The following is a 55,617-nucleotide window of genomic DNA, read 5'->3' as shown; positions in this document are numbered from 1 at the left end:
GGGGGAAAAAAATCCAGGACAGATGTCCCCCCGTCCCTCCCCCCCAATGGCTTGATTTGTAACCGCTTCATGCGCTCTTCCCAAGAATGAGTCCCCTTTGCGGGAAACCAACCCACCCTTTGCAGGAGATTACGCAAACGAGTGATGCGTTACCGTTTAAGCCAGGAATCACGAATAAAAATAAAAATCGATTCCCTTTTGCTGGAATTCTAACTGGTTGCAGGAACCTTCCGGATCTTTTCGAAATCCCAGACATTCCCTGGGGAAGTGGGGAAGGTCAGATAATTGCTTGATTGCAATGTGCAACAACAGTCGTGTTGTTCACAGCTCTGTGTGTGTGTGTGTGTGTGTGTGTGTGTGTGTATGTATGGGTGTGTGTATATATATACAGTGTATGTATGTATATATGTATGTATGTATGTATGTATGGTATTCAGCTTAAGAAAACAAATTAACAAATTTTCAACTTAAGAAAACAAATATATATATGTATATGTATATATGTGTGCGTGTGTATGTATGCGTATATATATATATATGTGTGTGTGTGTATGTGTGTGTATCTATTTATATCTCTCTGTCTATCTATCTATCTATCAATCCTATCTATCTATCTATCTATCTATCTATCTATCTATCTATCTATCTACCCGTAGCGACTCGAGGCGGCTTACAGGAGGTAAAACTATATTTAAAATTTAAGAACAAAACAATAAAAACTAACGAAAAGAATCAAATAAATTTATTAAAGTACAATAGAACAAAATCCGGGGGAAAAATAAATGAAAAAAATCATCCCCAACTCTCTCCACACACCCCGACAACAGTAGATATTACACACACACACACACACACACACACACACACACACACACCCCTGAGCTGCCCAACTGGCAAGGAATGGCCTGTTTCCATGGAAACCGAGGCTGGCAGGGGGTTGGCAAAGCTTCTGCCTTGTTTGCAAACAAGGGGAAGATTCGGGTGGGCTTAATAAGCCGCCCCGTGGGAGAATCCAAGCCAGTGCATTTTATTTTTGGGGTACATCAGGAAGGATGTTTGCATCTCCCTTCCTCCGATCAACCCAGCCCGCCTCTCCTTCCTTCTCTCTTTCCTCCTGCCTCAGTTTCTCTTTCGATGGCCGGTTAGAGAAGGGCCACCCGGCTGCCAAACCCACCACACACACACACACACACACACACACACACACACACACACACCGTAATAATTTCCTCATTAAATCTGCCAGGCCTTCGATTATTATCCTTTTCGATCCCTAAGAAATCCGGCTAGATTCCTTGCTCTGGATGGAGGTTCAGGGTGAGATGGGGATTTGATTGGCAAGGTCAAGTGGATTCGGCGATTGGGCAGAACCCCACCCCCCGCCCAAATTTTTCTTGCAATTAATACTGGAATGGGGTAGAGGGGGAGATGTCCTTTGCACAACCGGGACAAGAATTTCCGTCGCCAGGCGAGGCAGTAAATAGATGAGAGGCACTCTTGTGGTTGTTTTTATGCTTTTTTTTTAAAAAAAATTTTTTACGGTGCCCGTGAGGCAGGTGAACAGTTGTTAAATATGATAAGGAAGGAAGGAGGGAGGGAGGGAGGAGAAGAGGTGGTGGTGGAGGAGGAGGAGAAGGAGGAGAAGGAGGGAAAGGAGGAAAGGAAGAAAGGAGGAGAAGGAGGAGGAGAGGAGGAGAAGAGAGAAAGGAGGAAAGGAAGAAAGGAGGAGTAGGAGGACGAAAGGTGGAGGAGGAGGGAGGAGAGGAGGAGGAGAGGGAAAGGAGGAAAGGAATAAAGGAGGAGGAGGAGGACGAAAGGTGGAGGAGGAGAGGAGGAGGAGGAAGGAGAAGGAGGAGAGGAGGAGGAAAGGAATAAAGGAGGAGGAGGCGAGGTGGAGAAGAGGAGGAAGAGGAAGGAGAAGGAGGAGAGGAGGAGGAAGAATAAGAATCAGGAGGAAAAACTGCATTTCTGGAAAACAAAATTGGCTTCTGACTTTTTGGGCTTTGAAAAACAATTCTGGGTATCCGTCACAACCACATTTTATCTCTAGAAAATATGATCTGGTTCCCTATTAATGAAAGTCAATATTTGCATCCCAGAGGATCAATTCCTCTTTTTGACAGAGGGAGAGAGAGTTGCGTTACTAAGATAGGGAGTCTGGCTGAAAACACGAAACAATAAAGCTTTAGACACAGTTTACAACCAGACACAATTTACAACCAGTCCGAAGTATCAGGCACACCTTTAAATGGGTGTGTACCAGGTCAAAAATTAATCTCTCGCAATCTCAACTTTCTCTCTCTCTCCTGGCTAGATAGATTACCAAGATCTGAAAGTTTCAAATTGTTTGTTGTTTATTGTTCCCCTGGTTAAAAAATCTTGTTCTTGCAGATACTAAAATGATTGTCCTTTTGGGGAAGCATCATAGCATTCAAACCTGGGCTTGAAAGCTTGTTATGGATTTTATTGTGTAGCCCAGATTACGCAGTCGAAAGATGAGCTTTGGAGGTTCAAATAAGTATGAATGTATAACTGCTGTGTAAGATGTCAGAAGCCAATTCTTCGCATCTATTTTCTTTCTTTCCTTTTTTTTTTTCCTTTTGCAAATAATTTTATTGGTAAATAGAAAATAATAGAAAATGGGAAGTGTAAAAAAAAAAAGGAGGGATTCGTAAAAGGTGGTAAAAAGAAAAATCCTGAAATAAACATATAGAAAAAAAGAATTCACACTTTCCAGTACAGATACAAAATATAGCACTCTTCTATTCTAAATTAAGTAAATATATTAAAAAACCATGCAAAGAGAGAGAGAGACCAAGAGAGAGAGAGAGAAAGAGTTAAAGAGAGAGAAAGAGAGAGAGAGAGAGAGAGAAGAGAGAAAGTTAGCTAGAGAGAGAGAGAGAGATAAAAAGAGAGAGATATGGAGAGAAAGAAAGAGAGATAAAGAGACAAAAATAGAGAACGAGAAAAGGCAATAGAGATAAAGATAAAGCGAGTGAGAGATAGAGAGAGATAAAGATAAAAAGAGAGATAAAGAGAGATACAGAGAGATAAAGATAAGTAAAGAGAGAGATAAAGACAGAGAGAGAAAGAAACGGAAATAATTTCTTGACCTTTGTGTAAAGTAATGCAACACTTTTCTCATATTCACACCATCTGTTATTCCAATATTCCCTTCTTGTAAAATTGTTATCGTTTTTTCTTCTTCTTCTTTCTGCAGCTCAGATGTCAACCCTCTCCCCAGTTTATTTGCAGATTCAACATTTCTTTGTTTGACATAATTCATCTTCATTTTCCAGGAATTATGACCTAAGCCACTATATAGCTGGCGTGTCTGGCCCTCAGTTTAATCCGCTTTTTAATCGGTTTATGTTTATAAGCATTTATAAGAGTGAATTGCTTGATGTTTCCAAAATGAAAAAAAACCGAGTTGTGTTGGATAATCAGTGCGATGACACACACATACACATCACAATTCAGGAACTGCTTTTAAGAGCGAAATAAAATGGTGATGACATTCTTTGGATCAGATATTGAATTTTAACCGTTGACAAGGAAGGTTCCGCCTGAATGTAAAGTAAGTCTTTTCTCCACAGCTTCACATTTTGCAAGTCCAGGAGGAGGAGGAGGAAGGAAAGAGGAAGGGAGGAGAAAGGAAAGGAGAAGGAAAGAAGGGAGAAAGAGAAGGAGAAGGAGGAAAGAGAGAGGAAGAAGGAGAAGGAAAGACAAAATGGAGAAGGAGAGGGAGAAGGGTGAAGGAAAGAAGAGAGAAGGAGGGGAAGGAAGAGGAGAAAGAAAAGGAAGGAAAGAAGAGGAGAGGAGAAGGAGAAGGAAAGAAGGAGGAGAAGGACTGTGAGGTCCTTGGGACTCTCCGAGTTTGGGGGTTTTCTTGCAGACATTTCCTAACCCAACTAGGGAACATCATCAGTGCTAGAAGGGAGTAGGGTTTGCTCTTTGCAAGCAAAGCTACTTGTATATAAACAGAGCACACACACACACACTCTTTCGGCACTGATGATGTTGCCTAGTTGAGTCATGAAACGTCTGCATGAAAACCCCCAAGCTCAGACAGCAGCAAGGACCCCACATTCCTCCTCCTCCTCCTCCTCCCACTGATGATGTTACCTAGTTGGGCCATGAAACGTCTGCAAGAAAACAACCAAGCTCGGAGACCACCCCCCCAAACCCCATTCTCAAGACCAGTTTTGGGACCCCTTTTTGCTCCTTCACACCTGGAGGTGGCGGGAGGTTCACCTAGCAAGCCAACCTCAAGCAACGGAGGCATTCTTTCCATTTCTCATTTTTAATTGAAGATTCATGTCCCCCCCCACCCCGTTGCCATCAATTCAACAGGTGTGGCTCCCAGCCAGCAAGGTGTGTCCTTGACTGATGTCCTTTCCCTGGAATTGGGGGGAGGGGGGGGCAGCTTTGTACCATCTGCCACGGCCTCCTTCCCAGCCGTTGCCCCACACCTCAACTCTTCTGAAGGCCGGCCATAAAATGATGTCAACATTTCACAATGCCGCGCCTCAATCCTTGGGTTGTTTGTGGTGCGGCTTCTTGCTGTTTTACAGCCACCGTCCTAACCGGTGCCATGAGATCCTGGGTTATTCAGTAACCAAGGTTTCCCTTTAAAAAAAAGGCCGATTTTTCTGACCGTCAAGTCAAACGTCTCCCTGTCTAAGCAAGAGCCAGGACTGCGGATCAGCCATGAAGTCCTCTCTGATGCTGATGCTTGGTTTGTGTCTCCTGACGGCTCTCACCGAAGGCATCACCGTCCGGGTAATATTTACGCTCTTTGGTTGAAAGATGGGTGTCTGGTTTAGGATGCTGGGATCTGTTAATGGCTAAGTTAGATGGCCAAGCGATGGACCTCAGTTCTCCAGTCTCTCTCTCTCTCTCTCTCTCTCTCTTTCTCATCTATCTATCTATCTATCTATCTATCTATCTATCTATCTATCTATCTATCTATCTATCTATCATCTACCATCTACCATCTATCTATCTATCTATCTATCTATCTATCTATCTATCTATCTATCTACCTATCTACCTATCTACCTATCTATCTATCATCTACCATCTATCTAACTATCACCTATCTATCTATCTATCTATCTATCTATCTATCTATCTATCTATCTATCATCTACCATCTCTCTATCATCTATCTTTATCATCTATCTATCTATCTATCTATCTATCTATCTATCTATCTATCTATCTATCATCTACCATCTATCTATCTATCTATCTATCTATCTATCTATCTATCTATCTATCTATCTATCTATCTACCTATCTACCTATCTACCTATCTATCTATCATCTACCATCTATCTAACTATCACCTATCTATCTATCTATCTATCTATCTATCTATCTATCTATCTATCTATCTATCTATCATCTACCATCTCTCTATCATCTATCTTTATCATCTATCTATCTATCTATCTATCTATCTATCTATCTATCTATCTATCTATCTATCTATCTATCTATGATCTCTATCATCTCTCTCTATCACCTATCTATCATCTATCTACCATATCTCTATCTATCATCTCTATCATCTCTCTCTATCATCTGTCTGTCTGTCTGTCTGTCTGTCATCTCTATCATCTCTCTCTCTCTTTCTCTCTCTGGAGAACTTCAACTTTCATGAAGGTTGCAGGAATTGGGTAGATCTAGTTTAATGAAAGGAAGGACTACGGGTGACATGGTAGTAGCCTTCCAGTATTTGAGGGGCTGCCCCCCCAAAAAGAGGTGGGGGTCAGTTTATTCTGCAAAGCACCTGAAAGCAGGAGAAGAAGAAGCAACGGTTGGAAACTAACCAAGGAGAGAAGCAACCTGGAATTAAAGAGGAATTTCCTGATAATAAGAATAATTAATCAGTGGAAATGACTTTCCCCTAGAAGTTGTGGGGGCTCCATCACTGGAGGTTTTTAAGAAGACATTGGACAACCATTTGACCAAAATGGTACAGGGGGTCTCTTGCTTAAGCAGGGGGTTGGACTAGAAGACCTCCGAGGTCCCATCCAATTCTGCCATTCTGTCATTCTCTAACCCCAAATCAATTCAATTGCCTCCAGAAGTTGTGGGCGGGCATGCACCATCTCTGGAGTTTTCTGAGAAGCCCGAAATACATTGTTTTTCCTCTTCTTATCCCACACAGGTCCAAAACTTGTCCTTCTCCTGGGATTCGGTCAAGGCCCTGAAGAAAGTCCTGGATGTGGCACCCCAAAACCCACGTCCCCGTAACCGGGGACCGGCACCCGTGTGCTTGCACCCCGAACTCCCCCGTGAATTCGTGCCTCTCTGCTCCTCGCCGAAGGGCGCCGAAGTATTCCGGACTCTCGGTAGGTAAAACGGCCCTGACTGAGTTTAACCTCAACGGAGCTCCGTTGGAATGCGGGCAGTCCTCAAGTCACGACATTTGGGGACCCCCCCAAAAAAATTTATGTCACTAAGTGAAATGTCCATTAAGTGAGTTTTGCCTCATTTTATGACCCTGCTCGCTCCCATTGTGATGTGAATCACTGGCGTTGTTAAATTAGTACCGGACAGGCTAAATCGTTTGGAGTTACAACGGCACTGAAAAATGTGATTTTTTTCCCACACTTTTGACAGTTGTAGCCTCCCCAGGGTTGGGTGGTTAAAATCCAGGTGTGACTGGCCAGTGTCTCGCATTGATGATGGTCGCTGTGAGCTAAGCCAACAGGGAAGCCCAATTCACTTAACCACAGGGTGACCAATTCGAGAACAGCAGGGATTCACTCAGCAGTGTAAAACAGAGAGCAAAACCTGCTTAGCAAACAGAAATTTGGCGCTCACTTGTAGGTCGTAAGTCGGCAACCACCTGTATTTTATGCACCAAAAAGGGAAGGACCTTTTGATTCCCACAAACGAGGACCGATCTTACTTAGAATACAGAATATGGAATGCAGAATATAGAATAGAATATAGAATAGAATATACAATATACAATAGAATACAGAATATAGAATAGAATATAGAATATAGAATGTAAATGTAGAATATAGAATAGAATATAGAATATCTAGAATATAGAATAGAATATAGAATATATAGAATATAGAATAGCATAGTAGAATAGATTAGAATATAGAATATATAGAATATATAGAATATAGAATTTGGCTGTTAAGTGAATCTGGCTTCCTCGTTGCCTTCGCTTGCTAAAAGGTCATAAGTCGAGGACTCTTTGTCCCCCTGAGGTGTGAGCCTAGCGATGGTCATTTGGCCATCCTGATTCATGGCTCCCAAAGTTATGTGATTTTGGCTGTTTGCACGTCACTGAGCGGAGAGATTCCGCAGCAATCTGGAAGACAAATTCTTAAATACTTAGGACCTCAGGTTTGGAGGGGCGGGGGTTGCACGTCCTTCCCCCCCCCAAAGAATCCTCCCCATCATCATTGAAAAGACAGGTTGCACGGGAGCCTGGAGGTCATCTAGTCCACCCTTGACCCCGCCCCAGCCCCCCGGGGCAGAAGTTTGCAACTGTTTTATCGCCAAGAGACGCTCATTCAACTTCTGTCGAAATTTTGCCACCATTCCTTCAGGCATTGCTGAACATCCTTCCTTTTTGGGGAAGATATTTTTTGCCTTTGATGACCAACTGACACTAACTTCCTGGTCATTTTAACCCTGCCATTCCCCTAGTCCTCTTGAGGTCTCTGAGGAACATCAGGGAAGGACTTCAAGGCTTCTCTGCGGATTTCTCTGGAGATTCAGAGTCTGGAAATGGCTCAAGAGAAAATCATTAACGCGTGTCTACCCTCCCTGGCTGTGGTTTAGAACATTTTTTAAAAAATGGGGGGAAATCCCTTGGGATTGAAAGAAAAATAGCCAGGTTCTCCTTTTAAACTACTTTCGTTAGACTAAAAACAATTTACTTTCTGTGGGGGTCCTTGGTGCTCTCGGAGTTTTCTTGCAGACGTTTCATGACCCAACTAGGTAACATCATCAGTGGGAGGAGGAGGAGGAGGAGGACTGTGGGGTCCTTGGTGCTCTCTGATCTTGGTTGTTTACTTGCAGACGTTTTATGACCCAACTAGGTAACATCAACAGTGCGAGGAGGGAATGAGGTTTGATTTCCATTTATATACAAGTGGCTTGGCTGTTAGTGTTGGGGAGAGTCCACTTGGCAGATCCTTAATGAGGCTGTTGTTTACTCACACAAACATTGTCAGGACATGTCACTTATATAGGAAAGCCCCTTCTCTTCTAGCACTGATGATGTTACCTAGTTGGGTCAAGAAACGTCTGCAAGTACAGAACCAAGTTCAGAGAGCACTAAGGACCCCACAGTCTTTTTCCTCCTCCTCCTCCTCCTCCTCCTCCTCCTCCTCCTCCTCCTCCTCCTCCTCCTCCTCCTCCTCCTCCCTTCCACCAACCCCTCTCCCTTCTAGCACTGATAACATTGCCTAGTTGGGTCATGAGATGTCTCAGAGAGCACCGAGGGGTCCCACAGTCCAACCCTGAGTTACCCGGAGTCCCTTTCTACGGATTTCCTCTCTAATGATTTATAACTGCTCGGTGCTACTCATAGATGGTCGATAGGTTGGGTGGCGTAAAGCGTTCGGGCAACCTCTAGTAACTTCTTCAGGTTGAAGTAGCCCAGGTGAACATTGTTGAGTTTGAGGAAGCCTTCTTGAACCCATCTCGTCTTCCTTGTCTTCAGACCGCATTGCCAGCGACCCCGAGACCTGCGAGATCTGTTTTAACGTCGCCTGCTCTGGTTGCTAAGTGAGAACCGGCCGTTCTCTTCACCGTTGGTCACCTGGTGGTGACCCATCCTGGTCTTCCTGTTGTGGCCTCCTACAACCTCTTGTTCGTAGTCACTTCCGGGTCATCTCCATACAATTCAGGACTGGCAGAATGAGAGAAAGAGAGAGAGAGAGAGAAATGAGCTAGCCACGATCCTGGAAACAAAGTCTCCTTCTCAGTCACTGCATTCACACCTTTACCCTAAGCCATTGTTTCCTTCATCATAGTTTGTTGGTATCATGGAATAAAACCGCACTCGGATGGGTTCTATCGCACGCTCGGCTTACTTTTTGGACCGTAAAAGTTAGTTTGATAAGAACTAAGCCCAACAAAAGGTGGAAGCTGTACTTTTTGGCTCAAGGGCAGGAAGAAATGTTTGGTTTTTGCCACACAAAGTTAGCCTTCTTCTTGCCACGTTTGTTTCGCACATTCCCTCCACTCCCTGCCTGCCCATGGAGCCATTTTCTCTTCTCCCCGGGGCTGTTTCGGACTTCCTCCTCTCCTCCATCCCTTCCCTTAAAAATAAAGTTATTTTTGTACTTCTGCAACTCTTACATGTCTTGTTCTGCTCTCTCTCCGCCTTTGGTGGGCGGGAGCCGCTGAGCGCCATAAAAAACACCTACCCCCACCTCTCCCCCCCAAAAAAAACGAAACCGTCCTGATGGGAAAGAGATTATTCGGTCAATAAAATGGGTTTTATGGGGCAATTCTTCTCCAAGATGGTTTACTTGGGCTGGATTAAGCGTGACGGGATGGGGTGAAGGTTAAGGCAGCATCCTGGAAAGATTTACAGCTAGTTTATGGTTGCGGACCGTCACGGAGCCAGCCCATCAGGGTTATGAGTCAATAACGGTCGTAAAATGAATCCATCAGGTGACTGGCCTGAAGTCCTGAATGTTCCATCCCTGGAAGTTTTGAAGAAGAGATTAGACGACAAGCCTTGGTTTGAAATGAGATAGGGAGGGTTGGACTCTCCTTAAACCACAGAAAGTTGGAGCCGGTGAGCGTGTGATCAGGAAAATATTAGAACCGTTAGATTAACGCTGGCAATTAAAAGAGAAAGAACAAACTGAATATTGTAATGGTGTGGGGATCATTTTATCGATGGTTGGAGACGAAAGATGAGAGTTAGCAATAAAAGAAGACCTGTGAAATATGGACAATATGTTCATCGGAGTTTATTAACTGAGATGAGGATGGTTATAACAATTTAGATATATTAGGTACGTTAGTAATAAGCTAAGAGTATTGAATTAATATTAAGGTAAATGATTATGCTTGGAAACTTTAATCATTATTGCACAAGATATTTGTACCCAGATGACACACCATTAAATGGAAGATGGACTGTTTGTATTAAACATAAAAAAATAGATAGATGATAAATTAGATGAAAGATAGAGAGAGATGATAGATAGAGAGAAAGAGAGAGAGAAAGATCGATAGATAGATAGATAGATAGATAGATAGATAGATAGATAGATAGAGATAGATAGATAGATAGATAGATGATAGATAGGATAGAAAGATAGAAAGAGATAGAAAGATCAAAAGATAGATAGATCGATAGATCGATAGATGAAAGAGAGATAGATATAGATGACAGAAAGATAGAAAGATAGATAGAAAGATAAATAGAAAGAGATAAATAGATAGATAGAAAGACAGATAGATAAATAGACAGACAGACAGAGATAGATATAGATATATGGATATATGGATTTAGATATAAAAAGAAAGTTTGAGCTCCGTTGTGGTTGTTAGGGAAGGATTCCCTGTGTTGAAATAAAGAAGGGTTGGAGGTAGAAAGGAGAAGTTCTTGAGATGTTTCTCCTACATTCAGACAACTGACGTTTCAGAGAGGTCTATTTCCATGGAGCACGAAGTCGGCCAGAGTTGACCGAAACCATCTCCATGGCCGATAGCGAGAGGAAAACAGAAGGGGGGGCGGTTGAGATGGCCTGGGGTGGCAGGACGATCCCACCAAACCCGTCCGACAAGCAAAGCTAGGCCATCCATTTCTCTTTGACCCATATATTTTGGAGACCTTCTTGTAGGTGACCATCGGTAGATCAAACCTCAGGAGATGCTTCCAAAAATATATCCTCTTTTTTAAGTTTTTTGTGCCCTTACAGATAGACTCCTCGACTGTTAGCAACCATTCCAAGTTATGACGGCCCCGAAAGCGACCGAGGGACTGTTTCCCCACACTTACGACCTCCCCCACCCAAATTGGCGACAGGGGGGGATTTTCCTCTTTGCAACCATCCAGCCAGCGAGGGGTTCAGCTTTAACCCCCGGGTTGCTGACCTAACGCGTGCAATGGGTTCCCCTTAACGACGGCGGCCAAAGAGCAGTCGCAAGATGGGGGCAAGAGCCAGCGTCTCGCTGAACGGCGGAAAGTTGGGGCTTGTCATAAGTCGAGGGTGGAAAGCAACACCTGAACTTTAAACGAAACGTTTGGGGCGCCCCAAAAGAGATCAAGATGGGGGTTGAACGTCGAGGACATTCCCTGGGGTGGAGCCTGCAGGGCAGAGCCCATCCTGCTTACGCATCTAAAGGTTATGTGCTCAGGTGCGGCTGCTTCCCAAACAGGTGAAGACCCTCCAGGCTTAACCCCAGGGGGAAAACCTCGGTTGAGTCATGGGGGAGAAAGAGGCCACGGTTCAAGTTTCTGGGGATGGAGAGGGAGAGGAGGAGGGAGGGGAAAGGATGGAAGGAAGGAAGGAAGGAAGGAAGGAAGGAAGGAAGGAAGGAAGGAAGGAAGGAAGGAAGGAAGGAAGGAAGGAAGGAAGGAAGGAAAGGAGGGATTGGTTGGTGGAAAGGAAGGAGGGATGGAAGGATGGAAGGAAGGAAGGAAGGGAAAAGGGATTGGTGGATGGAAAGAAAGGAAGGAAGGCAGGAGGGAGGGAGGGAGGAAAGGAAGGAAGGAAAAAATCATTTTAATGTGTGCATTTATGTATTTAATACATTGTGTATTTAATATAATGTACATTTAAAGTGACAATAAAGTTATTCTAAGAAGAAAGGAAGGAAGGAAGGAGAAACGGAAGGAAGATAGGAAGGAAGGAAAGAAAAGAAAGAAAAAAGGATGTAGATACCGTAGATGATAGAATATAGATGACAGAAAGACAGAGAGAGGGATAGATAGATAGATAGATAGATAGATAGATAGATAGATAGATAGATAGATAGATAGATAGATAGATAAGGAAGGAGGAAGGAAGGAAGGAAGGTCGGTCTTCTACTGCAACCCCCTCCTCAAGCTCTCTTCTTCAAAGTCTCCAGCGATGACACACCCACAACTTCCGGAGGCAACTGATAGGAAACCAATATTTTTCCACCTCCACCACCTCTTCCTCCTTCTCCTCACCTCGACGTCCGAGTTGAGCGATGCTGCGTGCCTGACCTCTGCCCTGCACGCACCTCTGTCCAGCTCGACCGTGACGAAACCGCCCCGCCCCCCGTGGATGACCAACCTTCCTCCTCCCCAAATGTCACGGGGGCAGAAATGCAGCCCAGCAGGAAATGTGAAAGTTCAACTGACGCATGGAGGCAGCTCTGGAGCATCCTTAAAAACCCCCTTAGGAGGACCCAGGCATGATTCCTTCCACAAAGTCCCAGAGATGAAGGGCCTCCAAGCTGCGGTAAGGTCTTCTTCTTCTTCTTCTTCTTCTTCTTCTTCTTCTTCTTCTTCTTCTTCTTCTTCTTCTTCTTCTTCTTCTTCTTCTTCTTCTTCTTCTTCTTCTTCTTCTTCTTCTTCTTCTTCTTCTTCTTCTTCTTCTCATTCTTCCTTTTCTTCTTCTTTATATAGTAATATTTGCAAGATTTAGTCTGCCTTGTGAAGCAATTCCTTCATGCCTCTCTCTTCTCTTTTCAGCTTCTGGGAATTCTCCTCATCCTCTCCTTCAGTTGTAAGTACTCACAGTCTCCTCCGATCTGCAGTTCTAACCAGTACCTCCCAGAGGGTTGCATTTCTATTTTTTTAAATTTAGATTTCTGATCAAATGCAACTATCTTGAAGCACAGGTGGCGTTACGTAGTTGGGTCATGAAATGTCTTGTGAGGAAACTACCAAGCTAAGAGAGAGCACCCAAGGGTCCCTCCTCCTCCTCGTCCTCCTCCTCCTCCTCCTCCTCCTCCTCTTGGTGTGGGCTCATCATGGTCCATCTGAGCCAGAAGGGACTCAGAGGACAGTCCTGCCCAGGGTGGCCATCAACAAAACAATTAAACGGGGTTGCAAAACTGTGGGCCACGCTTGGTTGCCGTAGCTTGTCGCGCTCCAAAATAAGAAGGAGCGCATTAATTATTTGACATTGAATTGAAGGGAAACGCATGCAAACCCGTCGGATTCACGTCTTTTTATTTCATCGACCGATCGATCAATCGATCGATTCAACTTCTATGCCTAGATTCCTCGTGCAGGTCTTCATTGGCCTTCATTGGCTCCCCTGTCTGGAATTGGTAGGGTGGGGGAACCGGGGTGAGTTCCCCCTGCTTTTGGGCCCCTGATGACACACCCACAAAGTCCCTGCCTTTTAAAAAACAACAACACCTCCTTAAGGCCTGAAGTTATGGCACGCTTGCAACACAATCTAGTCTCAACTGCCTTGTGATGTTTCCCCTCAGGTGCTGAAGACACAAAACATCCTGGAAATGGTCAGTAATTTTCCTCTTTCTCCCTCAAGGCTTTGGGTTGGCACAGAGGTATTGGGTATCCTGTTTGAGTTGGGGGTTGGTCTAGAAGACCTCCAAGGTCCCTTCCAGCTCTATTCTGAGAAGAATAGATAGATAGATAGATAGATAGATAGATAGATAGATAGATAGATAGATAGATAGATAGATAGATGATAGGCAGATACGTATCTATCTTCTATGATAGATAGAAGATAGATAGATAGATAGATAGATAGATAGATAGATAGATAGATAGATAGATAATAAGTAGATAGGTAGATAGGTAGATAAACAGATAGAGATAGGTAGGTATGTAGATAAATAGAGATAGATGATAGATAGATAAATAGATAAATAGGTAGGTAGATGGATGGATGCGTGGATGGATGATAGATGATAGGTAGATAGATAGGTAGATAGGTAGGTAGATAGTTAAGTAGGTAGATAGATAGATGATAGTTAGGTGGAGAGGGAGAGGGAGAAGGAGAGAGAGAGAGAGAGAGAGAAATAGTCTCCTTCTTGAGCAGGGGGTTGGACTAGAAGACCTCCGAGGCCCCTTCCAGCTCTATTCTGATTGATTGATAAAAATAGAATCAGATATCTTCAAACAAAGATTTTGTGGTCTTTTTAGAAGAGGATTGAATGGGTAGTAGTGGCTAGAGAAGACCTTTCCTTTGATGTGTCGGCATTGTCTAAAAAAGCAAAATATGAGGTGGACCTATGGACGTGTCCTCAGAGGTTGAGGCCAGATATCTGTGATAGGTTTCTGACTTGTGTCTTCTCTTCAGGACCTACCCACCAGGTGCCAGTAAGACCAAAGACAACTTTCCCTGCCCCAAAGACTCCACACCCTGAACCAGAAGAGACAACCGAGAGCTTCAAAGGAGGTAAAGATGGAAACGATTATATTTTGGAAGTTGACTTGATGGAAAATGTAGATACAAGCTTCCGTTGGCCATCACAACTATTCTTGGTGTCTTCTGTCCTATCTGTTGGGTCTAGCTATGGAAATAACCCAAGCTGGTTGAAGAATATCTGTGAGAGGTCAACATTTAGCCCCCAAATTCTGACTTGTCTCTTTTCTTCAGGCCCTACCCCCCAGGTGCCAGTCAGACCCAAGCCAACTTTCCCTGCACCAAAGACCCGACCACAACAACTAGAAGAAACAACTGAGAGCTTCAAAGGAGGTAAAGATGGAATCAGAAACATTCAAAGAAGTTGTGGACCTCTCAGAAGAGCACTTGATGACAACTTCTTCTAGTGGTGTTGATGTCCTAGTTGCCTTCTGTCACATTGGCATTCTCTGAAAGACTTAGACATTGGGAGGACTTATGGAGGTCATATGAAGTCTACTTAGGTCTCTTCGGTAACATTTCTTGGTCTAAATAAACAGACCAAAGCCTTCCCAAGTCTTCCCACCCTTCAACTTAAGGGTGATATCTGTGATATGTCATTGTCTGATCCCACTTTCTGACTTGTGTCTTCTCTTCAGGCCCTACCCCCCAGGTTCCAGTCAGACCCAAAACAACGTTCCCTGCACCAAAGACCCGACCACAACAACTAGAAGAAACAACAGAGAACTTCAAAGGAGGTAAAGATGGAATCAGAAACATTCAAAGAAGTTGTGGACCTCTCAGAAGACCACTTGATGTTCTTCTAGTGGTGTTGACGTCCTAGGTGTCTTCTGTCAAATTGGCGTTCCTTGAAAGACCAAATATGGGGAGGACTTATGGAGGTCATAGAAAGTCTTCTTTGGTAACATTTGTTGTCTAAATAAGCAGACCAAAGCCTTCCCAAGTCTTCCCACCCTTCAACTTAAGGGTGATATCTGAGATATGTCACTGTCTGATCCCACTTTCTGACTTGTATCCTCTCTTCAGGCCCTACCCCTCAGGTGCCCGTCAAACCCAAGACAACTTTCCCTGCACCAAAGACCCGACCACAACAACTAGAAGAAACAACAGAGAACTTCAAGGGAGGTAAAGATGGAATCAGAAACATTCAAAGACGTTGTAGAACTCATTGAAGATGAGTGATGGGAAAAATTTCCAGAGATGACACGTTCTTGTGATGGGGTTGACTTCCAGATATCTTCTTTCAGATTCCTTTGGCCCAATTGTGCTGATGGAAGTGTCTGCAGAAGGTTGAAGTGAGGTATCTATGAAAGAAGTCATCCTGAAGCTCCTACTTTCTCCCTTGTGTCCTCTCTTAGGCCCTACCCCTCAGGTGCCCGTCAGACCCAAGACCACTTTCCCTGCGCCAAAGACCCGACCACAACAACTAGAAGAAACAACCGAGAACTTCAAGGGAGGTAAAGATGGAATCAGATACGTTCAATGAAAGATTCTGGGGTCCTCGTAGATGGGAAGCACTGTCCAGAGATGACGCCCTCTTGTGATGGTGTTGACCTTCTAGAGTCTTCTTTCACATTTGTTTGGCCCAATTGTCCTGACGGAAGTGTCTGCAGAAGGTTGAAGTGAGGTATCTATGAAAGAAGTCATCCTGAAGCTCCTATTTTCTGACTTGTGTCTTCTCTTCAGGACCTACCCCCCAGGTTCCAGTTAGACCCAAAACAACGTTCCCTGTACCAAAGACCCAACAACAACAACTAGAAGAAACAACAGAGAACTTCAAAGGAGGTAAAGATGGAATCAGAAACATTCAAAGAAGTTGTGGACCTCTTAGAAGACCACTTGATGTTCTTCTAGTGGTGTTGACGTCTGTCACATTGGTGTTCCTTGAAAGACCAAATCTGGGGAGGACTTATGTCTTATTTGGTAACATTTATTGGTCTAAATAAACAGACCAAAATCTTCACAGGAACTTCAAGTGTGATATCTGTGATCTGTCATTGTCCACTCCCACTTTCTGACTTGTATCCTCTCTTCAGGACCTACCCCTCAGATTCCAGTCAGACCCAAAACAACGTTCCCTGCACCAAAGACCCAACAACAACAACTAGAAGAAACAACAGAGAACTTCAAAGGAGGTAAAGATGGAATCAGAAACATTCAAAGAAGTTGTGGACCTCTTAGAAGACCACTTGATGTTCTTCTAGTGGTGTTGACGTCTGTCACATTGGTGTTCCTTGAAAGACCAAATCTGGGGAGGACTTATGGAGGTCATAGAAAGTCTTATTTGGTAACATTTATTGGTCTAAATAAACAGACCAAAATCTTCACAGGAACTTCAAGTGTGATATCTGTGATCTGTCATTGTCCACTCCCACTTTCTGACTTGTATCCTCTCTTCAGGACCTACCCCTCAGATTCCAGTCAGACCCAAAACAACGTTCCCTGCACCAAAGACCCAACAACAACAACTAGAAGAAACAACCAAGAACTTCAAGGGAGGTAAAGATGGAATCAGATACGTTCAATGAAAGATTCTGGGGTCCTCTTAGAAGATGCTTTGATTCTTGGGCCAAACGCTGTGGAGTCCTTTTTTTTTATTGCTCTCCTTTTTAGTGTGCTGCACGCGCTGGTTTAACCAAGACAATCCTGATGGCGCGGGAGATTTTGAACTCCTGGCTGACATCCTGTACAGATATCCCAACGAGATCTGTTCGCTGCCAAAGAAAATAGAAGTCCAAACCCTGGATGGCATTCCGGCGTCGGCAACGGGGCAGAAATTTGCCTTGTGAGTTTTCCAGGTTCCCAATGTTGGAAAATATTTCAGAATGTTGGTAGCTCGGGGTTGAAATGAGGGGCCCTGTCTGAGCTCGGTGGTTTTCCTGCAGATGTTTCATGACCCAGCTAGGTAGCATCACCAGGGCTAAAAGGGAGTGAAGGAGGAGGAGGAGGAGGACTGAGGGGTCCTTGGTGCTCTCTGAGCTTGGTGGCTTTCTTGCAGACGTTTCAAGGCCCAACTAGGTAACATCATCAGTGCTAAAAGGGACTGGCCACATTTTGATTGTTTTTAATAACGTCCTTCGTTCTTCGTCCGGTGCAGGAAGCAAGCCTTAATTGGGTTCATTTGCCTCAATTTCATGCAAGGAAAAGGACGCGGGTGCCGTGATTATCGCGTGCGGTTCGTGTGCCCACAAGACTTCTGTTCCGGTACGTGGGCTTTGCTTTGGCCTCTAGATCCAACCTACCATATTTCCCCAAAGATAAGACTGGCTCTCAGATGATTTTTTTTGCTGCAAAAGGGGCATTAGGGCTTATTTTCTGGTTAGGCCTTGTTTTCAGGGAAATACAGTTCTAAATGCATCCATCCCGTTGACAATCTTAACCGGGGCTTATTTTGGGGGTAGGGCTTATATTACGAGCATCCTGGGGGGGTCATACTAGGGCTTATTTTCCAGTTAAGTCTTATTTTCAGGGAAATACGGTACTAAATGCATCCATCCGGTTGACAATCTTAACCGGGGCTTATTTTCGGGGCAGGGTTTATATTACTAGCATCCTGGGGGGGAAAATCATGCTAGGGCTTATTTGCCAGTTAAGTCTTATTTTTAGGGAAATGCGATAGTAAATGCATCCATCCGGTTGACAATCTTAACTGGGGCTTATTTTTGGGGTAGTGCTTGTATTACAAGCAACCTGGGGGAAAATCATGCTAGGGCTTATTTTCCAGTTGGGTCTTATATTTGGGGAAATAGGGTAGAACTAAGGAGAAATGTCTTGACGGTGAGAACAATCAACCATTAGAACGGCTTGCCAGCTGAAGTTGTGGGTCTGAGACTGGACAGCCACCTGTCTGAAATTGTATAGGGTCTCCTGCTTGAGCAGGGGGCTGGACTAGAAGACCTCCGAGGCCCCTTCCAACTCTCTTCTTCTGTTTAAACAAAAGCTGCATCAATCTTTGCTTGAAGAACTGTGGATCCAAAACAGAAAGTGGGTGCGGGCAGAGGAAGAAAACCCAATGTTACAGCACACATATCTATCAGCATATATGGATGGCTTATGAAATAAATATTAGAAATGAAAAAAAAAAAATAGAAATAATATTTGGGGCATTCCTCTTTCTGCAGGGGGCCAAGAGACTGTCACTTCGCCTGGCTCAGGATCCACCTTGGGACAACTTCAGAGTACCCCAGAGTTTCCGGTGAAAGGTACATAGAGATCATCCAAACTGTTTTGTGACCTTTGTAGCATCCCATCTAAGTGCCAAGATTCTTCCAGAAAAGAAGTTGGATGGTCCATTGAAGAAGATCTTGGAAGACCAAATTTTCCACCCAATTGGTAACAGGAATGATCAGTGGGGAAAAAAAAAAAACCCCAATAAATGAAGGTGGTCTCTAAGCTTCGTTATTTTTCTTGCAGACGTCTCATTACCCAACTAGGGAACATCATCAGTGCTAGAAGGGAGAGGGGTTGCTAGCACTGATGATGTTCCCTGGTTGGGTAATGAGACGTCTGCAAGAAAATAATCAAGCTCAGAGCACCAGGGACTCCACAGTCCTTCTCTCTCTCTTCTTCTTCTCTTTCTTTCTCCTTTTCTCTCCTTCTCTTTCTCCCTCCTTCTCCTTCTACATTTCTCCACCTTCTCCTTTTCTCTCCTTCTCCTTCTCTCTTTCTCCTCCCTCTCCTCATTTTTTTCTCTTTCTCTCTCCTCCTTCTACACCTCTCCTCCTTCTCTCTCCTCCTCCTCCTCCTCCTCCTTCTCCTTCTCCTTTTCTCTCCTTTTCCCTCCTTCTCCTCCTTCTCCTTTTCTTTCTTCTCTCTCCTTCACCTTCTCTCACCTTCTCTTCAATTTCTCTCCTTCTTCTTCTCCCTCCTTCTCCTTCTCTTTCTCTCTCCTCTTTCTCCTCCTTTTCTTTACTTCTCATTCTCCCCTCTGCAAACCCCTCTGCTTGCTAGTACTGGTGACGTTACCTATTAGGGCGATGAAAGGTCCTCCAGAAAAGCCACCAAGCTCAGAGAGCACCATCAAATTGGGCATTTCTTTTCCACAGGTGGTGAAACCTCCCCAGGACCACATTTCACAGAAGGACAAATTCTGAGCACTGGACAAGGTGGGGAACCCTGGCACGAAGGAAGGGATGAGATATTTCATATACAAGGAAGAATGTAACTTAAGGAATTAAAAAGGAAGAGCATTTAAAAAAGCCATTTTAGATAGTCGGAGATAGATAGAGGTGGAAGGGAGGGAGATTAACAGGTTAGCAGGGTTGGAAAGGATCTTGTGGGTCATCTAGTCCAACCCCCCATGCAAGCAGGAGACCCTATCCCATTTCTGACGGTCTCTTCTTGAAAGCTTCCAGAGGAAGGTCCTCACGTTAATAAGGAATCTTTAGTTTTGAGCGCACAGAAATATGAAATGGTCTAGGGTTTCTTACTAGAGCAAGGGGTTGGACTAGATGACCTCCAAGGCCCCTTCCAACACTTGCCATTCTTTAATTCTATCGTCCCAAATCAATTAATCCATGGAACAGCTGGCTTCCCGAAGTCATGGGTGCTCCAACTCTGGAGGCTTTTGAAGAAGAGATTGTCCGGAATGGTATAAGGTCTCCTGCTCAAGCAGGGGTTGGGCTAGATGACCTCCAAGGTCCCTTCCAGCCTGAGGAGTCCCTGGTTCCCACACCAATCCCTCCATACCAGAAAAGCGAACTTTTTTTTTTTTAAAAAAAGATAAATTTCATAGCACGGGAGAAGCAACGAATCTGGAGGCCATAAAGGAAGGGAGCTTTTGTGAATGTAGGTAACATATTAATTTCCAGCGTTTGATTCCATATCTTTTTCTTGGCAGACTCTCCTTCCGTTTGCCGGACCGTCTGGTTCAACCAAGACAACCCTTTCGGAGAAGGCGACCAAGAACTCCTTGTTGACCTCCGGAAACAAAATCCCCAAAAAATTTGCTCCGTGCCCCTTGAAATAGAGGTGCAGACCGCCGATGGGATCCCTGCTTCGGAGACGGGACAACGCTTTGCCGTGTAAGATTTTCCGCGCAATATTAAATAGATACTTTTCTTGTCACTTTTTCCCCCGATACGATCTACCTAAGAAAAAAAAAACCGAGGTTTATAATCTACCTCATTTCTCCAAAAATACAACCTACCCTGGAAATAAGTCCTAGCTTTATTTTTACCCATGTGCCCAATATAAGCCCTACCCCCCAAAATAAGCCCCAATCAAGATCCCACCCACTCCAGAGTGGATGAGTAAAAATTAAGCTAGGGTGCGGATGGAGGAGGTGGAGCTACCCTACTACTTACCTTTGGACAGGTGTAGCCAGGCCTCGTACACAGCAACACCTGCCTGGCAGGTGAAATTGACATAGGTGTAGCCATTTAACTTAGCCTTATTATATATTCCTTTTCTTTCTTTCTCTTTTGCTGGTTATGGGGTGGAAGGGTTTCGGGCTTGCCACATTCCTAGGCGGGAGGAGTGGAGAGACAGAGAGAGTTGTTTAGGCTAGGTGGTTCTCCTTCCCGTGGGAACGAAAGCTGACCCTGCTGAGACCTGGAGGCGGAGATTGAGGACCTCAGGCAAATGTTAATTTACTTCTATTGGGGAATGTGGCTTTTGGGGGCTGTTTCTAATTTCCAATATTATGTGAGGTAATTCCGGGTTGAGTCAGATCTGGAATTACAACAGACTTTGCCAATTGGTTGCTTTCCTAAATAAAAGAAATTAATTTTGGGAGACAGGACTTTGCTCTTTTCTTCTTAAATGGATTTTACCGCTTGGAAACCTGACATTATTTCGGATCCCACCTTTTTCTGTCTCTCCGAGCAGAAATAACCCCGCGGTTGGTTTCTCTTGCATCAACGCTGAACAAGGGAAAGGACAGCGATGCCACGACTACCAGGTGCGGTTCACCTGCCCTGCCTCTTTCTGCAAAGGTAAGTGTCTTCCTCTGCATCTAAATTTTACACCAAGAGCCGAGCGGAGCCTTTGATAAACCACTGCAAAACCCTTAAATGATCTGTTGTACAGTACGAGAAGGTGGGATTCAAATAGTTGAACAACCAGTTCTTTGCCCTAATGATTTCTACCAACCAAACTGCTCAGAAAGTTAGCAACCGGTTCTACCAAACCGGTGCGAACCGGCTGAATCCCACCACTGGGGAAGGCCTCAACTTACAATCGTTCATTTTGTGACTGTTCAAATTTTTTAAAAAACCATTGATTTAGGATCATGTTTCCCACTTACAGTCATTGCAGCATTCCCCGTGATCAAAATTCAGACATTGGCCACTGACTCACACTTATGACGGTTGGGGTCCTAGGTTCACGTGATCAAAACTCAGATGATTGGCCACTGACTCGTATTTATGACGGTTGGTGTCCCAGGGTCACATAAATCCCTGTGGTGACTGACTTTCTTTTTCTTTTTTAAAGAATTTTTTATTTTGACAACCAACATAGACAAACACAAACACAAAACATCAAATAAAACCATCTTTCCATTGTACAGCGTGTCAGTTGGTACATATCTCTTGTGCACATTATTAATAGACTTTCCCTCCTAAACTTAAATTAAAATTCATATTATGTAAATCAGCTATCCATATCCTATTATATTGTTATCAAACCATCATTAGACTTTGATTGTACATTCATATCATCCTTTGCGAGCAAATCTCAACTTTTACAATGTCAAGTTCATAATATCATTCATTTCACAATAATCAAATACAACGTATCATTGCAACGTATCGTCTTTACTATTATATCTATATTCTAGTATCTTTTATTTTTCTGTTTTCTTATCTAGCCATTGATAACATAAATCCCATATTTTATAATATTCTTTTTCTTCTTGCTTTGCTAATGTCAATCTACTCGTTTCTGCACATTCCATTATTTGTTTTTGTTTTTATCATCTTTTCCAATTTTGAGCAAATACAATTCTAGACTTTCTGACTGGCAAATTCAAGGAGGGAGGTTGGATTCGCTTAACAATCGTATTCCTCACTTAACAACTGCAGGGATTCGCTTAACAGCGGGGGCAGGGAAGGTTGCGAAATGGAACCAAACTCCCTGTGCCGATGTCTCATTTAAGAACGGAAATTTGGTGCTCGATTGTGATCCTAAGTCGAGGATTACCCATGAAGGTTTCCGGCGGAAGCGTAATACTCAATGCTCAACGCATCGCTAGATTTCAACCTGTTGTGGATTGCGCGTATTCTTTTTTTAAAAAAAAGAGATGGATAAAAAGAGGTTTTCTCCCTCCCCGCAGGAAGCCAAGAACTGTCGACTCTGAAACCAGATCCTCTTACATCATCGGGACCTACTACTACTTTGGGACAAGAGCAAAGAACCGCACCCCAATTCCCAATCAAAGGTACCAATCGAGAACTCTTTGTCACTTGCAAGAGGGAGCTAGGGAGAATTCACAACCTGCAGGAAAGGCCCTGAGACACAGACTAGACAATAATCAGATAAGAGGCAGCTGAGCCCAGAGAAAGAAGAGAGGGTGTGGGAAGCACCTCAGCAGGGACCCTCCCTAATTTCTTGGACTGCACAGGTGATGGGAAACAGGTACTTTTTTCATTCCAGGATCAAGTTTGGAAACCGTCGCTGTCTACACCCCAACGACTCCAGGAGTAAAAACTGAGGGTCAAACTGAAGAAGAAGGTGAGTTTATTCCCCACTTTTCTTGGGTGAGAGATTAGAAAGTTTATTATTCTTATTTGGGGCCATCGAAGTTGTAAAAGAAGAGGAGGAAGAATCCTGATTTACTAAGCCATCTGACGTCATTGATCAATCTGGATCCAGTCCCACCAAAATTACAATTAGGGCCGCCTAAATAACAATTTCATTTCTTCCTCGATTTTTTACCATCTTTGAAAACATTTATGGAATGCCCTTTCGATTTCCAAGCTGCCACACTGCCCCCCTCTCCCTTTCTGTTGTCAAGAGAGACCAGAGAAATATTTTATGAGTTGACACATTAATTTGATTTATTTATTTGTTTTTCCTTTTTGCGGGGGGTCCAGCTTGCAAAACAGCGTGGTTTAATCGGGACACTCCTTCTGGCACGGGAGATTATGAGCTTCTCCATGACCTCAGGGATGAAAATCCAGACGCCATCTGCCTTTCCCCCATGGGAATCGAGGTTCAAACCCGAGAAAGGGTCCCAGCCTCCGAAACTGGACAATATTTTGCCATGTAAGAATCCGGCGTTGTCGGCGTGTACAAAGTTTGGGTCTGAAGTCCTGTCCTTTTCCTCAAACTCGTTTATGGAGGGCGGGGTGGTTCCTCGCTTTACGACTGGTCGCTTTGTGGTCGTCTGAAAGCGAGGACTAAAAAACCCTCTACGAGTAGGTTTGCCATCACTGTCCTTGGGTAACAATCAGGCATTGGCCTGACCTCCAATCTAAAGGAGAAGAGAGGAAGAGGAAAGGAGCGGTGAAAATGTAACCCAAAGCTCCAATTCTTGAGGATTCGATTCCTCCCCCCGGGTAAGCGAAGCGGGACTCCGTTACCTTCGGGGTCTGACATTGCTTTCGATGGGTCCTTTTTGACAGAAACGACGCGACTCAAGGATTCGCCTGTATCAACGCCCAACAAGGCAAGGGGACGCTGTGTCTGGATTATCGCGTCAGGTTCATCTGCCCCAAGTCCTTCTGCAGTGAGTAACAAAATCCTGGAAGTTAAAAAAGAAAGAAAGAAGTAATAAGTAGAATAACTCACCCCAGATTCTTGGCTGTTTAATCCACGTTTAATTGCATCTCGGTTTTTGATTCTGGGTTTAAGTCGTCCAGCCCTTTTCTTCTTCCTCTTGATGGAAAGTCAACGGATGTTGGCACTCGTAACACACAAAAGGCACAGCATGGTGTAGTAGGGTCTTCCTGCTTGGGCAGGGGGTTGGACTAGATGACCTACAAGATCCCTACCCTGCGTCTGGATGGGACAGGATGGAGTGAGCCGCCATTTGTGAAAAATGGGTGTTTGGGGATAAATCTGGCCCGTCCTAAAATGGACTGAGAGACGGATTTGGGATTTGGGGTTACCATATAGGAGCTCTCCTTTAAGCCCCGTGGAGGCGCTCTTTGGGGTGACAAGGGGTGGATTTGGGGGTCCCCAAAATAAATAAGCCATCAACTGATTTCTATCAATCTCTCTCCATCAACAGAGAAGGAGAGTTCAACGACCGTGTCTCCTATCACCCAAGAACCAACAACATTGACTTCTCCCCAGAGTTCCACCCTAGGTAAGGCACTCGAGACAATACAACTAGTTGTAACCTCCTCTTCCTCCTCTCCTTCCTTTTCTTACATCCATCCATCCATTTTCTCCCTCTCCCTTTCCACTTCTTCCTTTCCTTCTCTTTGTTCTCCTTATCCATACTTCTTTCTTCCTTTCCTCCTTTCTTCTTCCTTTCTTCCTTCCTTCTTTCCTTTTCCTTCCTTTCCTTCCTTTCCTTCCTTCCTTCCTTTTCTTCCTTCCTTCCTTCCTTCCTCTTTCCTTCCTTCCTTCCTTTTCCTTCCTTCCTTTTCCTTCCTTCCTTCCTTCCTTCCTTCCTTCCTTCCTTCCTTCCTTCCTTCCTTCCTTCCTTCCTTCTCCATCACCAGAGGCTTTCAAGAAGAGATTGAAGAACTGTTTGTCTGAAATGGTTCATAGAGTTTCCTGCCTGAGCAGGGGGGGTGGGGGTTGGACTAGAAGACCTCCGAGGTCCCTTCCAACGCCGTTATTGTATTCTACTCAAAAGGCCAGGTCCGTTTCTTAAATTCTAAAGACTTGGAAGGAATGTGACGGAAAAGTCCAGCGGACCTGGCTGTTAGGAGTGCCAGGAAGGGAGGGAGAAAATGATTTAAAAGTTGAACGTCTGTTTTATTTTGCTATTTTTGTCTTTAAGGCGGGGAAGATGAGAAAGGCGAGAAAGAAGACGAGAAGAAAGACGAGAAGAAGGGCTCCCCATGAAGACTGCAGCCCATTTCTGTCGCCTCCCAGCTAAAGATCTACTCCTTCCTGGAAGAAATAAAGGACTTTTTGTTCTGTTATTGCTGGTTGATAATACAATAATAATAATAATAATAATGATATAATAAAGCATGGAAACAATTGTCGTCTCACAGATGCTTTTTGGGGGGCTCAGTTCTCTCATTTGGTCTTGCAAGGTGGAAGCTGGGGGATTCTGGGAGTTGAAGTCCTCACCTCTTAAAGCTTGCTGGCTGGGGGATTCTGGGAATTGAAGTCCACACACTTTAATAGCATGCTGGGTGATTCTGGGAGTTGAAGTCCACTCCCTGGAGTACCTTCACAGCCGGGGTGGGATTCAAAAAAGTTTTTAACTACCAGTTCCGTGGGCATGTCTTGGTGGACGTATCTTGGTGGGCGTGGCAGGGGAAGGATACTGCAAAATCTTCATTTCCACCCCAGTAACCTGCTTTCCAGCTCCCTTCTCCTGCGCAGGACAACCCAAGGAGACCCAGCCGATCAGCTGGGACTCAATGGGAGGCAGAGAAGAGATGGGGGTTGGCGGGGCCAGTCAGAGGCGCTAATTGGCCCGTTCTCCAAATGGCTCAAAATTTCCGCTACCGGTGGTTCTCCAGAACCGGTCAGAACCGGCTGAATACCCACCTCTGGTTTACAGGCTGGGTGTCTTACTTCACGTCCTCCAATTAAACGTATTCGCGGGCAAAAAGCTCTGTTATTTTAGTTACAATCTTTTAAAGATAAAGAGTTGGAATGCCAGCAGGATCCCGGCAGGAAATGACCGGCCACCGATTTGAAGCCTGGCCAAGAAATCTACCCAAGAAATCTCTCCACCCACCCAGGGCTCTTCCTGAAATAAAAGAAAAATAATAATAATCAGATTCCAGATTCTAGGCTGTCAATTGCCTTTTCTCTGCACACAGGATCAAGGCGCGGATGTGACATCACAATGGCTGTGTACCCAGAGAGGCTGATAGCTCGGTCTTCCTTGGAGGACAGATCTTCCTGGCCTTCATGGATGGCAGAGGGCACCAGAAGACCCTGGAGAGGCAGCCCCAAGGCGCAGACGGGCAGGGGGGGGGGCGACTCTGCCAGGCTAGCTGGACATCCCGTCAGCCCAGACTGATGGGTCCACGATAGAGTGACTTTTTTTTTTTTAAATAACTCTGGCCTATACCGTATATCAGAGGTAAGAAAACTGTACCCAGAGCCTTTCGTGATCAGAAAGGGAGCCCAATTTCCAACTTGCAAACCCAAAATGCCCTGCCGGGATGGCAAGTTCAGGACGCAAAAAAAAAAAGGAGGAAAAAAACTCCAAAGTGAAGGTTGTAATGTTGCTATTTTGTACCGTGTTAAAAAGAGTCGGAAGTCAGGTCTTCGCACAACTTCAACTTCCAGAGTGATACAGGTCTTCCTCGTTCTTCCTTCCTTCTTCCAATCCAATGTTCTCAACTTTGGCCTATCTAAAGACATGTGGACTTCAACTCTGGAAGTTGAAGTCCACACATCTTCAGGTCTTCGCACGACTTCAACCTTCCATAGTACAGATCTTCCTTGTTCTTCTCAACTTTGGCCACCTGAAGACCTGTAGACTTCAACTTTTAGAGTTAAAGTCCACAGGTCTTCAGGTGTCCCAGTTTGAGAACATTGGACTACTAGAAGGAAGGAAGGAAGAACAAGGAAGACCTTTGAGACAGGACCTCATCCGTAAATTCAGCCCTTCTGCCTATATACTAACTACACCATCCTGGAGAAATGTTAAAAGATGGAGGGCCATCAACTCAGAGGTTCTCTAGATCTTGTTGATGCAACGATCAACCTTTCCTTCCATCCCACACTAGCTGCAAACTTCTTCTGTTCTTTTGTTTGATAGCTCACGATGAGTACCAGCCAGAAAAGAGGACAGGTCACCAAGCTGAAACCAAGACCTCTTGGTTTGAAAGAAGGTAAGCTTCAAAACACCTCCTATTGCAGCTGTCTCAACTTGAAACGGTTCCCAGGAGTGACTTCGTTTGTCTTTTGCGAATTTGGTCATTGTAGTTTGGAAATCTCAAGTTTATGGCTTGCTATTATAGCAAATGTACCCAGAATGAGTATATGTATGTATGTATGTATGTATGTATGTATGTAACCTGGTTTGTTGAACTGAGCCTGTCTCCTTGTCTTGGAGCCAGGATTGACCGAGATGTACCAGGGGGAGCTGCTTTGTGACGTCACGCTGGTGGCCGATGGACAGAGGTTTCCTTGCCACAGGTAAGGCTCTCTCACAGGTGCCCCTTCAGGGGGCCGGCCATGCGCTCATGCTTCAACCCCAATTCCACCGGCAGCAGCGAGGCAGAGGAACAAGGGGAGCCTGTTCCCAGTGCGTGTGTGCGCAGGGCTGCCAGAAGACGAGAGCAGCTGAAACGAAAGGGGAGCCTCGGGAGTAAGGCTGGGAGGGGATTGCCCTTCCCATAAAGGATAAAAGTCAGACCTCGGTGACGTGCCCTTTGCAGGAAGCAAAGTAGTTCAATTGGTTCCAAGTTCTCCATGGTTGTTGTTTTTTTTCTTTTTGTACGGTTGGTTTCTTTTATATTTAATTGGATCCTTCTGTTTTTGGCTACATTCCACAGAACTGAAAGGTGGGTGCTTATCTTGGGGAACTATTTAAGATTAGTTCTGACCGGGAATGCAAACAATTCCCAGCGTTGCAATAAAACAGGTTTTGCTTTTAAAACAAGTTTGCGATTAGTTACGATGGACGAGGTCTGGGTCATAACAAACATAAGACAGGATAGGGTGGGGCCAACTGATCGTTGTTTGTAGCGGTTTGCCAGAACCAGTCCGAACCAGCAGGAGCTCTACCATTGCACCCATGTCTCAACCCCACGCGGACATCTGCCTCTCGTTGCAGGGCCTTGCTGGCCGCCGTGAGTCCTTATTTCCGAGATGTCTTCGTCCAAGGTGGGAAGGACCTGGAAGGGTCAGAGGTCCAGCTGGAGAACGTCCCTCCGTCCCTCCTGCAGAATATCCTGAAGTACATCTACACGGAAGAACTTGCCCTCACGTCCGAGCTGGCGCCGTCACTCTTCACCGGAGCCAGCCAGCTGCAAATCCTCCCCTTGGAAACCGTCTGCTGCCGGTAGGTTTCCAGGCGTTCCCTTATACGGTTGGGCCAAGGGTGTGGCTGGCTGGTTTGAACTCGTCCCTTAAGATCTCTCGGTGGTCTCCCATCCCAGCCACCCCAAGGCACGCGTGAATGGGACGGCCGTAGAGAGGAAGGCAAGGCGGAACAGCAAGACTCAAAAGAAGATCGGACTTTTCCTGTCCACGTTTAGGAAACCAGCCGATCGGTTAAAAAGCTAAAAGAATCGGTTTTAAAAATTGGTTTAAAAACCGAAAAGAGCTTTTTTTTTTTTTTTTAGTGGGTTAAAGGAACCAGGTGGTTGTGAGTTCTAGTTTCACCTTAGCCATGAAAGCCAGCTGGGTGACTTTGTACCAGTCCTTCTCTCTCAGCCCAACCCACCTCACAGGGTTGTTGTTGTTGTGTGGGGAAATAGGAGGAGGAAGAAATGTTAGCATGTGAGGTCTTTGGTGCAACATTTCATGACCAAACTAGATAACCTCACCAGTGATGCACTGACGATGTTACCTAGTTGGGTCATGAAACGTCTGCAAGAAAACCACCGAGCTCAGGGAGCACCAAAGACTTCCTAGTCTTCCCTCCTTCCTCCTCCTCCTCCTCCTCCTCAAATCCCCATCCCCTTCTAGCAACTGACGTTATAACCTAGCTGGGTCATGAAACAACTGCACGAAAACCATCAAGCTCAGACAGCATCAAGGATCCTACATCTGCCCTTGCCTTCCTCCTCCTTTTCCTCCTCCTCCTCCACTCCTCAAACTCCCATCCCCTTCTAGCACTGATGATGTAACCTAGCTGGGTCATGAAACGTCGGCACGAAAACCACCAAGCTCAGAGAGCACCCAGGTTCCCCTCCTGTCAACCCTGAGCTACCCATATTGACTTCTGTTGCTCTCCTCGTTCTTCCGCCAAAAACACGCTGCCCTTCTCGCTTATTTTTGTAGTCCAAACAGGTCTCCCCTTCCATCTCTCTCTCCTTCTAGGTTCCTGGTGACGCATCTCTCCGTCCAGAACTGCTTTGAGATGTATTCCTTAGCTCAGGTGCACCACAGCCAGCCTCTCCTCCATGCCGTCCTGCAGGTCCTGATCCGGAACTTTGACCGGACTTTCGAAGAGGACAGTTTCCTCCGACTGGACGCCGGCGATCTCGCCGCCGTCATCTCCTCCGACGATCTCGAAGTGGCTTCCGAGCTCAAGGTCTACCAGGTGGTACGGCGGTGGGTGCAGGGCGAGCCCGCCAAGCGTGGCCCCTTCCTTGGAGAGCTTCTGCGCCATGTCCGCTTCCCGCTTATCGGTCCTGAGGAGCAAGATGTCCTCCAGGAAGATCTGGAGAGACGGGACGATCTTGAACTCGAACGGAAAGTCATGGACGGCCCGGAACGCTTGAGACAAAGCGGTGGGCTGCGGAAAGGCATGTACAAGCCTCACATCCTCTGCATCGACACCCAGATGTGCGAGTATCAACAGCTGGAGAGTGAGGAGGCCCACATGAGCTGCTATGAGCCACAGGGCGAAGTCTGGGAGAAACTTCCCGGCTTACAATCGTTGACTCACGCTTGCTGTACCTCCAACGGAGACAAGGTCTACCTCTCGGGAGGCGTCTACAAAAACGCGTACTCCAACGCCGTCTACGAATTCGACGCCTTCACCAACCAGTGGCTGCAGCTCCCGGCCATGCAGATCCCCCGGGCGGCCCACGGCTTCGTGTACGACCGTCAAAAGCTCTACGCCATGGGAGGCTGGCGCAGATTCCAGAGCTTCATCAACTTGGCCGAGCGCCTGGACCTTGTCACGGAGAGATGGACTCCGATGGCCAAGCTGCCCTTCGCCCTCAGCCACCCGGCCTCCGCCGTGTTGCGGGAGAAGGTGTATCTCCTTGGAGGTGCCACCGGGGTCTCCAACCACTGGCTATTTCACAAGGGAGTCTTGATCTACACGATGGATTCCAACACCTGGACGCAAGTCCCTCTGGCGACGGGCTTCTTCGCCGCAGGCGCCGTGGCCGGCGAGAATGGCATCTATGTCATTGGAGGTTACACCGAGAAGAAGAACGAGGATTGGCAGGAGAGGGCCTTAGCGCCCGAGAACCGCCACAGCACCCGTAAATGCTTCTTTGTCAACGAGGCTGGCAAGGTGAACGCCAATGTGGCTGTTCCCAAGCTGCGGCGCGGTTTGGCCAACGCAGGGGTGATCCGTTGCGGCACACGGATCTATGTGTTGGGCGGAGAAGATCTGTCCCAGCGATACAAAGTGATCTACCACTGGCAGCCAGGAGAGACCCGCTGGCACCGGGCCGGCGCTGAAATCCCCGTGCCGCGAGAAGGCATCAGCCGATTCGGGTGTGCGACTTTGTTGAGGCCCAAGCCTCATATTCTCCAACTCTTCCAAGTGACCTCGGTGGTCATCGTCTCGGTGGTCGCCAAATCGTAGTTCCCACCAACCGGTTCGGCTTCGTGCGTGAACATCAGGCAGGGACGATCAATACATTCCATTCTAATGAGGTTCACTCCCAGGTGGCTTCTAAGGGCCTTGTCCTGGTGGCCTTTCAAGAGGACTACAAAAACCATGGGCCACTGAACAATCAAGCTTTGCCATTGATTGACTTTCAGGTGTCTCCAAAGCGCCAAATCCCAGCAGCTTGGCAACATCTCACCCCAAAGATGTTGACTGTTCTCACCGGATATCTTTTAAGACCTCAAGTTGCCACCTGCTAGAACTTCGCGGACTTTAAGGACCCGAGAGTCAAGTCGCTGTTTTTCCTTCCTTTCTTTTCAATAAATTTGAGCGGCAATGGAAGGCGTGGTCTATGGGAGGGGCGGGGGGCACTCCTGTGGGATTGGGTTGCTTTATTCGGGTCGAGTCGTCGGATGAAAGAGGACGGTGGAGGTTCTTCATTCTTTGAATCAATTTGAATCAGAATAGAGTTGGAGGTTTTGTAGTCCAACCCTCTACTCAAGAAGGAGACCCTATACCCGTGATGGTGAACCTGTGGTACGCACGCCGCAGGTGGTACGCAGAGCCATTTGTGCCGACACGTAAGCTGCAGGCAAACTTACCTCATTGCGCATAGGTAAGCTCCCAGCTGATTTTCGGGCGGTTTGAGGCCTTTTGGCTTCCCAGAGGCTTGAGGAGCTTCTGCAGGCTTTGCAGGAAAACTAGGCCCGTTTCATCACTTCCTGTTTTTCGGAAATACCGGAAGTGACAAACGGACCTAGTTTTCAGCCTGCAAAGCCTGCAGAAGCCTCCCTCAAGCCTCTGGGAGGCTGAAAAAGGTCTCGAACCGGCCAAAAATCAGCTGTGAGGTACAATGCAGGTAGGAGGCACAGGGGTGGGGGGGTACACATTGCCTTCTATGTGCTGGCACACAAGTGCGAGCGTGCAAGAGTGCGCACAATTTTTGGCATAGGAGCCCCAAAAGGTTAGCCACCACTGCCCTAGACCATTTCAATCAATCAATCCGGATAGAGCTGGAAGGGACTTTGGAGGTCTTCTAGTCAACCCCCTCTTTGCTCAAGCAGGACCTTCTAGACCATTTCAATCGATCAATCAGAATAGAGGTGGAAGGGACCTTGAAGGTCTTCTAGTCCAACCCCCCCCTTACTCGAGCAGAAGACGCTACTATAACTCAAATTGACAGTGGTATCAATCATCCTTCGTCTGCTAATTACACTATGAAAACATTTTAAACATTACAAAAGGAATATTATTTGCCCAGATACGGGAGCTTCTCATTCACGAATGAAAGGCAGAGATGCTGGTGAAAAAGGAAGTAGGTTTTTCTTTTCTTTCTAGACTCTGTGTGGGACAAGGGGGTTGTCCAGTGGGGGCCTGGAGTGTTTGTGAGTACGTGTGTGTGTGAGAGCGAGAGAGAGAGAGAGAAGGAGAAAGAGAGGGAAAGAGAGAATGAAAGAGAGGGACGGAGAGAGAGAAAGAGACGGTAAGACTGTGAGAAAAACAGAGACAGGCACAAAGAAAGAGTACGGAAAGAGTAAGAGAGTGAGGGGAAGACAAAGAGAGCGGGAGAGAAAGAATGAAAGAGAAAGAGAGAGGGGCTAGGTAGGGGCCCCCTTCAGCAGGCAGACCCTTCCAGACCAGTGAGGGCCACGGCCGTCTTGCGGAACAACTCCAGGATCGGCTTCTTGGGCAGTTTGACTGCAGCACAGCCGAAGCCACTGACCCCCCAGTTGGCGAAGGGCAGCCGCTCCTGGCAGCGGATCCAGCGAGGGGCACCCTGCTCCCAATAGTAGACGGTGTTGTAGTACTCCTCCTCATTCTCGCCGGCCGCCGGCCGCCCCAGCGCCACATTCTCGCCACCCAGCACGTAGATCCGCTGTTTCCAGCGCACCACGCCCGCGCCGGCCAGTTCCACGGGCAAAGGTGGCACAGTCACGCGATGGTCCACACGCCCATCGGGGCCCAGGAAGAAGCAGCGTCGGGTGCAACGCAGCCCATCCTGCTCTGGCCGACGGTCGCGCGTGGGCTGGTGGTGCCGCACACGTCCGCGGAAATAGCCCCCCACGACGTAAATGCCTTCGTTCATGGCCACGGCGCCGGCCCAGTAGCCGCCGCTGCTGAGGAAGGCTTGGCTCCACTGATCAGCGCCCACCTGGTAGATGAGCACCTTCCGTGATGCGTACCAGGCACCCACTGCCTCCGTTGCACCTCCCACCAGGTAGAGGCGCCCATGCAGCGCGGCTGATGCGAAGTGGCTGAGTGGCAGCGGCAGGCGGGCGATGCGTGCCCAGCGCCGCTCGGCGAGGTCATAACTCTCGGCTGAGTCAAGGTAGTCCTCGAAGTTGCGCCAGCCGCCCACTGCAAAGAGGCGGCCGCCCCAGGTGAGGAATCCGTGGGAGGCCCGCGCCACCGACATGGGCGCCAGGCGGCTCCAGCGGCCCCGCAGAGGGCTGTACTCATGCAACATATCTGAGTAGGTGTCATCGGTGTGGACGCCACCTGTGACAAAGAGCCGGTCGCGCAGCGCCACGCACCGCGCGCAGTACAGCCTTTCCAGGAGTGGCAGCTTCTCCCAAAGGCCGGCTTGAGGGTCATAGCAGCCGACTTGGAAATCCTTAGTGCGCAGCTCGGGGCCCTCCAGGTTGAAAAGATCCACGCACACGATGTAGGTGTTAAACATGCCCCGCCGGAGACCCCCACACTGGGCCAGCCGCTCCTGCCGATTCAGGCGCCTCCAGCGGGGACGCAGCTCCTTGGGCCGCTGGAGCAATTCGGTTTGTACCTGGCGCAGCTCTTCCGGGGTGAGCAGTGGGAAGCGCACCTGGGCCAGCAGGCGGGCCAGGAAAGGCAGGCGGAGGGTGCTCTGGGCTTGCACCCAGCGCCACGCGGCCCGGTAGACCAGCAGCTCGGAAGAGATCAGGAGGTTGTCGGAAGCCAGGATGCTCTCCAAGGTGCTGGGGTTGAGGTCCAGGAAAGTGGGCGCCTCCTGGGACAGGCGCTTGAAGTGGGTGTGCACCAGGCTCTTGGCCTCCTGGAAGAGCGCAGGGTCGTTGTGTGAATAGCCCAGCTGGTAGATGCTCAGGCAGTTCTCCGGACAGAGGTGTTCCAACAGGTAGCTGCAGGTAGAGGAGGAATGTAAGGGACGGTGGCAAGATTCCAAATTGCATGCCACTGATTCTGTGCACACTAAGATCTCTTCGCTCATGCACACAAAACTCAAATATCACTTCCTGCGTACACGCAGCACTCACAGATCTCTTCGCGCATGCACGCAAAACTCAAATATCACTTCCTGCATACACGCAGCACTCACAGATCTCTTCGCGCATGCACACAAAACAAATATCACTTCCTGCGTACACGCAGCACTCACAGATCTCTTCGTGCATGCACGCAAAACTCAAATATCACTTCCTGCGTACACGCAGCACTCACAGATATCTTTCCGCATGCACGCAAAACTCAAATATCACTTCCTGCACTCATGCAGGGCCAGTCAGAGGTGGGATTTGCCAGTTCTCCACACTGGTCAAAAGTTCCGCTACTGGTTCACTCAACAATCAACATCCAGCAGGCCTTGTGCAGCCAGGTGCTTACCTGGAACAGCTCTCCAACAAAGGAAGGATCTGGAGGCGGCTGGCCGCTTCGTACAGATCTTCGGCGATTTCGGGTGTGAGTTCGATTTCCTCCGTGTAGTAGTATTGTACCACCGTTTGAATAATGGAGGGGTCCATGTCCTGCAGGAGGACCTCTCCGTCCTGGGACTCTCGGAACGAGTTGGAGAACATGGCTCGGAAGTAAGGGTTGATAGCTGCCAGGAGGATCCTAGGAAACAGAACAAAGGTGTTGTTTTCCCTCTGGCTTTCCAAGTGTTTCGTAAAAATACGAGCTCCAGGTATACTTGTAAAAGCAGAAACAGATATCTTGCGATCTCCGGAACTAAAATTATATTTACTTACTAAGCTTTCATCAGCCTCTGCTGACATCGTCAGAGTATTAAGCTACCATTAGAGAGAGATCTATGCCTTTATATATAATTAATCAATTTAGCCCTTGCACACAATAAGTTTAATAAGTAAATGTAATTTTAATTCCGGAGATCGCAAGATGTCTGTTTCTTCTTACACGCGCACACACACACACACACACACACACGTAGTGGAATGGCAGAGAGAAAGAGGGATCCCTTATTGGGGGAGGAAGGAAGGAAGGAAGGAAGGAAAAGGATGAATGAATGCCGTAAATTCTGGCAATCTTTATGTCTGTAACACTAAGAAAGTAATCCCACCACAACACAATACCTATGACAGGGGAATCGCTCTCCTTTAGCCACAATAGTTGTGTCACACAGAAGCTCCTCCTGGTGCAGCTGTTTCAGGCCTGAAAAATAACTCAGACTTGTTAGCGTGTTTGTGAAGAAAAGACACAGTGTATAAAAAGGGAAGTTGTGCACAGCAAACTGTTGAGGGCAAATCGTGAATTATCTAGTATCGTCGAGGCTTATGTGGGTTCTTGGCGTCTTCCCAACTGTGTGTGTTTTGCTGGCCTTTGAAGTCTGTAATTCCTTCTCCTGCCCTGTCCAGTTCATTGCCGCAGCGTGGTTTGTGTGGATTGTTAGTTACAGTTTGTGTTGACCATGTTTTGTACTGAATTTTCTACGGTCAAAGGCTGTTCTTGGGAGAGTTTTTCTCCAGCCCAAAGGTAACTGGACATTGGGGGCAAAACTGGAGATAACGAAGGGACTCTTCTTACTTTGGTGACTGTGTTGCCTTTGTGCCACGCCCCTTTGGGCCATCACACCTGGGCTGCATCTTTCCATGGAAACCTGGTTTAGTGTGGCTCTAAATCAGGGCTTGTTTTCACGAAGACAGGAAACTGACCTTCCCGTATGTACTGATCTAAAGGTTTGGGTTTCTCCCCAGCCAGATCCTCCTCTCTGTCCAACGGTGGATTCATTCTTGTGGCTCCAAGTGGATCCCAGAAAAGGAAGCTGTGTGTTATCCGTCTGAGTAAAGCAAGCAGAGTCCCAATTACGGCGAGGAGAAATACAGAGTCCCAATCTAAGATTGTTATCTAAGAATGTGTGACTATCAATTTCACTCAGTTTTCTTTCTTTTTTTCTATTCATTTTGGCTGTTTCAATACCTATTGGCAGATATCTTTCCCCACAGATACATATTAGCATTACACAGATTTCTTTTTTAATTTTTAAAAATAAACTTTATTAAACTTTAAAAACTATTTACACATTACAAAACATGTAGTTAAAAACAAAACCAAGACGAAAGAACGTGACCAATAAACATAAAACATGAACATTTCTAATTGCTTAAACGATGTATTCCTATTAGACTATTTTCGAATACTTATCTCCTCTATCTAGTTAGTGCTCCTATTATAACCTCTATATATTTTCCCTTTCCTGTCTATTCACTCGCTGGTTTCTATCTTTTATCCAATTATACCAGTTTTTCTCAAACGGTAAAATATTTTGAGTCTTCCTTAATCCTTTAACGTTTGAGTGAGTTTATCCATTTCTGCGCAGTCGTAGATCTGAATTATCAGAGTATCTGTTGGCGTTTGACCACTCTTCCAACGTTGAGCTAATGCTATCTTTGCTGCAGTAATTATATGTAACATTAAGTATTTTGTTTCTTTTGTGAATTCACCTTTTGTTATCCCCAACAAAAAGATCTCAGCTGAACTGCACAGATTTCTATATGTAAGCTCATTTTTATTTCCTCTGGTTGCAATATTTCCGCCATTTTACTTTTCTGTTTGCAAATCTATCAAACTGTAGGATTTCCCTTTTTTGCTTGGTAGCTTGAAGTAAATTGTAATGTATTATTGTACAATCTGACCTAGATATTTGAATACACAGTGTATCTTCTCCTTGTGATTTGAGAAATCTGGAAAAAAAAAAACCCTAACCTTTTGCTTTTTTGTCCTAATAAATAAATAAATAAAATAAATAAAATTGTTATCTCATTTTTCTCAACTCTGGGGAGGTTAAGAGGTGTGGACTTCAACTCCCAGAAGTCCTCAGACCTTCCTCCTCCTCTTTCTCCCCCAACAACAACAAACCTGTGAAGTGGGCCAAGCAAAGGCGGATTGACTGGCCCGAATTAGGCGGCTTTCGTGGCTAAGGCGGGACTCGAACTCATGGTTTCCCGCTTTCTATCCCAGCGCCTTAAACCGTAACACACCCGACTGCTTCTCTTTGAAACGGGGCCCTTTGACATAGACCCACTGGGAGAGGGAGGAGGAACCTTACCTGGGGTGGGAGGGTTTGAAATAAAAGTTACGGAACCAAAGAGGTTGCCGGTGCCTGGAAAAAGATGGTGCAATGAAAACTTACCTAGTTGCACGGCTCCGGGTGCAAAGATATGCACGCCGACGCACACATGCACGCGCGCTGGAGAATTTTCGCCCCGATTCCCTTTTCTTACGAAAATTCAGGCAAACGGAACGAAAAACAGCAGAAGGAGAAATGCAAAAATATTTCCTGGCCCGGTACTAATTTCAAGAAATCTGTGCAGGATTGCGGAGGGGTGCGCTTCCCCCCCCCCCACAGGCTATTCTACCCCCCCAACCCCCCCCCACCCCTCTTGACCTCTCCTTTCACCCCTTACCTTTGGACCAGACTGGTGGTCTCGCCTCCTCCCAGGACCGGGGAAGCCAAATTGACCTTGAGCATCATCAGGTGTCCGATTGGCTCACCTGGGACAGGTGTCATAGTCCATTTTTACATAGGGGTGTGTGTGTTTTCCTCTGATGGGTTTATTCCAGGTTGTCTGCCTGTAAGGATGTTTGAGGGGGGGCTGGGGGCTGGGGGCAGGCCTGGCCTGGCCTAGCTGGATTTTTAAGAAGATGGAGAGAGGGTCTGGGGCGGGGGGGGGGGCGGGGGAAGGACCTAATCCACATATCAAAGGATAAGGTCGCAAAACACAAACAGAGTTCATTAAATCAGATTTCCCAGAGGAATGGCATGTTCAGAAGAATAAACATATTTACACACACACACACACACACACACGCCCTTCAAGTGTCATCCTAGAATTAGCACGTCGACACTTCCACACCCAGGACAATCTCCCATTATAAAACAGCCTCTCTGCACCCCGTTTCTTTGCAGCTACCCCCTAAAACGGTGAGGTGTTTTGCTTTTAGGCATATATATATTCTTCTTATTATATTCTTCTTATATTCTTCTTCTTATATGGATATATATGGATCTTTGGTTGTTCGGGTTTTCTCCCGCGTAAGATTCGAAGTATCTAGGCAACGTTTTGATGAAGTCTCATTCATCATCTTCAGGCTTCTGTCTCCGGCTCTGTGCTTCTCAGAGTAATGTGAGATTGTAGCTGCTTCTGAGAAGCACAGAGCCGGAGACAGAAGCCTGAAGATGATGAATGAGACTTCATCGAAACGTTGCCTAGATACTTCGAATCTTACGCGGGAGAAAACCCGAACAACCAAAGATCCACATACAAATACCCGCGAGAACCTCAGAAAACAAATATATATGTATGTATGTATGTATGTATGTATGTATATGTATGTATGTATATATGTATATATGTGTGTGTGTGTGTGTATATATATATATATATATATATATATATATATATATATATATATTCCTCGCAGCTGGTCAGGGTCCCATTTTTATTTATTGTCGGGCAACCCCGGCTCAATTTAGAACCCCAAATTATTCTTCAGACGAGGGGAAGGAAGCCGGCGGAAACACAAGAACGGTGGGAACGTGATGCCTCATCAAACCCTCATCGCCCAGTTGTGCAAGCGGATTGCCCCATAATGAAACGCAAGGAGGCCCTTTTTTTTTTTTCCACCATCCCCCCCTCCCACTCTGGGGGCTGCTTCCTCATTTGGGACCTCAGAAAAACCAGCTGGATAGTGTCGGAAAGAGCTGCGGAAGCAAATTCCGGGGAGAAAAGGGGATATCCCAGCCAAAATTGCTCAAAATGCCAGCCTTGGGCTCTTTCAGGGCACAGCTAGGCAGAAGTACCCACTGGCTGAGACAGTCAAATTGTATCTGCCCTGGGCAGAAGGAATAAGGAAAGACTGAGCAGGGGGTTGGACTAGAAGACCCCCCGGGGTCCCTTCAATGTTTCTTTTATTAATATTATTGGTTAATCTTTGCTGAGATTCACAGCCTTTGGGGCTGGCTGGTAGCTCAACAGCTCGAGTCCCAACCAAGGACCTAGCAACTGTTCAGGTAGCGTCAGAGGATAAAAGCTGTTCCAAGTAGGGTGGGTTTTTTTCAAGTCTGATAAATTCAGGATTTCTCAATAGGGAGGTAGCCCTTTAGGTATTGCTCCAAGGGCTCCAATTACAATTTAGTTTCGTTTAGTTTATTGTCCTTGCACCTCGTACAATGAAATCAAACACCATCTTCAGCGCACATCATGACCATGACCATGAAAATAAACACAAACACAAATTGGGATACTTCTTCTTCTTCTTCTTCTTCTTCTTCTTCTTCTTCTTCTTCTTCTTCTTCTTATTATTATTATTATTATTATTATTATTATTATTATTATTATTATTATTATTTTTAAAACAAATTTTATTAATTTTACAAAAGAATATACAGACAAACAAAGCATAGGATATAATAACATCTTTTTCTGAAAAAACCAATAAGACATCTTATTTAAAGACAGAATGATTCCAAATTATCACATTTCCATATGAACACAATTTAATATATATATTTACCTTATCTGTTCAACTTCATATCTTATCCCAACTTCACTTTATTACTCCCTTTCCTTCTATTTATTCAAATTATATCTCTTTTACTTTAGATTGTATACATTTTTTATATCCATCTGTCTTATTTACAATTTCATTGTTTTCTTCCAACATTCTTCTTACATTCTTCTAAAATTTTATTAATTCAATTCTTATTCTTATTCTTATTATTACTATTACTATTGTTGTTTGTTGTTATTTATTACTTATTATCATCGTATTTTCTTTCTTTCTTTCTTTTCTTTTTGAAGTTAACCCTTTTTCATTCCTTTATAATATAAAATACACTCTGCTAGCTCCCTTCAATTGCACAGACTCGACCTGGCAAGGGTCCCCACGGCTGGCGCAGGTGTCAAGGGGTCGTCTAGTAGGTCTTTTAAGATCCCTTTCACCCGGATTGGTTTCCACCTAATCTGGGGACTTTGTCCCTTTGGCTTTGCCTGCCTACTAAAGGGTCAAAATTGGCTTTTCTCAACTTCCACCGGGCGCCAAGAATCCCTCCCTTTCTGCGTCCCGCATCCTCGAAGGCGCATCTGAACGGACGGGGGAACTTTCGGTTCTTGGTGGGTGGGGGTGCCTGCTATGACTCGGTCCCTCCTTCTCCGCCCGCCCTCCCCGGCCGGCCGGCCTGCCTCTTCCCATCCGAGGCCGCTACCCCGGCTTGCTTTCCTCCACCTCGCAGCGCCGGGGGAGCCGGAGGCACTTTCGCTTTTCTCTCCAAGCGCAATGAAGGCGCGCAGAGACCTTTACGCAGCGCTGGCTTGCTGGGCGCTGGAGATCTTATGCCTGCAGGTGAGTGGCGACCCCCCCCCCCTCCTCGCCACACTGTCCTCCCCACCCACCCAGGACCCTTCTCCTGTCCTGCGGGGAATCTCCACCCGGGATATCTGTATCTGTATCTGTGTCTATCTATCTATCTATCTATCTATCTATCTATCTATCTATCTATCTATCTATCTATCTATCTATCTATCTATCTATCTATCTATCTATCTATCTATCTATCTATCTATCTATCTATCTATCTATCTATCCTCATCTATCTATCTATCTATCTATCTATCTATCTATCTATCATCTATCGATCTCTATCTTATCTATCTATCTATCTATCTATCTATCTATCTATCTATCTATCTATCTAATCTATCATCTATCTATCGATCTATCTATCTATCTATCTATTTCCCTCTCTCTCTCTCTCTCTCTCATCTATCTATCTATCTATCTATCTATCTATCTATCTACCTATCTATCTATCATCTATCGATCTCTATCTATCTATCTACCTATCTATCTAAATATCTATCTATCTATCTATCTATCTATATCTATCTATCTATCTATCTTATCTATGTATCTATCTATCTTCTATCTAATCTATCATCTATCGATCTATCTATCTATCTATCTATCTATCTATCTATCTATCTATCTATCTCCCTCCCTCTCTCTCTCTCTCTCTCTCATCTATCTATCTATCTATCTATCTATCTATTATAGAGAGAGTTACCTAAGTCGCATCGTCAGACAGCTAAAGTTTTGGAGACTTTTTGGAGGTGATATGGATAGGGTTCCCCTTTGGGGGTCTCTTGGACACTGACTCCCATCGTTCCCAGCCGGGAGGGGAGGAGGGGGTCTGCCTTCCATCTTGCCGTCCCCAAACTAACTCCAGTGCCTGTCCAAAAAGCGTGCCCCAGGAGGAGAAAGGAGGCCGTGGGTGCGTTGTTTTCCTTTTTTGAGTGTGTGTGTGTGTAAATTTGCTTCAGAGGCGAAGGGAAACTTGTTGCAGGCGAACATTTTCCACACGTCACGAAAGCTCGGCTTTGCGTGGGCTCCGTTTTGGGGGGGGGTGTGAGGGTGTGAGGGGGGCTTAACCTCCAAGCGAGGTTAAGCGAGCTCCGGGCGTTCCTCCCCCTTACAACCACAAGGGACCCCCTCCAAATTTGCTTGGCTCAGGTTTTACCATCCCATATGTCTTGCCTGGGTGGTTAAGTTAAGTTTCCCCCCCTCTGTCGTTAAGCGAATCTGACTTGCCCCCTTGACTTGGCTTTGTAAGAAGGAGGTCAAGGGGGGACCCTGTTACATCCGTCGTAAAGGTGAGTCGGTGGCCAGGCGTTTTGAATTTGGAATGGCGGGAACGTCGGCGAGGAGGCAACGGCCGTTAAGGGCGAAAAACGGTCCTGGGTTGCTTTCTTCCAACTTTGAATGGTCACTAAATGAACCATTGTAAGTCAAGGACTCATTTCCTATCCCGGAGTGGCAGTGGGGAGTAAATCCTAGAGATGGGACCGAAGGCAGATACCTGGGCGTCTAAGAGTTAGAACAATGAGCCAGTGGAACAGCTGGCCACCAGAAATTGTCAATGCTCCAACCTTGGAGAGTTGTTGTTGTTTTTTTTAAAGAAAAGATTGGACAAACAAGGCTTCCTGCCTGAGCAAGGGGTTGGACTAGAAGACCTCTGAGGTCCCTTCCAACTCTTATTTTCTTTTTGGTTGTTCGGTCCTCCTTCAACCCTGCAAGGAGCCGTTTTTGTTGTAAAATGGAATGTTTAAAACAAAACAAAAAAAATATTTTCTTCGCTAAGTGTGGGTAGGCCACACACACACACACACACACACACACACACACACACACACACGTGTCTCTGTGAGTGGGTGGGTTTGGGGCTTGTGGCTTTTAACACACTTGTGCGTCATTGACCTTGCCACCACCCCCAATTTCCCCTCATGCAGAGCCCCCCCCTCTTTAAAGGGCAGGTGGGTTTTGTCCCCACCACCACCAGCAGTTGACAACCCCACCCCCACCCCCACCAGCCAGCCAGTCTATCTCAGCCCCAGGAAGCAGGCAATGGCAAAAAAATCTTGCCTAAGACCCCCCAGATTTGTCCCAGCAACAGCCAGGAGGAGTTCAATGCAGGCTCGAAGTCATTCCCCCAAAATGGATTCCCAGAGTGGATTATTAGATCCAGCTTGGATTATAAACTGTTAATCTGTGTCCACGGTTTAGTTGTTTTTGGCCTCATTTGCAAAGAAGAGATTGTTTTTTCTCAGCACGCTCCGCTCAGAGAATGGGAAATGCTGCAAGTTCCCTTAAGCAGATCCCTTGCTCCTGTCTGACACTTCCTCGTTTTGATGACCTCGGGGGTTCCCCTTAAATCTAGAGACAGCAGTCTCCTTGAGTTTATAGATCCAAAATCCAACAGGTGAAGAAGTAGTCAGCCGGCTTTCGTTCCCCCTTCCTCCCCCCCCTCCCCCACTCCCTCCCCGTGGGGTTTTACTCTTTCATTTGTGATGGGAAAAAAAATCTTTTGTTAAACTTGGAAGAGTCAGAAAATGGTTTCTCTGTAATCATTTAGGGCAGCGGTTCGACGACTTTAAGATGGGTGGACTTCAACTCCCAGAATTCCCCAGCCAGCACTGCTATCATCTCTCTCTCTCTCTCTCTCTGTATAGATAGATAGATAGATAGATAGATAGATCATCTCTCTCTCTCTCTATTCCTCTATTTGTCTCTCTTTCATCTATCATTTCTTTCTATTACTGTATCTTTCTATCAACTTTCTTCTCATCTCTGTTACTGTATCACTTTCTCTCTCTCCAGCTATCATCTCTATCCCTCTTCTGTCCATCCATCCATCCATCCATCCATCCGTCTATCTATCTATCCTCTCTCTATATCTATGATCTATCTAGCCATCTAGCTATCATCTCTCTCTCTGTCATCTGTCTTTCTATCCCTCTTCTCTGTATCTATCTCTATCTCTATCTCTATCATTATCTATCTATCTATCTATCTATCTATCTATCTATCTATATCATTTATCTATCATATCTTCTCTCTTCCCCTCTTCCTCTCTCTCTTCCTCTCTTCCTCTCATCCATTCTATCTCTATCTATCTATCTATCTATCTATCTATCTATCTATCTATCTATCTACATCTATCTATCTATCTATCTATCTATCCATCTATCTATCTATCTATCTCTCTATCTATCATCCATTATCTATCATCCATATCTATTTCTCTATCTCTCTATTTATCAATCATCCATATCTATCTATCATCCATTATCTATCATCCATCTCTCTCTCTCTCTCTCTCTCATCCATATCTATCTATCATCCATATCTATCCATCTATCATCCATATCTATCTATCTATCTATCTATCTATCTATCTATCTATCTATCTATCTATCATTTCTCTCTCGCTCTCCCCTCGTCTCATCTGTCTGTGGATTTGATTTCTCTAGCCCTCCAACTCTTTAGATTCGTTTCCAGGGCCCGTTGTGTTACGAAATGTGTATCAGGACGAGAAGGGGAACTCAGCATACGTTTTTCCTGGCTGCAACCCACAGGGCTCGTGGTGAATGTTCCCTAACCCTGACATAAATAATATTAAAAATAATAATCCTAATAATTCAATTTCTGTTCATTCAGAACCAGGGGCTGCGGGGGCAGAGGAAGATGTTGTGTGACTGGAGTGTGGACACACTCACACAGGCTCCTTACGTGGTTTATGTGTGTGTGGGGGGACAATATATGTGCAAAATTACAGGAAGCGTGACTCAGAGCCCGGGTGAAGTGTGACTCTCACGTTTACTGTTCGTCTCTATTTTGGAAAGAAAAAAAAAAACCGCAAACACAACCCAAAAGTTTTATTGCGGCCGATGGAAATTTAAAAAGCCACAACCAGCTGTAGCTACTTCGACACCTTTTTTCTTGCAAAAAGATGAGCTCCGTCAGCTTCACAGAAGAGGGAGAAAAAGAGAACGTATCTTTATTATAAATCGGGCTAGGTTAGCAAATGTTTGTCTGAACAGACCACAGTTTAAGTCTTGGTCGCGACTCGAACTATCGTGGCTTCTTCCCTTTGAGCATTGATTTGGCCTCCTAACCTCCAAAAAAACCCCTCTAATTGTATGTGGAAAAAATTGCAAACGTGACGGATATAAGAAAACGTGTATAATTATGATAGAAATTGAATAAGAACATGGATAATATTGTTAAATAAGACAGGAGAAATTCAAAGACAAATGAAATAAGCTGTAATGTGAAATGAGATGGCATGAAAATAAGAGCAATGAATATAGAAGTTGAATGAGAATATGGATGACACTGTTGAATAATGTATGAGATTATTTAAAGAAAAAGGTAATAAGTAATAGTATGATGTGAATTTGGATATGAAAGCTGGTATGTAATAATGGTCACGTTCGTATTGAAATGTGAAAACCGGGAACCCCGTGGTTCGTCTAATGAGACGTTTTTAAAAGATAAAAAATAAAATAAAAATATGTGTTTTTTTTAAAAAAACAACAACTCTGAAGCTGTGAAACCCTTCCAAAAAACCTCGCCCTGGATGAAGCGTGAAAATATCGTGCTTACAAAACCTCCAGGGGATTGAGCACCCGCAACTTTCTGGTGGCAAGCAATTCCACGGATTAATTGTCATCACCAGCAGGAAATTTCTCCTTAATGCTAGGTTTGCTTCTCTCCTTGGTGAGTTTCCATCCGTTGTTTCTTCTTCTCCTGCCTTCTGGTCCTTTGGAGAAAGACACCGAACAACGGGTGGAAGCTGCACTTGATGATTTGGGAGAGTCAAGTTAAGGCACCCCAATTCGAGGAAGCTGAGGAATATGACAGATAGATAGATAGATAGATAGATAGATAGATAGATAGATAGATAAAAGGAGGAGAGACAGAGAGAGAGTGGGGAGAGAGAGAGAGAGAGAGAAAGAGAGACAGACAGAGACAGACACAGAAAGAGAGAGACAGAAAGAGAGAGAGACAGACAGACAGAGACACATAGAGAGAGAGAGAGAGAAAGAGAGAGAGACAGAGAGAGAGAGAGAAAGAGAGAGAGACAGAGAAAGAGAGAGAGACAGAGAGAGAGAGAGAAACAGAGAGAGACAGAGAGAGAAAGAGAGACAGACAGAGACAGACACAGAAAGAGAGAGACAGAAAGAGAGAGAGACAGACAGACAGAGACACAGAGAGAGAGAGACAGAAAGAGAGAGAGAAACAGAGAGAGACAGAGAGAGAAAGAGAGACAGACAGAGACAGACACAGAAAGAGAGAGACAGAAAGAGAGAGAGACAGACAGACAGAGACACACAGAGAGAGAGACAGAAAGAGAGAGAGAAACAGAGAGAGACAGACAGAAAGAGAGAGACAGAGAGAGAGACAGACAGACAGAGACACAGAGAGAGAGAGACAGAGAGAGAGAGAGAGCGTGAAAATTGTGACAGACATGTGCAGTTCCTTTGCTGTTGTGCAACCTGACCCCATTCATCTCTGAGAAAAAGGCAGAAGTAATCACTATGGGGGGTGAATAATTTAAACAAGAACTCAGCAAACTATATCCATGGGGAGACCCCCAAAGTCAACCCATGGAACAGAAGTTGCCTTCAGAAGTTGTGGGAGCTTCATCATCCCTGGAGGCTTTCAAGAAGAGGCTGGACAGTCACCTGTCAGAAATGGTGTAGGGTCTCCTGCTTGGGCGGGGGGGGGTGTGTTGGACTAGATGACCTCCAAGGTCCCTTCCCACGTGATTCATCTGTGAGTCTGTCCACGTTTTCCCTACGTCAGCTGATTTTCAAAGAATTTTTTTTTCTTTTTGCGTCATCATCACCACGAGTTGGTTGTTGACGTGACAAAGGACAGCGATGGGCTTTTAGTGCAGAAACGCCGAGAACGGAAATCGATTCGTCAGACCGTGGTTTGTCTTGCCGTTGCAAATTGCAAAACAAAAAAAAAGAAAGAGAGAGAGAGGTCGTTGCCCGAAACGAAACCACGTTTTGCAAAATTGGGGGAAGCCAAACGTGAAGCACCATACCGGTTACGCAATTCACTCAGAAAAAAATCGATTTGGGTTCAAGGCCAAGCGTGAAAGATTTCAAAATCTCCTTCATGGAGTATTTTTTTTCTCTATCCCTCTGGTTGCTTTACAGCAAACCCTGATTGGTGGTTTTCCTTCCAACTAGCCATTTGTTTGTTCGTTTGACTGATTCAAACATAGATAGAACAAAAGGTGACCCGATCCACTTAACAACGGTGGCAAAGAAAGTCGTGAAACGGGGGGGAAAAAAAACATCTTGCTTAGCCACATATTGTTTGGGTGGGGTCATTTCTGGTCGTAATTCAAGGACTCCCCATACCCATCAAGGAAATTAACAAAGCCTCCCACGGTTACCTGACTGCTGGCACGAAAATAATAAAAAATATAGAAATTTCCTGTCTTTGCGGCTTCTCGGGAGTTTCTTAAACGTTTGCTGACAAAAAAACCCACGATTAAATGGTTCTGAAAAATTGCTTCGCTTCCCCTTTGCTTCCAACTCCAGGGCTTAAAAATTGCCCGAATGACAGGGAGTCCTCGAATTATGACCGCCAACGACCCCCAACAGGTCTGTTGTTAAGTGAGAACCCGGTAAAGCAAGTTGGACAACTTTCCTTTCCCACCTTTGCTAAGCGGATCACAGCAGTCGTTAAGCTAGCCATGCGTCACTAAGCAGATCCAGCTTCCCCATTGTTTCCGCTCATCAGAAGGTCTGCAAATGGGGGAATCGGAGGGCGGGGGGACTCCCAGCAGGCTGCGACCGTCGTAAATATGAAACAGTGGTCGCCAAGGGTCCAAATTTGTACTGTGAGGATGTCGCGACGGTCATAAGTGTGAAAAATGCTCCCAAGTCCCTTTTTTCAGTGGTGTTGTAATGTCAAAGAGTTGCTAAATGAACAGGAGCCCTTTTTAGTCCCTGAAGGAAGAAATAAAAATGAGAAATAAGGATCAAAAGGCTCCCAATCCTCTTGTGTTGCAGGGGATTTTTTGGGGGGAAAAAAAAATAGTCAGGGAGGGAGTGAGGAGTAGTGGGCAGACTCAACTGGTTGCAACTTTATTTATTTTTTCCGTCTCTTTTTTGCAGGCTCGGTTACTGCCTTATACCCCCTCGCAGGAGTTCCATTGCCACAACCCCAGAGAAGAATATTACAATGAAAACATCCAAAAATGTTGCAGTCTGTGCCCTCCAAGTAAGCCGACGAGCCCCGGAGGTGTCGCTCGGATCCACCATTGCACCGAAATCACGATTGTGTCTGAGGACGTTGTGGGTGAATCCATGCACAATGTTTCTCACGATGTGATGACCCCGGGTGGGATACAAAATAAACACAGTCACAAAAAACAGGTGAAGCCCCTTTTTATTCCTTCAACGTGGCTTCAAAGCTCCAAATATCTTTGACCGGAGACGAAAAACTCCCCCACAAACAGTTACAAAAAGGAGGAAATGCCGTTTAAAACTAAAAATGCCTGTAAATTATAAAGACTAAAAACAACACAAACCGCACTGAAACAATTAAGGGAACCAGGCAAGATAAGGACTTGAAGACGTCCACAGAGATTGGAACACACACTTGGGAAGGACGCCAAACTCAGAGAGGAACAACAGACTAGAGATATTTTCACGCTTTGTTTCCAGCACTGGCCCATAAGCATGTCCGTCCTTTTAACCAGTTCTCACAGCTGCAGCCCATGAAGGGGTTCAAGGCCCTCTCCTCCCCCATAGACCATATTTCTCCCTTATCCACTCCTCCCTGGGCACGGTTGCAACCCTGGCTTTTCTCCTTCTCCCTTACAGGTTTCCGTGTGCATCAGAAGTGCGACAACAGTGTCGACACGAAATGCGTCCCATGCGGGGAAGGCTTGTTTAACATGGCCTGGAGTCGAGCCTCACGGTGTTTTAGTTGCTCACCACCATGCAAAGAAGGTAAGCGGAGGGCAGGTGGCACAGCTGGAAGAGGCGCGTAAGCCTCAGGAAAAGAGGAGGAGGAGGAGAAAGGGAGGAGGAGAGGAGGAAAGAAGAAAAAGAAGAGAAGGAGTGGAGAGGGAGGAGGAGAAAAGGAGAAGGAGTGGAGGAGAAGAAGGAAAAGAAGGAGGAGGAGGGAAGGAAAAGGAGAGAAGGAGAAGGAAGGGAGGGAGGAAAAGAAGGAGAGAAAGAGGAGAGAGGGAGAAGGAGAGGAGGAGGAGGGAGGGAGGAGGAAAAGAAGGAGAGAGAGAAGGAGAGAGGAGGAGAAGGAAAAGGAGAGGAGGAGAAGGAGAGGAGGAGGAGGAAAAGGAGGAGAGAGGAGGAGAGAACGAAAAGAAAGAGGGAGGAGGAGGGAGAGAAGGAAAAGAAGAGGAGGAGTGGAGGAGAAGGAGAGAGGGAGAGGAGGAGAGGAGAGGAGAAGGAGAGGAGCAGGAGAGAAAGAAAAGAAAGGGAGGAGGAGGAAAAGGAGAGAGGGAGAAGGAGAGGAGAAGGAGGAGAGAATGAAAAGAAAGAGGGGGGGAGGAGGAGGGAAGGAGGAAAAGGAAAAGGAGAGTAGAGGAGGAGGGAAGGAGTGGAGGAGGGGGAGAGAAGAAAAAGAAGGAGGAGAGGAGGAGGAGGAAAAGAAGGAGAGAAGAAGGAGAAGATAATGACCCAACACTATCATATCTTTGGCCCTTGACTTTCTCCTTGACTTACAACTACAATCCAGCCCAAAATTTCTGTCGTTAAGCGAGACGACTGTTAACTGAGTTTGGCTTCACAGTTAAGACTCGGGCGGGAAGAGGTTCTCGGCCTCTTGAAGGTCTTAAGGAGCCCCCAGACGAAGGGAAATGGAGACACCCCCCCATCGGTCTCCTCCCTCCTCCCTCCACCTGCCCCCTTCCCAGCCCCCCCTTCGGCCCCCTAACCCTCCATCCCCCCCCTTTTTTTCCTGAAACAGGGTTTGTGGAGGAAAAAACTTGCACCAGCACCCAAAACAGAGTCTGCTGGTGTCCCGAGGGCCACTTCTGCAGCTCGCTGGTCTCCGGGAAATGCTACCACTGCCAGCCGTACCGGAAGTGCGAGATGGGCTACGGAGTGCTGCAACCGGGTAGGTTGGGAGGCCCGGCTGGTGCCCATCGGAAGACGGGGAGGAGGAGGAGGAGGAAGAGGAAGGAGGATTGTGAGGTCCTTGGTGCTCTCAGAGCCTGGATCTTTCCTTGCAAACGTCTCATGACCCAGCTAGGTAGCATCATCAGGAAGGATGAGGATGTTACCTGGTTTGGATCATGAAACGCCTGCAAGAAAACAGGCTCGGAGAGCAAAGATATGGGAGGAAAACCTCGCAGGGCGGATAAAACGTTGTGCCTGGCCTCCCAGATTCACGCAACGCCGCCAGGATCGGAACGCACAAAAGCTTATCGACGGGAAAAGGAAGTTTACACAAAGTCAGGAAAAGGCAGGGGGATTTTGGCACAAAGACGGTGGGATGTTAGCCATGCAGACGCTTTAGAAGTTTTGCATTTCCAAAGAAGGAGCTGGATTTTCAGCTCGTATGCAGGTGGTCCGGTGCATTGGAAAGAACCAGGTAGGAATCGCAGGATCCACTTCCATATAAACTTTGTCATTTATTAAAAACATTAATTTTCAGGTGTAGCCCCTAAATGCTCTGAGGTTCATTTCCCAAAATCCTTTCTTAGTGAGCCCCTAGAAGCCGAGGGGAACATAGGTGCCCAATTTCAAGTTTTTAGGCTTTACGATTCTGGAGATTTTGTGATGATGCCTGAGGGGAATTTCGCTTTTATATAGATAGATAAAACAAGTTGAGAGCTACCTATAGAGAGAGAAAGGCTGGGAACATGTGAGGTAGGAGGCTGTTGCGTTGCAATTTCTCATATTTTTTTTAATGTTGTGTGTTCTTGATTTCCTCACATTGTTGTGTTTCCAAAGAGACGGGCATTTGGGGACGTGGACGGCGGTTCCAAAGTGTCTGTCTAAATTTTTAAAGCCATTTCCTCTTCTTTCTCTTTGCACTTCTCTGACCGTGGCCGCGTTTTTGATAATTTCTCATTTCTTTGCAGGCACAAGAGAAACGGATGTGGAATGTGCCCCGTGCCAACCGGGCACATTTTCCGATCACGAATCACACCAGAATGTCTGCACCCCTCACAGGACGTAAGTTTGTGGTTGCGTTGTTTATACAGAGCTTTGGGGAAAGGGAGCCGGGTTTTAAAACCCTGGCAGGAAAGAAAAACCACAATAGCCTCCAAGCTATCAAATTATTTATTATTATATAGGATAGGATAGGATAATAATAGAATAGAAAATAGAATAGAATAGAGAATAGAATAGAGAATAGACTAAAATATAGAAAATCAAGTAGAATAGAATCTAGAATCTAGAAAATAGAATAGTAGAAAAAGAATAGTAGAAAATAGAATAGAATATAAAATAGAATAGAATACAGAATTAGAATAGAATAGAATAATAATAGAATAGAAAATAGAATAGAATAGAACAGAGAATAGCATAGAGAACAGACTAAAATATAGAAATCCGACTAGAATATAGAAAATAGAATAGAATATAGAAAATAGAATACAGAATTAGAATAGAATAGAATATAGAATAGTATAGAATAGAATAGAATATAAAATGGAATGTAGAAAATAGAATAGAAAATTGAATAGAATAGAGGGTCTAAAATAAAAACCCAGGGGTTGGGAAAGATGACCTCTGGATGCAACATCTGGCCTCCTTACTGGAAACTCCTCCATGCTCTTAATAACCATGAAGTCCCGTTGAACTTTCTGTGGGTAAGAAAAGTTGTGTCATAACAATGTCACATTTGCACAACGGAGAACTTGTCTGGAAAGTCCTCGAGTTAAGTTTACTGTGGTTCACTTGCTAATTTGGGTTGTTGGTTGTTTTTTTTCTTCTCCTTACAAGATGTCAGCCCGTGCTCGTTCCTGGAAACAGCACTCACAACACCGTTTGTGGCAATCCAGGTGGGCAGGTTAACCCCAGGACAACAACTCCGCAACTCACAACCGCTACGAAGCGGCTTCTCTGGCGCCCTGGGACCGAGAGACCAACCTTCAACCAACAGGATCCATTAGCACAGACTGGTGAGCAAGAGGGAAAGAAATTGTTGGCATTTTCCTTCTAAAGGTAGGTTTAGTCGAGAGCAGGGGGTCCCCAAACTTTGAGACTTTAAGACTTGTGGACTTCAATTCCCAGAATTCCCCAGCCAGCATGCTTTAAGATGGATGGACTTCAACTCCCAGAATTCCCCAGTCAGCCATTTTAAGACTTGTGCACTTCAACTCCCAGAATTCCCCTGTCAGCCATTTTAAGACTTGTGGACTTCAACTCCTAGAATTCCCCACCCAAGTCTACATGGTCATGTGATTTACATGCAGACGCTTGACAACTGACTCGTATTTATGACGGTCGCAGCGACCTTCCGATGAGCAAAGTCAACGGGAAGCCTGTGTTTCTCATTTAACGACGGCAGGGATTCTCTTTAGAAATGCGGCGAGGCAAGTCATAAAATAGGGCGGCAAAACTCACTTCGCAAACGTCTCACTTCGCGACCTAGATTCTGGGCTCCCTTGTGGTCGTAAATTGAGGATTACCTGTTTTCTAGAGATACCGTAGAGATGCTGGAGGAATTAGGACAACCTGAGAGGATAGCAAAACAATGACCTCTCTCTGCTGCTCTCCGGTGGCCATTTAGAGTTTCTACAGCTTAAACACAATATACCACAATAACCAATATTTCCCCGAAGAATTTCCACTGGTTTTATCCCAGTTTCCTGGAATAGAGGAGGCCAACGAAAGCTGCAATTTCTTAACACGGTTTGGACACCCTAACTGTGCATTTTTATCTGTTTTATGTCCAGGGCGGATTGTTGGTATGACGGCTATCCCAGTGGTCCTGGCAGCCCTCATTTGCTTCATCGTTTTTAGAAAAAATGGTAAGTTGAGGCTCCAAAACAAAAGGCGCGTTATTTCGTTATTGTTACGGTTTTAAACAAAATTTAAATTTGCTCCGATTAATTGTTCCAAACAATTGATCAGTGGAACGACTCACCCCCAGGAGTTGTGGGTGCTCTAACACTGGAGGTTTTTAAGAAGACATTGGACAACCGCTTGTATGAAGTGGTAAAGGGCTTCCTGCCTGATCGGGGAGGGGGGGGGTTGGACTAGAAGACCTCGGAGGTCCCTTCCAACTGTGTCATTCTGTTAATCTGAACTTTTTCGTAAAGTTTTAATGTTATAAAATTCTGTTTATATATATATATATATATATATATATATATATATATATAGCACTAAAGATCAAACAGAGAGCACCATCACCATGTGCTTTACTGCTTAACTGCTTAACGGTAACAGGAAAGTTGACTTGGAACAAAAGAACATAGAGTAGCAGATCCAAACTTGTAAACGCTGCCATCTAGTGGCTGGATATTATCGAAGTTGTTGCACACAAATACATTCCAACAATGAATTTTCTCTCTGGCAGGTCAAAAGTGTGTCCTCAAATGGGAGGAGAAAAAACAGGTGAGCATGGAGGTCGTCAGAGATGCCAAAAGCGAACACTGGGCTGCCAGACCCCATTTTGGGTCTGGGGTCCTGGCAGATCGATCCACCGGTGACGTTTGGCTTCTCTGTTTCCTCCCAGCCGTTCTTGCCTGCTGAAAAGTTCCCGGTGAAGTGGCCTCAGGAGCCCGCGGCTGTGGGGCAGGAGAAGGACAGCCTCTTGCGGATGTCCCCTTCCAGTTTGGGGGACCGTCCAGCCGGGTGTGAGAAAAGCAGCGAAACCAACAACGGAGACCCTCCCAAGTTGGAAACGGATAACGTTCAACAGAGATCAGTGAACACGAAGACGTGCGAGAGCACAGCAGATTCAAGTAAGACCCTTGGGGTGGGGTTAGATTGGAGGGGAGGGCATCTGTGAGTCACATCAGGCCGGGCGAGGTCGTTGTAAAGCCTAGGATTGTGAGGGCCTTGGGGTGCCCTGAGCTTTGTCTTGGAGACGTTTCATGGCCATACTAGGTGCTGGAAAGAGAGTGGGGTTGATGGAGTGGAGGAGGAGGAGGAGGAGGAGGAGGAGGAGGAGGAGGAGGAAGAAGAAGAAGACTGGGGGTCCTTGGTGCTCTCAGAACCTGATGGTTTTCCTGCAGACGTTCCTTGAACCAAACCAGGGAACCATCATCAGGGCTAGAACGAACATTAGCACTGATGATGTTACCTAGTAGGGTCATGAAACGTCTGCAAGAAGCCCACCAACCTCAAGGAGCGCCCAGTGCCTCTCATTTCAAAGCTGAGCTACAAATATCTCTTTTTCCTTTCTTTTTTTCTTTCTCCTTCTTTCTTTTTTCTTTCTCCCTTTTTGTTTCTGTCTGTCTCCCTCCCTCCCTCTCTTTCTTTCTTTCTTTCTTTCTTTCTTTCTTTCTTTCTTTCTTTCTTTCTTTCTTTCTTTCTTTTCCTTCCTTCCTTCCTTCCTTCCTTCCTTCCTTCCTTCCTTTCTTTCTTTCTTTCTTTCTTTCTTTTCTTCCCTTCCTTCTTTTCTCTTTCTCTGCCTTTTTCTTTCTTTCTTTCTCCCTTTCTTTTTTCCTTCTTTCCTTTCTTCTTGCCTTCCTTCCTTCCATCTTTCAGCTCTCACTCTTTCTCTCTCCCCCTCTTTTTATTTCTTTCTCTCTTTCTCAGTTTCTTTCTTTCCTTCCTTCCTTCCTTCCTTCCTTCCTTCCTTCCTTCCTTCCTCTTCCTTCCTTCTTATTTATAACCTTTTCCTTCCTTTTTCAGCAGGGATTGTGGGAAACGGGAAAACCCACATCAACGTGAGCTGCGTGGTCAGCATCTGCAACGGCAGCCATTCTCCGGCCTTGAAGCCCTCAGCGGCGGCCGAAACCGGACACCCCGCAGACCTTCCCTTCTCGCAGGAAGAGACTGCCACGAGAGGAGAGTCCGGCCGGTCCGTCGCGGTGGAGGTCGAAGACAGCTCGGACTTCTTGGACTCCTTTGGGGGGAAGCCCCTCCCGCTTAGCGTCCAAGATACCGGCATGATGACGATGCCGTTGTCCTGAGAACGACGGAGGGTTTTCCAGGCAGCGACTTCCGTCTTGCTCAAGATACTCCACGAAAGACTGAGGCAGAAAAGACGTTCTCGAAGGACAAAAAAACCCCTATTTAGGTAGTTCTCGACTTAATGACCATTTGTTCAGCGACGGCTGATGTCGCAATGGTGCTGGAAAAGAAAAAGCGACTTGGAACAGGTTCTTGTACTTACGGCTGTCGCGGCGTTCCCCGTGGTCGCGCGATCAAAACTCAGACGCTGAAGCCACTGACTCACCTTTACGACGGTCACCGCCTCCCGGGGGTCACGCAATTCCCTCCTTTTAGCGACCTTCCGACGAGCCACGAGTCAGCGGGGGATGCCGGGATTCACTTAACGACCGTGCAACCAACCGCAGCAATTTACTTAACAACGGCAGCCAGAAAGGTCGTAAAACAGAGCCGAAGTTACTGTCTTGCTTGGCAACAGAAACATTTGGGCTCGCTTGGGGTCGTAAGTCCGAGGACAGCCTGTCGTTGAATGTAAGGAATAATTGCCCCCAACCCTGAGGGATGATTTGCAACCATCCTTAAAAAACAGTCTTAAAAACGCACAATTTCCACACATACCCCTCAAAATACCTCAGTTTATGGCGGTGCCAAATTTCAGACCAGCTGTAAACCTCTCTCTTTGCTGCCCCCTCGTGGCGGCCCAGATTTCTGCAGTTGAAATATTCACTGTCAAGTTTTAATTTCAGGTTTTTAAAAAACTCTTTGTTGTTGTCATCTTTCCTATTTTTTGTACTCCGGCTGAATAAAATCCTATTTTAAATAAGAGCATGGGAAATCACAGCACTTTTTTTTAAGTTTGCCTGTTTCAGCTGCTCACTACTTACTTTTAAAAGACCGAGTTTTCCATGGCCAAGATTGCAGAAAGCAAAGCACAGATTTTGCTCGGTGGTGGTTTTCCAAATGCACAACGTCTTACATACACCGGCAAGGCAATTACCCTGCGTGGCCGATGATTAAATAACAGATAACAGATAATCAGAGTGGGAAGGGACCTTGTAGGTCATCTAGTCCAACCCCCTGCCCAAGCAGGGAGACTCTACACCCT

The 55,617-nt window shown here is 45.8% G+C and overlaps 5 protein-coding genes across 8 annotated transcripts; 4 read left to right on the top strand and 1 right to left on the bottom strand.

Annotated features, from left to right (window-relative positions):
* Window positions 1-4,445: 4,445 nt before the first annotated feature.
* LOC113450784 (guanylin-like) lies at window positions 4,446-9,336 on the top strand. The gene is made up of 3 exons (XM_026722082.2): window positions 4,446-4,782; window positions 6,179-6,362; window positions 8,708-9,336. The coding sequence occupies exons 1-3, from the start codon at window positions 4,711-4,713 to the stop codon at window positions 8,770-8,772; spliced, it is 321 nt and encodes a 106-aa protein (XP_026577867.1). The 5' UTR covers window positions 4,446-4,710; the 3' UTR covers window positions 8,773-9,336.
* Window positions 9,337-16,235: 6,899 nt separating this feature from the next.
* LOC148124449 (mucin-5AC-like) lies at window positions 16,236-25,286 on the top strand. The gene is made up of 15 exons (XM_087915137.1): window positions 16,236-16,299; window positions 16,361-16,459; window positions 16,725-16,823; window positions 16,938-17,109; window positions 17,422-17,528; window positions 18,446-18,526; window positions 19,370-19,429; window positions 20,164-20,347; window positions 21,153-21,259; window positions 22,600-22,704; window positions 22,920-22,997; window positions 23,360-23,531; window positions 23,891-23,994; window positions 24,499-24,576; window positions 25,222-25,286. Exons 1-15 carry the CDS (start codon window positions 16,236-16,238, stop codon window positions 25,284-25,286), a joined length of 1,575 nt encoding a protein of 524 aa, XP_087771263.1.
* Window positions 25,287-27,180: 1,894 nt separating this feature from the next.
* LOC113450790 (kelch-like protein 38) lies at window positions 27,181-30,852 on the top strand. Its single transcript, XM_026722090.1, has 4 exons — window positions 27,181-27,247; window positions 27,476-27,554; window positions 28,195-28,422; window positions 29,406-30,852. The coding sequence occupies exons 1-4, from the start codon at window positions 27,181-27,183 to the stop codon at window positions 30,850-30,852; spliced, it is 1,821 nt and encodes a 606-aa protein (XP_026577875.1).
* Window positions 30,853-32,459: 1,607 nt separating this feature from the next.
* Window positions 32,460-35,875, bottom strand: LOC113450791 (kelch-like protein 24). The gene is made up of 4 exons (XM_026722091.2): window positions 35,757-35,875; window positions 35,178-35,256; window positions 34,474-34,701; window positions 32,460-33,992 (listed from the first exon to the last, which is right to left on the bottom strand). Exons 1-4 carry the CDS (start codon window positions 35,830-35,832, stop codon window positions 32,492-32,494), a joined length of 1,884 nt encoding a protein of 627 aa, XP_026577876.2. The 5' UTR covers window positions 35,833-35,875; the 3' UTR covers window positions 32,460-32,491.
* A 4,435-nt stretch (window positions 35,876-40,310) lies between these two features.
* TNFRSF1B (TNF receptor superfamily member 1B) lies at window positions 40,311-55,337 on the top strand. 4 transcript variants are annotated; one of them, XM_087915203.1, is made up of 10 exons: window positions 40,311-40,446; window positions 47,580-47,685; window positions 48,291-48,419; window positions 49,399-49,548; window positions 50,519-50,612; window positions 51,387-51,565; window positions 52,343-52,417; window positions 52,969-53,006; window positions 53,128-53,356; window positions 54,255-55,337. In XM_087915203.1, the coding sequence occupies exons 1-10, from the start codon at window positions 40,381-40,383 to the stop codon at window positions 54,530-54,532; spliced, it is 1,344 nt and encodes a 447-aa protein (XP_087771329.1). In that variant the 5' UTR covers window positions 40,311-40,380; the 3' UTR covers window positions 54,533-55,337. The 4 variants fall into 4 exon arrangements, with proteins under 4 accessions (XP_087771329.1, XP_087771328.1, XP_087771332.1 ...); XM_087915202.1 differs by having other exon boundaries at window positions 54,252-55,337; XM_087915206.1 differs by lacking the exons at window positions 40,311-40,446; window positions 47,580-47,685 and adding an exon at window positions 47,712-47,840 and having other exon boundaries at window positions 54,252-55,337.
* Window positions 55,338-55,617: the final 280 nt, after the last annotated feature.

Source organism: Pseudonaja textilis, chromosome 18 (genome assembly GCF_049901715.1).
Source record: "Pseudonaja textilis isolate UNSWEBS1 chromosome 18, rPseTex1.2, whole genome shotgun sequence".
In the NCBI taxonomy this organism is placed as follows: Eukaryota; Metazoa; Chordata; class Lepidosauria; order Squamata; family Elapidae; genus Pseudonaja; species Pseudonaja textilis.
This window is presented reverse-complemented; position numbering and strand designations above follow the sequence as displayed.

Coding starts and splice junctions, on each gene's coding strand:
- LOC113450791 (XM_026722091.2), bottom strand. CDS start 35,832: ATGAATCCACCGTTGGACAGAGAGGAGGATCTGGCTGGGGAGAAACCC. Junction 34,702..35,177: donor GAGCGATTCCCCTGTCATAG/GTATTGTGTTGT, acceptor TCTGTTTCCTAG/GATCCTCCTGGCAGCTATCA. Junction 33,993..34,473: donor TTGTTGGAGAGCTGTTCCAG/GTAAGCACCTGG, acceptor CTCTACCTGCAG/CTACCTGTTGGAACACCTCT.
- TNFRSF1B (XM_087915202.1), top strand. CDS start 40,381: ATGAAGGCGCGCAGAGACCTTTACGCAGCGCTGGCTTGCTGGGCGCTG. Junction 47,686..48,290: donor TTGCAGTCTGTGCCCTCCAA/GTAAGCCGACGA, acceptor TCTCCCTTACAG/GTTTCCGTGTGCATCAGAAG. Junction 53,007..53,127: donor AATGGGAGGAGAAAAAACAG/GTGAGCATGGAG, acceptor GTTTCCTCCCAG/CCGTTCTTGCCTGCTGAAAA.
- LOC113450790 (XM_026722090.1), top strand. CDS start 27,181: ATGAGTACCAGCCAGAAAAGAGGACAGGTCACCAAGCTGAAACCAAGA. Junction 27,555..28,194: donor CAGAGGTTTCCTTGCCACAG/GTAAGGCTCTCT, acceptor CTCTCGTTGCAG/GGCCTTGCTGGCCGCCGTGA. Junction 28,423..29,405: donor TTGGAAACCGTCTGCTGCCG/GTAGGTTTCCAG, acceptor CTCTCCTTCTAG/GTTCCTGGTGACGCATCTCT.
- LOC148124449 (XM_087915137.1), top strand. CDS start 16,236: ATGTCTTATTTGGTAACATTTATTGGTCTAAATAAACAGACCAAAATC. Junction 16,824..16,937: donor AACCAAGAACTTCAAGGGAG/GTAAAGATGGAA, acceptor TCTCCTTTTTAG/TGTGCTGCACGCGCTGGTTT. Junction 21,260..22,599: donor CCCTGCCTCTTTCTGCAAAG/GTAAGTGTCTTC, acceptor CCCTCCCCGCAG/GAAGCCAAGAACTGTCGACT.
- LOC113450784 (XM_026722082.2), top strand. CDS start 4,711: ATGAAGTCCTCTCTGATGCTGATGCTTGGTTTGTGTCTCCTGACGGCT. Junction 4,783..6,178: donor CCGAAGGCATCACCGTCCGG/GTAATATTTACG, acceptor TATCCCACACAG/GTCCAAAACTTGTCCTTCTC. Junction 6,363..8,707: donor CGAAGTATTCCGGACTCTCG/GTAGGTAAAACG, acceptor CCTTGTCTTCAG/ACCGCATTGCCAGCGACCCC.